We start from the raw sequence: 70493 nt of genomic DNA, 5'->3' as shown, positions 1-70493 counted from the left end.
CTTTCCACACTCTTGAGCATTCAAAAGGTTTCTCCTCTGTGTGGGTTCTTCCATGTGTTTGAAGACTGCCACACCGACTGAATCTCTTTCCACACCCTGAGCATTCAAAAGGTTTCTTCTGTGTATTTTTTGATGTAGTTGAAGACTGCAACTCTGACTGAATTGCTTTCCACACTCTAAGCACTGAAAAGGTTTCTCCCCTGTGTGGGTTCTTCGATGTTGTTGAAGATTACCATTTTGACTGAATCTCTTTCCACACTCTGAGCACTCAAAAGGTTTCTCCCCGGTGTGGGTATTTTGATGCTGTCGAAGACTGCCATGCTGACTGAATTTCTTTCCACACTCTGAGCATTGAAAAGGTTTCTCCCCTGTGTGGGTTCTTTTATGTTGTTGAAGATTACGATTGTGACTGAATCTCTTTCCACACATTGAGCATTCAAAAGGTTTCTCCCCTGTGTGGGTTCTTTGGTGCTCTTGAAGACTGCAGCTCTGACTGAATCTCTTTCCACACATTGAGCATTCAAAAGGTTTCTCCCCTGTGTGGGTTCTTTCATGCATTTGAATATAGCGCCTGTAACTGAATCTCTTTCCACACATTGAGCATTCAAAAGGTTTCTCCCCTGTGTGTATTTTTTGATGCCGTTGAAGACTACAACTCCGACTGAATCTTTTTCCACACATTGAGCATTCAAAAGGTTTCTCCCCTGTGTGGGTTCTTTCATGCTTTTGAAGATGGCCCTTCTGACTGAATCTCTTTCCACACTCTGAGCACTGAAAAGGTTTCTTCCCTGAGTGGGTTCTTTGATGCTTTTGAAGATGGCCCCTATCACTGAATCTCTTTCCACACTCTGAGCATTCAAAAGGTCTCTCCCCTGAGTGGGTTCTTTGATGCGCTTGAAGATGGCCCCTATCACTGAATCTCTTTCCACACTCTGAGCATTGAAAAAGTCTCTCCCCTGTGTGTATTCTTTGGTCCTCTTGAAGACTGCCATGCTGACTGAATCTCTTTCCACACTCTGAGCACTGAAAAGGATTCTCCCCTGTGTGGGTTCTTTGATGTCTTCGAAGATTACTACTCCAACTGAATCTCTTCCCACACTCTGAGCATTGAAAAGGTTTCTCCCCTGTGTGTATTCTTTTGTCCTCTTGAAGACTGCCATGCTGACTGAATCTCTTTCCACACTCTGAGCACTGAAAAGATTTCTCCCCTGTGTGGGTTCTTTGATGCCTTCGAAGATTACTACTCCAACTGAATCTCTTTCCACACTCTGAGCATTGAAAAGGTCTCTCCCCTGTGTGTATTCTTTGGTGTTCTTGAAGACTGCCATGCCGACCAAATCTCTTTCCACACTCTGAGCATTGAAAAGGTTTTTCCCCTGTGTGGGTTTTTTGGTGCACAAGGAGCTGTGATCTGCATTTGAAATTCTTTCCACACCAAAAGCATTTATGTGCCTTCATTATACTGTGCTTTGGAATATGTACATGACCCTTTCTTCCATCAGAGAAGGACATTCTACTTTCTAAGCAGATTAATGGCTTTTCTCCTGAATGAATCCTTTGGTGTTGAACAAGGTCTGATTTCTGTGAGAAGCTTGTGACACAATCTAAGCAGCTATAAGGTTTCTCTCCTGCTTGTGTTCTCTGATGGCCGAGGAGCTCTGCTCTGCAAAGGAAGCTCTTTCCACACTCCAAGCATTGGTGGATCTTCTTCCCACTGTGTATTTGCAAATGGATATCATATTGGGTTTGATCTGAGAAGTTCATTCCACACTCCAAGCACTTATATGCTTCCTCTGCTATGTGGATTAGTTCAAGAAAATCCCACCCTTGGCCAGGAATGGGTTTATCTCTCTTTTCGACCATGTGCATTCCTTTCTGCCTCTTAGGTCTGCCTTGATTCCTGAAGTTTCCTTTCAAACCTTCAGTCTTCATTTTATCTGGCAATAGCTGATGCAGTTCCTCATCATCCTCACTCCACTGATCATCCCCTGCTGGAATAAAAAGAGAGATCCTGTTAACACCCACACAAGGAGGTCTGATCTTCCCTTGAAATTCCATCTACACGCAAAACATTTCAGTGGCTTTTTCCATCTGTACATTAAAGGGTACATTAATATGCCCTTTAAAGTAGGGGTATCGAACTCATTTGTTGCGAGGGTCGGATATGGAAGACACAGGCAAAGCCAATTAAAATACAAACATGCTTAAAACAATAACATTGTTCAATAAAAGAAAATACTGTAAGTGTTATTGTTTTTAAGCATGCTTGTATTTTAAGTAAAAAATAAAGTAAAAAATAATATCATTAATTGGGACTCCTGTGTCTTCTATAAAGTTTGTATCTCTGACCCCTGGTATTATTATTTTTTAAATTTTAAACTGAGGGGTGGCTAGTGAGCCCACAGTGGACTCGCAAGCCCAGATCCAGAATAGAGGAGGGGTCAATCCTCTTTGCAGGAACAGAGAAAGGAAAGAGGAAGAAAGCGGGAGGGGGAGAAAGCGAGAGAAGGAAGGAAGGAAGGAAGGAAGGAAGGAAGGAAGGAAGGAAGGAAGGAAGGAAGGAAGGAAGACAGGGAGAAAGAGAGAACCAGAGAGGGAGAGAGAGAGAAACAGGGAGAAAGAGAGGGAAAGAGAGAGAGAGGGAGACCAGTGGAAGGGGCATGGATCCTTTCCAGATGAGGGGAATAACCAAAATCCAATTTGGAGGACAAGTGTGTTCTAATGGTTGGCAACTGAGAGTCTTTCTGAGGTCCTCTCTGTCCCACATTGGCATGAGGCCAGGACAACCTCTCTGACTTGGATGATGGCCACAACACTGGCCTCAGTTGCCTCAGGCAAACCAGGTGGCTTGAGAAGCTCTGCCCAGCCCTGCTGAATATAGCTTTCGCTCTCACCCCACCACCCAAAAGGGACCAAGTAGCAGGGCAGGCCTCAAAACAATGTATTGCTGTTCATTATTTTGATACATGCATCATCCCAAAGGCAGAAATTTGCACTTTTGGCACCTATGAAAGTTCCTTACCCAGAGAGGCCACGTTCCTGTAGTTCTCCAGCATGACTTCCCTGTAGAGAGCTCTTTGGTCAGGATCCAGCAGGGCCCACTCTGCCTAGGTGAAATACACAGTCACCTCCTCAAAATAAACTGGAAACTGAAAGAAAAAGCAGATTCCTTAGTTAGAGATGTCGCCAGGCAGAGACGGCACTCTGGAAGGGGGAGTTCTGGGAGGGAGCAAGATCGAGAGCTTGGCATGTGTAAAAGGAATAGTGTTCAGAGCCTCTTGCCTGGGCCCCTTAGCCACAACTGCAGGAGAAAAGCTCCCTTGAGCAAGCAGGGCAGACCCCGGCTGTCCCCCACCCATCTCCCCTACCTGGTCGGGAGGTGCAGCAGCTGTTTCCAAACCTCCATAAAGAGAATGGATCAACACTGTCTCTTCACTGCCTGCAAGGGAGAGACGAGCAGAAGAAAGGGTACTGGTCTCCACTTCCTATTCTGCTTGTTTGTGTGTATCATGCTATCCACACCCACGTTCCCAGCACCTTGCTCTATGTACTCTCAAAAAGAATTGTAACACTTTGTAGTAAGTTGTGGGAGAGGCGGAAGAGAAGCACATACACATGAGCCTTGGTGGGCTATAAATGCCACTAACACATTTTAGACTTCTGTGATTCTTGAAGCTTGTCCTGTGAACTCTGAATCTCAAAAACATGGTAGGGCTTCTGCTGGATCAGACCAAAAGCCCAGGCAGGCTATTCTCCCACTGGCTGGTCCCTCGCACAGGCCCTGAGTCCAGGCTGGTGTGAGAAAAAGAGGGAGGTGAAAATAACATCACATGGCACCTTGATGTCACATCTAGCCAAAACCCCTGATGAGACCTTAGCACATCTGTAAACTCAGGTTGGCCACTGTGTGAACAGACTGCTGGACTTGATGGGCCTTGGTCTGATCCAGCAGGGCCTTACTTATGTTCTTATGTTTATGTTCTTATGTTCAGGGTAATATCAAGGAGTTTCCAGAGCATCTACTGACACACTAATGTCCAATCTGTTTTTCAGCCAGATGCAACATAACTTGACATCACATCCGCCCCACGCCCCTCCCCAAAGGTGGTGAGGATGCCTGAACGCAGCCTGGCATCCCTAGACCAACATCCTATTTCCCACAGTGGCCCGTCAGATGCCCCGATAAGTATGAGCACAAAACAAACTTTCCCACCATTACTGGCCCCTAGCAACTGGTTGTCAGACCTATGCTGCCAAGAACACACAGGCTCTGTTTATTCACAAGATTGAATAGCTCGGTTGTGATTTGTCTGCCTTTTCTCAAGCCACATCGAGTCCCTCTAATGGAAAAAAGGTGGGATATAAATATTGTAATCAATGTGAGGAAATGCCTCCATGAATTTGGCTAATCCCCTTTTACGGGCATTACAGTTAGTGAACACAACTGGGAACCCGGAAAGACATGTGGGAGGCATCTCATTCCCTCCTCCCCCACTATTTCCTCTTTCTGTTTCCCGATAGCCTCTCCCTTTTTCCTGCTTCCTTCTCTCCTTTTGGACTGCCCTAATTGCCAGGGAGATAATGGCTGCTTTTGAGGGTGGAGTCTAGGGCATTATACCCTTCTGAGGTCCCTCCCCTCCTCAAACCCCACCTTCCCCCGGCTCAAGTTCCCAAATATCCAGGAAGTTCCTAAGCTGGAGATGGCAAGCCTATCTCCTTCACAACCAAACTACCTTTATCTGCTCTTCTATGTTAAGCGTTCCCATTCCCCATTCCCCACCCCCCAGCAACCTCTACTTAGGAAAACTGTGGCCCAGTTGTGTGGCCACTGGGCAGGCCCACTTGCTTGGAACAGAACCCTCAAGGACTTGTGGGGTGACACCTCACTTTCTCCTATGTATCCCCTCCACACTATTTCTTCTTTCCCTCCCCCTGGCAGCCCTCATATCCTCTCCCCTTTCCCTGCCTCATTCTCTTCTTCTCAGCCATTCACCACCTTACCTTTTCTCTGCCTCCCATCTTCAGCTGGATTTATCATTTATTGTCTTCATTTTACCCCACTTTTCTCCACAGTGGGGACCAAAGCAGCTTTCATTATTCTCCTCTCCTCCTTTTTATCTGCACAACAACCCTGTGAGGTAGGTTAGGCTGAAATATATGACTGGTCCAAAATCACTCAGTGAGATTCCAAGGGAAGATGGAGATTTGAACCTGGGTCTCCCAGACCCTACTTTGAAGCTCTAACTGCTGCACCACACTGGGTTTCATAGGTTGGCTGATGTTGAACAGTACCAAGCAGCCAGACCTATTTGAGTCATGCAAGCTGGGTGGTATCAAGTAAACCAGAGGTTGCTGCCAGGCCTAGGGTTGCCAATGTCCAGGTGGGACCTGGAGATCCCCCAGAATTAAAACTAAACTCCAGACAACAGAGATCTGTCGCTCTGGAGAAAATGACTGCTTTGGAGGGACGACTCTATGGCATTATATTCAGCTGAGGCCTCTCCCCTCCCCAAACCCTGCTCTCCTCAGCCTCAACCACATAATCTCCAGGAATTTCCCATCCTGGAACTGGCAACCCTACCCAGGCCTGGCCCCAAAGAGTTATCCCTTAAAGGACAAAATAGGCCTCCGCCTTGCTTTTGATGGCAGAACCAAGCCTTGGAAGGCTGTGGTTGCCAAGCAACAGCCACTGAGGAAATCCACTAAAATATAGGTGATCCTTTTTATCATTTTTGTTTTTTTTAATCTCCCCAATGTATTTCTTTTAGGTGTCAGATTTTTCTGCAAACCTGGGGCCCTTTTCAGGTTTCTAGAATGATCTGTCTTGCTTGTTCACAGCTCCAGTTACTGGATTTCAGTATCCACAGATTTGGCCGACTTCGCTATCAGAATAGAAGACTGAGTGCCACAAGTTGTGTGAAGAAGCATTTCTGTTTTTTTCCCTGACCAGAACTGTCTACCCATCAAATTCACTGGGTGCCCCAATCCCATCCAGGTACGAATCCTTACGCTGTGAGATGGCACCTTGGACATACTTCTGGGCCTGAGTCCGCTGCCCTTCCTCCAACAGAGCTCTTTCAGTCTCAGAGCACTTAGCCTCCACTTTCACGTATGGACTCCACCTCTGGAACAACAGCGAGGGAGACAGGTCAGAGACGGAAAGGAAGACACCAAGGAATGGATCCTGCCCCACTCCCAGACTCTGCACCTTACTATCAGCAGACCTGGTAGGTTTTTCTTTCAACCCTGGCAAATTATCTGAGAAATTCCCTAGAAGAAGTGGCTGCTGAAGCAGCTTGTTTAAATCTTCTATTGGATAATTAACACTTGGACAAATATCGGGCAAGAAAGATTTAGAACAGGGGTGGGGAACCTTTTTTCCACCAAGGACCATTTGGATATTTGTCACATTATTCGAGGGCCATTCGCCTCTTCCGCCCCCAGCCCTCTTGTAGTACAGAGGGAATACGTTTCTCCATGGCCTGGGTGGGAAAGGGTTAACACAGTTTCTTGGGTGGTCCTAGCAGCTACATTGCTAATGACTCTTCTGCAAGGGGGGAATAGGTTCCTTTTCTTGGCAAAACAAACTCACATCTGCCTTGAATAGAGGCTATTCCTGTCCGCGGGAGGGGGCAGATCGCCAGTCTTAAATCCTTCTGAGCTTGAGATCTTCCAGGACCCACGAAGGGCCAGACCAAATGACTTCGCGGGCCTTATACGGCCCCCGGGCCTGACGTTCCCCACCCCTGATTTAGAATAAGGTCAGATATCAAATCTGGAATTGGACATACATGGAAAGAAAAGTCCTCACCTGTTCTGCCTGCCGCTTCCCCTCTGCCTGACTCAGGAGGAAACCTTCGGCCAGGGCCACTGCCTGGGAACTAGTCTCTGGCCAACATCCTCTGACCCAGAGCTGCATTTCCTGAGGCAGGATGGTCAGGAACTGCTCCAGGATTACCAGGTCCAGGATCTGCTTCTTGGTGTTTCTCTCTGGCTTCAGCCAGTGGTTGCAAAGTCCATGGAGCTGGCTGCAAACCTCTCGGGGCCCGTCAGCCTCATAGTAGCGGAACTGCCGGAAGTGTCGGCAAAGAACGTCTGAGTTTAGGGGCTCCTGATCCCTGATCTTTGGCACAGTTTTCTCCCAGAATTCAACACCACTCCCAGCTTGGACGGGATGGGGGCCTTTCCTTGCTCTTTGCCAGATCCAGGTCCTTCTGAGTCCTGCTCTTCCATCTCCTTCCTCTTCTATTGAGTCCCTTCCGAAGTCTTTACTCACTTGGCTATGAAGAGCGTCTTCTCCCTGCAGGGGTGGGGTGGCGGAGAGAGAGACAACAACGTGCTGCAAGTAAAATAAAAATCAATTGAGATACATGGTGGATCAGAACAAAAGTGCTTTTTGTGTTTTTTAATATAATTTTGTTACGTATATTATACACCCACCTTTTTTAGATATGCTAGTTTGGTTTTTCAGGAAAGTTAACTGTCTCTGCCTCTTTAAAGATTTTACAAGCTTGCCTTTGATTATTTTGGAGGGCTTTTGTGCGCGGGGGGGGGAAGGAATAGTGTCTCACCATGTCCAGCCCCCCAACTCTAAGGTCACCCCCAACCAAGTGTAACATCTATTTGATTCAAAGAGGGATATCAAAGAAAGATTTTTTTTTCAATGAAATAATTGACCAGAGTTCAAATCTTTGACAATGTGCTCCCACCTTATAACACTTACATTAATGAAAATGAGATCCAGGCCCAAGAGACCCAGGCCCAAAATAAGAGTAGAAAGTTTGAGCATACTGTAGCTGCAATTGTGTAGCTGTAACAAGGTGTGTCTAGCATTCACAGCTCTGGCAGGGAAGGTGTTTCTCAGAAAGTGCTGAAAATCACAACATGGTCCAGTCGAACTTCTGAAGAAGTGAACTGTAGTTACCTAATGACGTATAACCATGAAAAACACACCTCCTGAGAAATATATAATTAAACTTTACTGCCCCCATGGTCTATTATGGGATGGCTACATGCACAGTATACTCAAGCTAGATGGTGTTAGTTTTAGCCAATAGAAGAACGAAGAATTGTGCTTGCCTTACAAAGAAAATGCACCCGTCCAATGTGATAAGGTATAAATTATGCACGCCTTGAGCAGGAGGGGATGCTTGGGCACCTATTTGTGATCACAAATAAACCTTTTCCTTTCACCCCCTTGGTGTGGTTAATGGCTCTACGGCACCAGGGCCCAATCCTGTTTATGGTAACAAACATAATAATAGACTAACTTCATATTTGCTTTTCTTTTTTTAGACAAAGCATATGGAACAGCAATTAAGTATATAAAAATAATTAACATGTACCAGTTCGGGTCTGTTTTCTAACGTCTGTCTAGCCGGTTCCCTTAAGATTAATAGACTTGCAGCTCTACTCCGCCTTGGTGTGTTGTCTCTTCTTTCTTTTCAGGAGCTTCTTGCAGCCCTCGATTATTAATGTGTAGCTTAATAAAAAAAGCCGTAGTCCTTCTGAGGAAAGCGACTGGAAAGATTCACACCACATCCCCTGCAAACATTCACTGCAACTATCACAATACAGACTAATGACCAATTACTAATATTAATGTGTAGTTTTATAATAGAAATAAAACCAAATGAATAAATAAAAATAAATTTTAAAAGCCAAATTCCTGCTGAGATAAGCGACTGGCAGCTTCAGGCCCTCCAATCTCTCTGGGAAGATTGCGCCTTTTTCCCTTATGTGGAGTACCCCAACTCTTTAGCCTCCCGCAGTGGACTCAGGGTTACACAAGGACAATAAAGGTCTCTGCCCCCTTTGCCATAAAGAATACTTGGGGTGTGTGGGGAGGGGGGGAGCCAGTCTTAAGGATCAGATTCTAAAAAACCCACCCGGAGAGCTGATTTGGAGACCAAAGGAGACCTGAAAAACTCATAATTTCCTGGAATTGGGGGTTAGGGACAGGGGGTGCCCACTGGTTCCCCACCCCTCCTTTCTTTCTCTCCTCCTTAAATGATGTTCAACATATTTCCATCTTCTGTGGCTCCCAGAGGGTGAGAAGCATGCTCAGCCCCCACTGCTGGGATGGTTTGGGGTGGCAGCACCACAAAAATCATTGCATTCACTGCTTCATGGTGCTGCCATGGGGCAAAAACATAATTCCAAAGCATGGATCTTCATGATGTTTGTGTTAGGTAACCCTAAATTCACCATCAAATCACAGGTCATGTTCATAGCCACAGATTGCACCCCAAAAATCAGGCAGCCACTGCTTTGTGGCACCACTACGGTGCAAAAATAGAGTTCCAAATCACGGATCCTCACTATTTTTTTCAGTTGGATCACTCCAGATTTACTATCAAACTACATATCATGTCCATGACCACATATTAAGTGCTAAAACTAGATTTTCTGACTCAAGGGGACAGGTGGGAGATGCCAACCCCGAACTTGGTAACTCCAAATGTTTGTTTGCATCATGGAAAACTCCCTGCACATAGAAAGCTAGCATTGCAAGGAGAAAGGTTGTGCCCACTGTCTCTGCTTGTACGAATCAGGTCAGAGACTGATGTCTCCTAGGCGTGCCGGATGGGGGCCTTCACTCTTTTCATCCATCCTGCACCCGGCACTGCTGACCCCAAAGAGATCCTGCAACTCTGGTTCATCATCTTGGGAAGCCTGGAGGGAACTCCGATTCGCACACACCCAGTGGAGTAGGAAAACAGCTGACGACCAGGACTTCTATAGGGAGAAGGCGAAAGGGGATTGGAGGGGGTGAGCTCTCCCTCATCAATTTCCCAAAGAGCAAAGAACACAGCTGCATTGCTTGGGATCCTGATGTGGAAGGAAAGGCCTGCTGGGGCCAGGCTGGCGAGAAGAAGGGGGCAGGGCTCCCCACAAATCTGCCACTTCTCAGCTTTGACCCACCATCCCCCTCCCCAGTCTTGAGCGGCTAGAAGTTCCCTTTCCTGTTCACATCTCTCATGAGTCTTAATTTCCCATCTCTTCTTTCTTTGGGGACTTCTTTGTTTTGCACAGAGTGGCTCTTTTTGGCACAGGAAGGGGGTCTGTTAACTGTGGGGGAGGGGGCTCTTCTCCCAATTCACTGCTCCTCCCTTCCTTTCTCTATGTTTTGGGTCCTGCCTAGCAGACCCTGGTCCTACATTTCTCCTCCCCCCCTCCTCAAGCCCCTTTAAGCTCACCAGACCCCTCCCAGCCATTCCTGCAGCAGCTCAGACAACTCAAACCTTTCTCCTGTAACGGGGTAGCAGGAAATCCCGGGACTGAGGACGTCTCTCTTTAACTATTCTGGGCTATTATGTCCTCCCCACTCCCAGCCCCAACCCACTGATTTCTTTCAAATCGTACCACAAAATGTACAGACAAGAACTCTAACTACGGCAACCAGTTTGAAGGGCATAGTGTGCCAAGTAACATTGAGGTTTTTGAAGGGTATCTTTTAATTCACGAGTTGCTCTCTGAATACTATCCTGACAGGGTGCTTTTAGCCTAGATGAGTCTTTTATATGCTGGATTTTAATTAATAACTTTTACTCTTTTGTATTTTTATAGCTTTGCTGTTTAAGCCACCTCAGGCAGGTTCCCTGCAGCAATAGCATAAAAATTCCTTCAGAGTTTTGTGGCTGATTCGAGAAACCCAGGACTTTGGAGATCTTGCTGACTCCAGAAGAAGGTTTTGGCTTGACCTGAACTTCAAGAGGAGAGGCTGATCTCTACAAATCAGTTTCTTTAGATTAGCAAAGGCTACTGAAACATGCCAAGCTGCAGAAATCACCCAGGAAAAAAAGCAGATTTGCTGGCAGAAGGGTGTCGGGCTGAGTCTATAGACAGAATCATATATTCTGTAAGCCATAGCAGAACAGAGAGAGCCCTCCAAAAACCCAAGTTTGCTCCTCCAGAACAGCAAGCAAAAACCTGCAGGCATTTGGGGACCACGCCTGCCCTGCAATAACGCCAGGCTGATGGGAAGGATTGCAACAAAATGCCAAAAGAGAGTTGATTTTGCAGACAGCAGCCAAATGCCCAGAAACAAACAGCAGAAGGCGCAGATACAGGATTCCAGGGAGAGTTCAGCTCTGCCTCGTGCAAGGAGTTGCTACCAAAGGGCAAGAGAAAAAGCTCTTTAAAAACGAAGGCTGCCAGTTAGAAATGTTATTGAACTACTGCCAAACTATATACGCTGCAGGAATCCTTGCAACACCCCCAACGCTGCTATCCCGCTCTCACAACCAGGGAGATACTTTGCAAAGGATGTATTATTTTATTGCTTACCTGTTTCTTAAAAAGTCCCCTGGCGCTGCCTCCTCTTCCACTTACCCACCCAAACTCACAACTCCCCACTCATGTGGCACAGTGGAGCCGGAAGTGGCTGTGGCAAGTCAGGGGGTCTTCTTTGTTGACACTTCTCTAGGAATTAACTCGTTCCCTTTAACCTTTGGATGGATTCTCTGTTCTGACGTGGATGGCCCAGGCTAGCCTGATCTCGTCAGGTCTCAGAAGCTAAGCAGGGTCAGCCCTGGTTAGTATTTGGATGGGAGACCACCAAGGAAGACCAGGGTTGCTGTGCAGAGGAAGGCACTGGCAAACCACCTCTGTTAGTCTCTTGCCATGAAAACCCCAAAAAGGGGTCGCCATAAGTCGGCTGCGACTTGAAGGCACTTTACACACAGAGAGAGGGGAAAGGACCTTCTCTTTGCTTCTTCCAGCCAGACACTGCGTCTGTTGACCCAGTGTGACTCACTCCGATTTCTCTGCAAAGGGAAGGCCAGATTCGACCCCCTTTTCCAGGGCTGCATATAAAAAATATAATATTTACATGAATTGTTCACAGTGGGTAGCCGTGTTAGTCTGTCTGCAGTAGTAGAAAGGAGCAAGAGCCCAGTAGCACCTTAAAAACTAACAAAAATATTTTCTGGCAGGGTATTTTCGTGAGCCACAGCTCATACCCTGCCAGAAAATATTTTTGTTAGTCTTTAAGGTGCTACTGGGCTCTTGCTCCTTTCTACTATTACATAAATTATGTAGACTTTTATGAATTGTTAGTGAATTATTATACTTTTACATTATCTTATCCATCTATTATCTATTAATTCCTCCTAGAATTCCTTTTGTTGTCAGGAGCCAAGGGAGTTTATAGCCAGCCAGGTATGTTAGATGTTAGGAAGGCAGATTTTGATGAACTCAGAGGCATAATGAGTTAATTGGGATTTTTTACAAAAACTTTAATCAGAAAATATATGCATTAAATTGGGAATGCAAACACCATGAAGTTATCATGAGTGGTTAACCCCCTACTTGCTCAGCATCTCGGGTCTTTGCTGGCCCGCGGAGACGTCTTTGCCCATCCTCTTTGCATCTTGGTTGCTTTTGAACTAACTCAGTCAACGAAACTGATGGGCAGTTGATTCAGGGTGGAGAAAAGGAAATACTTCTTTACACAGTGGGTGACTAAAATGTGGAATTTGCTGCCAGAGGATGTGGTGACCACAGGTGTAGACACCTTTAAAAGGAGATTGGATAGATTCACTGAGGTGAAGGCATAGAATCATAAAATCATAGAATTGGAAGGGACCACCAGGGTCATCTAGTCCAACCCCAGCACAATGCAGGAAATTCACAACTACCTCCCCCCACACCCCTAGTGACCCATGTTCCATGCCAGAAGATGGCCAAGATGCCCTCCCACTCATGATCTGCCTAAGGTCACAGAATCAGCATTGCTGACAGATGGCCATCTAACCTCTTCTTAAAAACCTCCAGGGAAAGAGAGCTTTCCACCTCCTGGGGAAGCCTGTTCCACTGAGGAACCGCTCTAACTGTTAGAAAAAATCAGTGGCTACTAGCCATGGTGACTAAAGGGAACCTCCAGCTTGGAGGCCGTCAACCCCTGAATCCCAGTGCCAGGAGGCAACATCAGGGGAAGGCCTCAGCCTGTATGCCCTGTTGTTGGACCTCCAGAGGAAATCTTGGCCCACTGGGTGAGACAGGATGCTGGAGTAGACGGACCTCTGCTCTGATTGATGTGTCCCCTCATTACCATAAGGTTCAATTCAGCAATGAAGACAGGAGGTTGGGTTGAGCTTCACGGCTTTCTTTATTGGCCAAGGAAGAACGAACCGGGTGATCTCAGACACAGACTTGATGAGCTCTGCTATCTGGTCACATAGGGGAAGGGTCAATACAAGAGGTTATATAGACAATTGACATTCCAACGACATCCGATGTAGCTTGTCACTACCACATCATTAGTCTCTACAGGGCGGGTGGGAGCATTGCTACAATAGACAATGGGACACTATTGCTCCCTTGCGGGGGGAACCAAACTTACTGAAGGGGAGGAATAGGTGGGAGAGAGGCTGCTGGAGGGTTCCCTTATCACACATTGCAATGTGAGTGTGCCTGCCTGCTTGCTTGATGCTAAAGAGGGGGGTTAGGGCCTCTGACAAGCGGCTTCTTTGGCTATGCTTGTAGCCTGCGTGTCTGAACGTGGTTACTCAATCACAACATGATCCAGGAGGGCTCTTGTTGTGTTCTTTCTGATGTCAATAAAAATAGCATGTTGATTCAGCATTTTTCCTAATTGTGTTCCAGAATACTGGACTTGGATCTGGAAGGCCCAGGTTCAAATCCCTACTCTGCAATGGAAGCTTGCTGGGTGACCTTGAGCCAGTCACATATTCTCACCCTAACCCACCTCACAGAATAAAACGGAGAAGGGAAGAATGAAGGATCCTGGAGGAAGGGCAGCATTTTAAAAGTACTATATTGATAAAGAATTACAGGGTGTTTCACCTCTAGGCTGTTGATTAAAAGAAACTACTCCAATTTTAGCACAAAGATCACAGAAAAACAATCCCACTCCTACAGCTTAGATACTGGTAAGAAAGTATGATGAAGCAGGACTAGTGTGGAGAAAATATGTCCCATACTGCAAAAGTGTTAATGTCTTATCATTTTGCTAAAGGTATGAAGGCTGAAGGAAAAAAGTCTTCTACAGATCTGACCTGAACAACCAACTCCTTCCTTGTTCTCGCACAAAAATACCCAAATTTTCCAGTTTGTGGCTAAGGTGCCTGAGGCAGATATCAAGGTGCATGGATAAACCACACCTTATCTTACCCCTATCCCCCCTTCCTCGCTCAGACTCCATGGCAAGTCTGTGATAAAACTCTAGCTTCTCTTCCTCCCCTCTCCCCCACTGCCCCAGGTTTGCCTCCTGCTCAGCCACGATCTGATTACTCACCGTCTGAACGTGGAAATGGAAGAGTGAAATGCCTAGTAGTCTTATAGAGTCCAATGAAGACAACTAGGAGGAGGTTAAAGGAACAGTTCTTTATTTAGCTAAACAGAGACCCTGGGGTGAAATAACCCACAAATAAGATGTAGAGTTACTCACCCGAGAAACAAAGGACAGTCAGTATCATTTATGCATTCGCATGGGGCAAGCCCATGGCTGCTGACAAGCAGATTGATACACAAAAGCACCAATGCACATTAAATGTCCACCCCACTCCAACCAGCACAACCTATAGACATTGGCTGAAGGCGTCACTTAGTGAGCGCCTGATCTTGTGAGCTTGGTAAGCAGAAACCACATTCCTGAAGATGAACGTAACCCAGAGCTCTCTGCTGGTGCGAGGCGATGCCAGACACAGAGATTTGTTGGTTCATGGCTCCCGGATGCCAACTTCCCAAAGCTTCCATGTGTGTGCGTATGAATACAGAGTGTTCTAAACCAGCCCTTATATCTGGGCATTACAAGAGGAAGGAGGCTGCAGGGCTGGCAACATGCCTGCCCCTTCTTATGAACATAAGAAAAGCCATGCTGGATCAGACCAAGGCCCATCAAGCCCAGCAGTCTGTTCACACAGTGGCCAACCAGGTGCCTCTAGGAAGCCCCCAAACAAGACGACTGCAGCAGCACCATCCTGCCTGTGCTCCACTGCACCCAAAATAATAGGCATGCTCCTCTGATCCTGGAGAGACTAGGTATGCATCATGACTAGTATCCAGTTTAACTAGTAGCCATTAATACCCCTCTCCTCCATGAACACGTCCACTCCTCTCTTAAAGCCTTCCAAGTTGGCAGCCATCACCACATCCTGGGGCAGGGAGTTCCACAATTTAGCTATGCATTGTGTGAAAAAATACTTCCTTTCATCAGTTTTGAATCTCTCACCCTCCAGCTTCAGCAGATGACCCCCGCGTTCTAATATTATGAGAGAAAAGCTTCTCCCTGTCCACTCTCTCCAAACCATGCATAATTTTATAGACCTCTATCATGTCTCCCCTTAGCTGCCTTCTTGCCCGGGTGGGTCCGCCTGGTCGCAGCGCATGAAAGCAGCGCCGGTCCTCACCTCAGTGCCTGGGGCGGGGGGTACACTGCAAGACCGCTGAACGACTTCTCTCTGTGTGTGTGTATATGCGTGCACTTGGACTTGGGCTCAGTGGCACCATGTGCCTCCTTATCCAGCTGCTTGCTTCCAATCTCGGCAGTAGCCGTGCAGGCTGACGAGGAAGTGTGGTGTCATGTGCTCTGAGTGTGGCACACACAGCAGCCAGGGAGGAAGCTGCGCATTGGATACAAAGTCAGCTCTGTATATCTGTTGGGAAAATATCTTCTGTTTCCTAAAAATGGAGCATGTGGAGAAGCTTCTGGCTGGGCTCGCTGGCTTGAGCCATGTATATAGAGCATTTCCCAGCCATCGGTTGTGCTGCTCCCTCCCAAAAGGACAGTTTGTTCTGGGCTGTGGCTTGATTTGGGGTGGGGAGGAGAAAGTGTTCCTCTACACCCTGGGTGTGCATTGTCTGTGGATCCACTTCTTCCCTGCCCACAACTTTTGATTGCCATGTTGTTCCAGGGTATGTCTGAAAGGCTGCTGTAGCAATCTTGGGAAAGCTTAGCAGGTCTCCATCTGGTCAGAGTCTGGCGGGCAGGCCTCCTGAGATCGCTATGTGAGCTGCCTCTTCCTTCATTGACCTCGAGGCTTGATGACGTGGCCTTCACGGTCCCATCCAACGCTCTGTTTTCATCTCTACCCTTGACTGAAGAATCCCCTGCTTAGGAACTCAAGTCAATAATACATGAAGCTAAATTAAGAGATTCAGATCTGCTGCAAAGCAAATAATATCATTGGTGTGTGAGTGAGACGGGGGGGTATGTTTATAAGGTGACAATGTGTGCAGCTAAGGCAGACCACAGTTGGGCAGCTCCAACACCTGCTCCTTTGGCTCACCATAAATGTTAGTATTTATCACTGGATCATTGCTTTATTTTGTAAAGGACAGGCTAACATGGCTGCTCATTTGTAATCATCATCTGTTTGCCAGTTGCAAAGAGAGAGCTGATTGTCCAGCCATTATTTCACTGTCTCTGAACTAGTAGCGCCTGTTTATCAGTATGCTTTTCAAGTGCAGAACACAGAGAATGGCACCGTTTCCCACATGCGCATTCTTAGGGAGCTGGATGGCAGTCCCACATTGCCTCTCTTGCACAGACTGTGGCTCAGTGGCTTGGCATATAGAAGGTCCCAGGTTCAATCCCCGGCCTCTCTCTTTTTGGGTATCTGCTGCCACCACGTGACCATTGTAGGACTTGCCCGCTGAGACAGTGGTCAAGATGCACCCACCCACCCACCCACCCCATATTTCTTTTTAAACCCTGAGGCCTTGCCTTGGTCTCCCACATACCCCACTTCTGGGCACCACAGGGACAAAATACTGCCTGGGGTTGCACTGGAGAAATAGCTGCTTGCCAACTGACAGCCTCCCTCCCTCCTCCCCACGCCCCCCGTTTTACAACAGTGTGTTCAAAGCTGATAGAGGTCTATGTGGTACAGAGAATTACGGTCAGCATTCAAAATTAAAAATAATTTATTAGAAGTAAAACGTCTCCAAGCATACTTTTAGTGCAACAACAGGTTGAGCAAGGGTTTCAAAATAACGGAGAAAAACACAATCTCTCTGTCCATCTCTCTATACGCGCCCCATCAGATGGTGGAATATAGGACAGGATCTTAAGCTTAGGATATTCTAAGTCTCTACCGAGTTTCCATTAACTGGAAGTCTTCTTCAGCACCTGGGGCAAGGACATGGTCCAAATGGCTGCCTCCTCCAGACCTCATATGAGCTCTGTCCTCCCTGAGTGCCCCAGCCAAAAAGGAGGCCTCTCTCCTGGCTCTCAGCAGTTTTTAATCCTTCCCTTTCTCTACCCACTGACCAAGTCAACCTGGGTCAAAGAAGCGTTTTCTGGAGCCTCTAGGAACGTTCTTCCTGGAGCCCTTTCTATCATTTTTAAACTTCTATCTGCATTTCTAAGAAGGTGGCTGAGGTGGGGCCAGGAAGCCCTTACTATGTCTCCCGCCTTCCTCCTGCCCAAGGAAGAAAAAAAGATGGTTAAAAGGTTCCCTCTAAACATCAAGGGAAAAGAAGCCCATCTTCACATGAGCCAAAGAAGGCCAAAGTACTGGATTCAGAAGCTTCCTGAAATTCGAAGACACCACAAAATATAATTAAAGTGGTTTATTAAAACAGTGCAAGAATATTAATAAAAGAGCAGTTAACAGGGACGATAAGATAATGAAGCTAAAAGAGCTCACTAAGCACGTTTACAGCATTGGTTCCTTTCCAGTTATTACCAATAGAAAGCTGAGTCCAGGACAAGGTTTCTGGTCATTCAGATCTACCCAGGTATAAGATGAGATGCAAGGCAAGCCTGTCAGACTCTTAACACTAGAACCAAGCTTGGAGGAAGCTGAAAACTAGAAGGAACTCAGCTATATGGCCAAAGGCCTGTGCTAGCCTGATCCTAGTTAACCCATCAAATGTTGGCCCAATTATAACACTTGAGCAACCACACCTGCCGCTGACCTGGTGACCTAAGCAATCAGAGGGATTTGCTAATGAGATCAGGCCTTATGCAGCCATGCTAAGCCCACCTGAGAAGGTTTCTCTCCCACCCATGATCTCAGTTGCTCACAAGACGGAATATCCCCACTTCTATCTCCGTGGAGCTAATATAAACAAAGTGGTGCAAACGGCACCTGGGTTCCCACTCCCACCTCCCCTCTCTAAGTCTCTGGAGTTGCAAACAGCTTGCTGAATGTCAGTTAAAAAGAGACTTCAGTCTTCTTAAGCCTCAGCCTGAACTATTGTTGAACAAGCAACTGTATCTTGCTTTGACCAGGAATAAAGAAGTGGTCTATAACTCCTCTAAATTAAAAAAACAACGATTTCCTTAAAAAAATGGGGAAATCAGAGCATGACTAAGAGAAGCCTGGAAGTCAAAGTGGAACACTGAAGCTTTTAATGATAATAGTATCAAGGAAGTCCCCTACTTTAAATACCTAGGGGTTTAGTTTATCAAGAGATTAAGTTGGTCAGTGCAAGTTGCTCATATTAAAAGATTAGCTATAGTGGCAACAAATATTGTTGTCTCGTTTATTTTTCTGCGGCTCAGTTCATCCCAGCCGTCATTAAACTGTTCAATAACAAGGTGGCTGCACAGAGTTGATATGGGGCTGGCATCTGGATTGACAAAACAAGGGAGGTCCTTTGAGTCAGTTCTTCTAAAATTCTGACGTTTCATTTTCGGAATTCCAAATTGTGTAACATGGGTGATTCTCCAAGCTGAACTGGGCTTGGATGAAGCCTTCTCTCTTAAAATTAAAAATGCCGTCACCCTAGGTTACCTCAGCTTGATTAGACAGCATTCTTATGTTCATGTCTGACTGTTCCTCAGTATGTGTGTGTGTTAAGTGCCGTCAAGTCGCTTCCGACTCATGGCGACCCTATCCTCAGTATAGGCGTGCCTTTATCTTCGTGCACCTAAATCTAGAATTTTGAAAGGGAAGTAGTGTAGACACTTTGTATCATGTGACTTTTGAATGTAATTATTTTTCTGCAGCAAGAAATAACTTAATTTTTCCTTTGCTCCAAAATATAGATCATCTGGAGACATTACCTTTTTTATTAGAAGATAATAGTAGACCTATCACTTTTTCAGTCGCGAAATTTTATTCACAGCTGTTCAATTATGCTCTACTTTTGTATACAGTAATCTTAAAACTAATGTGGCAAGAAGCAGTATGAGGTAGAGAGCTCTTTTGGCAGAAGGCAGAACTGCTCATTCAGTAGTCAAACTATCATTAAATATGGTGAGTGGAGCAGGGCTGAGAACCTAGTCCCAAGCAAGATAATCTATTAACCCTAAAGGTCTTTGACACCCCTGTATTAGATGTCTTCACAGGGTAGGACAAATATCTCACATTTTATAATGAACTGTATTCCAAATATTTTAGCTGAGAATTGGGCATGTCCTAACCAATACCAGTTCAACAGATGCATAATACGGGCCTAATTTGACAGTGTGATGCCTGGAAAGGTTGGACTTGAGGCTGAAGATCTTGCAATGTGGAAATATTTGTACGAGTTCTCTCTTGTGTGAATTCTCTGATGTAAAACAAGGTTTAGTGTTTATATGATTCCTCCTTTGTATATTCTTTGATGTATCTTAAGATATGCCTTTTGAGTGAATCTCTTTCCACATGCCAAACATTTATGTGGCTTCCCCATGCCCCTTCATGTGGATTCGTTGGTGGACTTTTAGCTTGTCACCCCGAGCAAAGGTCTTTCCACAATCTAAGCATTTATATGGTTTCTCCCCTGTATGAATACGTTGATGGCTAGTAAGGGGTGAACTCGAAGCAAAGCTTTTTCCACAATGCAAGCATTTGTATGGTTTTTCCCCAGTATGGATACGTTGATGTTTAATAAGGGGTGAACTCGAAGAAAAGCACTTTCCACACTCTAAGCATTTATATGGTTTCTCCCCAGTGTGGATACGTCGATGGATCCTAATAGATGTACTCCAAGCAAAGTTCTTTCCACAATCCAAGCATTTATATGGTTTGTGGCTTCGTTTATGGGCCCTAAACTCTGTTCTCCAAGAAAAGGCCTTTCCACACTCCAAGCATTTATATGGTTTCTCTCCTGTGTGGACTCGTTGATGTGAAGTAAGCTGTGAACTTGAAGGAAAGCCCTTTTCACACTCCAAACATTTATATGCTTTCTCCCTAGAGTGGATACGCTTATGTCTCATAAGATGTGCACTCTGAGCAAAGCTCTTTCCACAATCTAAACATGTATATGGTTTCTCCCCAGTGTGGGTACGTTGATGGACTATAAGCTTTGAACTCCACGCAAAGCTTTTCCCACACACCAGGCATTTATGCGTCTTCCCTGTGTAGAGTTGTTGATGGTCAGAAAGGTCTCCCTTCGAAGCAAAGCTCCTTCTACGTTCAAAGCATTTATCAGATTTCCCCCCTGTGTGGATTATCCAGTATGCATCAAATACTTGGGATTCAGCAACATGAGAAGCACAGCATTCATTCCCCCTCTTCCATTCTATTCCAGTAATACTTTTCTGCTGTTTTCCGTCAAATAGGAGGTGTTGTGGTTCTCCATTAGGTTTATTCTGGGGACCATCAGCCGCTGGAATAAAGAGAAAAACCTGATAAGACCTCCAAGCAAAACCGGAATCAAGTCAAGAAGGTCATTAACTGCTCTTGATGACAGAACAGGAATCATTTGAAGGGGAACAAAGCCTGCCCTGTATTAATCAGCTGTTGATGCTTCCTTGGAGGGTAGTTCCTTTCCTTTATCCCTTAGAAGCTCCTTGATCCATTGATCTTGAGCAGCATAAGGAGGGTAGTTCCAGCAGAGACAAGGTAGCCCAGTGGAACCTCCATGTTTAGAGGCAGTCTCTCTCTGAAGAGCGATGCTTTAGATCTGCTCCTATTATTGTGAACCTTCCAGGAACTCTAGCTGACTGTGTGAAAGAGGTGGCTGGACTAGAGACCTTTGGAAAATCTCTTCCTGTATTTGAAGAGAGGACTGACTGCATTCACTGGACACTCAGTTTGGAGCACAGCTGTACACCTGAACTATGGAGACCTAATCTGAGCTCCTAACCTATGAAGTTGGTTGTACTCTTCCCCCCCACCCAGTAAGTTTGGCCTCCCAAGCCCTGTGTTCTGTGGCCCTGCCTCTCGAACTGAGGCAGGTGGAGACTAGAGACTGGGCATGTCCAGTGATGGCCCCTTGTCTAGGGAATGCCCCCCCTTGAAGCTCACCTGGAGCATACCCTCCTATCTTTTCAGATATTTATTTATTTCCAACCAGGCTTTAACTTAGTGGGGTTCTCAATTTAGCTGTTTTATAGTCTCCTTCTAACTGAAAGAGTGTTCTCGGAAGATTTTTGAGGCAACTCAGTTGCTGTTTTATGGTGATCTTGTGCCCCTGGCTTTTTAAATTTATAATTTAGGCAGTATTTAGGATTGTATACCATTTTGTTTAATTTTTGTAGCCAAGTTGAGCAGGTCTATGGAGAAACCAAGTACTCTAAACATTTCCCACCAATCTTAGGTACAAACCAGCCAGCATTTTGTTTCCCAATTTAAGTTCCTTTTCACACTTGAGAAAGCTTTCCTGGCCATTCTCGAGCTGTTGCCTTTAGAGAAATCCTCTGTTCTCCTGCTGCTGAAAATTAGCCCAGGAGAAGTCCTACCCACTTCCACCACAGAAGTAAGCAGGTACCTGCTGATCTTTCTTTGTCTTTTGGATCCTGGACAAGTGGATCTCCTGCTTCTTCCACCATGGATATGGAATCAGGTTTGGGAGCCAGAAGTTCTTCTTCGGGGGGCAATAAACAGACCAGTTAGAGCCAGACATTCCAGCTCTAAGAAATATTCAGATTTAAAAAAACAGGCTATCTGAACATCAGCTATTCATAACGGCAAAAAGAAGAAATGCCATTTTAAAAAAACTCTTGAATGAAATGTGCGACAGGAAGGGAGGAGGCTACTCTTTGGATCCAAAAGGATCCGTCTGCTGATCCTGACAGCAGCCCAAAGTGGAGAAGAAGGGAGCAGGGAACTTCAGCACAGGAAAGGGAAGCCCTAGTCTAGACAGAGCCGCCAGGACACAGTACCTTAGCTCCCTCCCAAGGCAAGCAGGATCCGACATAACAATCTACTACGGCTCTGATGAAGGGCTCCTATTTAAAGGTTCCTCTCCCCTTTGAAGAGACCCAAAAGTCCTTCCAGGATGGGAAAAGGTGGTGATGGAACCTCAAAACTCTTACTAACAATCAAAACATTTAAAGGCTTATAAATCTGTCTTCTGTAGTTAGAAATTTTCTTATACCACTCAACATGAAAAGAGTTCAAAACAGCATGCATTTTCTTCCCTTTTCCCTCCAGCCCAGAATGGGAAAACGGCACCTGCCCAACTGAATTCCAGAGAAGCCTCAGAGGCAGGAATTCAGCAAGTGAAGCTCATCAGGACAAAAAGCCAAACTTCACCTGCTGAAATCCTGTTTTTCTTGGTTTGTTCTTCAGGGCTCTGCCGCCTTGTTTTCCTGAATCTGGAGCCATGCCTAGACCTGCACTGGTGAAGGTAGAATGAACACAGCAGAAGGACCTGAATTCGTCCCTTCTGCCCCCTCCGCCCCACATGTCTACCTGAGGTCTCATGAGAGGCTTTAATGTCCTCGGGGCAAGCAAATGTCATGGGCAATATACAAATACAAGTATTATTATTGTTATTATTTCAAATGCTCGTTTCCATGGCTGCTATGAAAGGCACAAGTGGAGGCCTCATTCACATCCCATAAACTGTTATTGAGGCCAATCTCCCTCCTACCCTGCTTACAATGGATTTTCCCCTCCACTCAAGATTTAGTTCCCCCTGAAGAACAATGAGCTCGCTCAGTTCTCAATAGGCAGTCAGTTCTCAATGGGCCTTCCTCCTCTGGCATGTTCCTTTTAGTTTACAAACCAATACTTTAGCTTACACACTAATACTAACTGGGTCCAGTAAGTAAGAAGGATTCCCTCCCTTGCCTGCATTTGGACCTTCTACATTCCGCTACTGAGAGAATCCACTGGAAAAGCCCTACCAGGGCTAGATTGGGCTCGCCTGGGTCATCCTGGTCAGAGCTGGGGTCCTTCTCAGTGGGAATCATTTGGGCCTTCAGCATCTGTGAATGAAGGAATACCCTTACCCAGAGAGGCCACATTCTGATAATTGTCCTCCATGACTTCCTGGTGAAGCCTTCTTTGGTCTGGATCCAGCAGGGCCCACTCCTCCTCAGTGAAATGAACATACACCTCCTCAAAAGTCACCAAACCCTGAAAAGAGAAACAAAACAGATGATGATGTTCAAGATTCAAACTTCCATCAGACACTTTCATTACCATTTCCAGCAAGCAGCACAGTTAACAGCTTGACAGAAAGCAATAGAGAAGAGATTCTCCCATGGCGCAGAGTGGTAAGCTGCAGTACTGCAGTCCAAGCTCTGCTGATGACCTGAGTTCGATCCCGACAGAAGTTGGTTTCAGGTAGCCGGCTCAATGTTGACTCAGCCTTCCATCCTTCCGAGGTCGGTCAAATGAGTACCCAGCTTGCTGGGGGTAAAAGGAAGATGACTGGGGAAGGCACTGGCAAACCACCCCGTAAGCAAAGTCTGCCTAGTAAACATCAGGCTGTGACATCACCCCATGGGTCAGGAATGACCCGGTGCTTGCACAGGGGACCTTTACCTTTTAGGGAGGTGAAGAGAGGCACCCAGTTGCATGATCCAGAGTTCTACGCTTACCCGATCAGGCTGCATGGAATCTGCTTTCTCTCTGCCCCAAAGAGATGTCGAAGGTTGTATGGCATCACCTGGAAGGATAAGAAGGTGAATGGAAGGCATTTCCACGTATTTTGCATTTCAGTTCCTTGAGAGGGAGGGGAATAAGGTTCTCCTTGTCTTGCCTCATGATCAGAACTATCCCCCATGCCCTTGCATCCTTATTCCAGATACTGTTTTGCTTCCACACTTTTGCTGAATGCAATCTTGGTACAGTTATCAGATACAAAACGGCAGGCTAAGAATAAAGAACTTTGAAATACAAGGAACTGGCAGTTCTAAAGTGACTGACCGAACCATATCTCCCATATCCCAAAATCTCTTTGCGGGTGGGCAACACCAGCACATATGCAAAAAGGCAGCCTTGCTAGCAGTGAAGTACCAGTAGTTGCCCTCTTGACACGCCAGCAAGGCTACACAGTGGGAAATGCCATGGACACACCATCTGTTTTATGTTTGAATGCCTTCTTATGGATTTCCCCCGTTCTACAATCTTTTCCCTTTCCCAGTTTTGTCTTACTAGGAATCTCTGTTGTTAAATTCAAATGTGGCTACCATATCTTGTAATCCACTGATGGCCCAATGTTGTAATACCGCCTAATCTGCCTACTGATTGACTAAATTGTCCTTTCACGATGATTATATTCTGTCTTGAGTTCCAGTTAATGGCAGAGAATAAATGAAAATATTATTTCTATTATTAATTAACATACAATAATTATTTACAAATGTGGAGCCATGAGATGGGTGGAGGGGGATCCCAACCCTTCCACTTCCTTGTGGGACCTGCCACAGCTCCCAGGCTCCTTTGCAGCCCCCAACTGCCACGCAGAAGGTAGATGCGTTGTTTACGTTTGTGCAGCAAACAATCTTTTATTTGGACAGCAATTTATAACTCCCAATGTATTTTTTTTAATTATTTCAGATTTTTCTGGAAACCTGGGGGATGCCCAAGTTCACATGAAAATCTGTTCGGAGGCAGCTTTGTCCTTACTGTATTTGTCCAATTGTCCTGCAGTGATTTTAAATTAATTCCAGGTTTTTACTCCCCCAAAGATAATTTCTAAACTGGGAATCTGGAGCGGAGCATCGTTCTATACAGGACTGCCAGTTCCTTGTACACAGGATCGTTCTATACTGGAGCGGAGCATCGTTCAATACAGGGGAATCAGAGAAGCCCCCTCTACGCTCACGGAGAACATCCTGTGGGAACTACATCCCTTTCGATCTTACCTGGAAATGTTGCTCCGTGGTAACAATCCCCTGTGATCCTTTTCTGCACCTGAAACAGAAGTAGGAATCCCAGAAAGGGGAGGCTGATGAGAAAAGAAAAAGGAAACAGGCTAGAGAGGGTTGCAGAAAGTTGTGGCAATCCATATTGATTTTGAGGGTATTCTTGATCACATCCTGTGCCTCCCCACCACACACATACACTATTAAGATGAAAACTTCTCACCTGCTGGTCCTGATTCTCTTCCTCTTCCTGGCTCAGGAGGAAGCCTTCTGGCAGGGCCACCGCCTGATAACTGGTCTCTGGCCCGCATTCCATGACCCAGATCTGCGCCTCCAGGGGCCAGATGGCCAGGACTTCTTCCAGGACCACCAGGTCCGGCATCCCCTTCTTCCCGTGCCTTTCTGGCTTCAGCCACTGACTGCAAAAATGGTGGAGTCAGCTGCAAACCTCTCGGGGTTCCTCGGCCTCCTGGTAGCAGAACTGCCTAAATTGCTGGACATCAAGAGAAAGGACATTGTTATCTCCCTGGCTCTTCTGCATGGCTCCTTACCACAACTTTCTTCTCCTCCTAGCTTCGGTGGTATCAAGGCCTTTTCTTGTTTCAGGGACAGCTGAGTCCAGCTCTCTCCTCATCCGCTCCAAAGAGCCTCCACCTGGACTAGCAGATCACCTTCTCTGCCAGATTCTAGAAAGGCAACAGACCTCCCGCAAAGCCAAGAATGACTTTTGGGTTGAGGTGTTGTGTGTGTGTTTGTGTGTATACACATACACACATATATGTGACATCTGCATTTGAAGAAGTGAGCTCTGATTCATGGAAGCTCATACTAGAATCAAGGCTTTTAGTCTCCTGGACTTTTGTTTTATTTTGCTACAATAGACAAACACAAAATGAGTGGATAAGTAGCAGGAGGGAGCAAGTAGTGCAGTGGTGAGAATGTCAGATTAGGTCTGAGAGACGTAGGTTTGAATCCCCACCCTGCCACGGAAGTTGCTGGGTGACCTTGGGCCAGTCACCCACTTTTAGGCTGACATATCTTACAAGGTTGCTGTGAGGATAAACTTAAGGGGAGGATGTGGTAAGCCACTTTGGGTCCCCACAGGGGATCAAGCAGAGATCAAGCAGAAAGGCTCTCTGAAAAGGTCATCCATGTAAAGTATACAGGAGAGATTCCTGTAGCATTCTCCAACCAGAGAACCCTGCATAGGAGTAGGTTGCCATTGTACACAGCGGTTAGGAAGCTGGAAACAGGGAATAAGAAGCAGAAGGGTGCTGCCTAGAATCCAAGGGGTACTGGATGGCCCCAATCCTGCTGCAGAGAACTGCAGAAGTTCCAAACAGCAGCTGGGCTGGACAATGGATACCAGTGGAAAAGCCAGAGAAGAGGAAGGAAGACCTGATTTTGAACTCTGAAGGGCTCCAACCCTCTAAGGCACTGGTTCCCAACCAGGGGTCCGTGGACCCCCAGGGGTCCGTGAGGACTAAATTAAGGTCCGCAAAACAAAGTTATAAACCCATAATAAATTAATATTTTCAATTAAAAGTTCTCTATTATAAAATATATATATTCAAATATTATTCTAACTTTAATGTTTAACTAACAGTTATGATTAAAGTTTATTTTCAAATTCTCAGAATTTTTATTTTGAACCTTGGGGTCCCTGCACCGAACAAAAAAGTCCTAGTGGTCCCTGGTCAAAAAAAGGTTGGGAACCACTGCTCTAAGGGGATTCATATCTTTTCACAAGCTGTGCAGATGAGAAATCTAAAAGTGCTAACAAGTTTGCAGAGCACTGTTTGCCGAGTAAAAACGAGGCTTTTGAAGGGCACCTTTTAATTAAGGAGTTGATCTTTAGAGTGCTTCTGGTCTGGAAATTTTTATTAATTTAAACTGCACTAGGATTTGTGTTAGTATGCTCTGGCAGTGGAGGTATGCTGGATTTTAATTAATAACTATTATTTAGGTGTTTACTATATTTTGCTTTTAAAGCCACCTCAGGCAGGCTCTCTGGAGGGACAACATAAAAATTATCTCAATCAATAAATCAATATTTTTGTCCTACAAGGAAGCAAAGCAAGGCAGAGATTTTTCAGAGGTTGTGGCTTATTTGAGGAACCCAAGGCTGACTTTGGAAAAACTGGTGACTCATCAGGAAGGGACTGGATTGTCCCAGACTGCAAACGGAGAGGCAGATTTCTAGTAACGGAAAGATCTTGCATTAGCAAAGGCCACCCAACTGTACGAAATCACCCAGAAAAGAAGATTTGCTGGCAGGTATAAAAAGGCAGAATTGCGTCTTCAGTCAGCCACAGCAGAGTGGAGAGGGGACCCCCCCACACACAAAAAAAAAAATCAAAGTTTGCTCTTCCAGAACAGCTGTAAAAAAACACGCCTGCACCACAACAAAGCCAGGCTGATGGAAAGGATCAGAGCCACATACCAAAAGACAATCGATGTGCCAGAGTCTGCAGGACAGCAGCCGAACGCACAGAAACAGGCAGCCGAAGGGGCAGAAGCCAGATTCCGGGAAGAGCTGGGGCTCTGCCCTCCAGGAGCTTCCAGAGGGCTCAAACGGAAAAAAAACGCTTTGCAAAGTGGACGCCGCTAATGATGCCAAGGAAATATTTCTGCAGAACTGTGGGGTTGGGATGGTGAATTCTGCAGAAGTCTTTGCAATACCCCAAAAGCAGCCCCCCACCCCACCCCCGCGACTATTCCACTCCCCCCAAAAAAAGTATTTTGCAAAAAAAAGAAAAGAAAGTATTTTGCAAAAGAAAAAAAAGTATTTTGCAAAAAAAAGTATTTTGCAAAAAAAAGTATTTTGCAAAAAGAAAGTATTTTGCAAAAAAAAAGTATTTTGCAAAAAAAGAAAAGAAAGTGTTTTGCAAAAGAAAAGAAAGTATTTTGCAAAAAAAGTATTTTGCAAAAGAAAAAGTATTTTGCAAAAAAAAGAAAAGAAAGTATTTTGCAAAAGAAAAGAAAGTATTTTGCAAAAAAAAAGTATTTTGCAAAAAAAAAAGTATTTTGCAAAAAAGAAAAAAGTATTTTGCAAAGGAAATTTTCTTATTTATCACTTAATCTGTTTGTTTTTTAATACGCGCCGAAGCTGCACCGCCTCCCCTTCGCCCGACGGCATCCGCCGACCTCCCAGGACGCGGGACCAGGAAGTGACAGCTGCGAGCCACGCGGGCCTCCTTGCCCGATGCCTCTCTAGGAATGGTGACTTTAACCCTCACACTGACTCTCTGCCCTGGGCAAAAAAAAGAACCCCCACCGCCCCCCCTCTCCTCGCCCCGCCCCGCCCCAGGCAGCATCAGTGGACCCGGTGAGACTCACTCCCTGCAAAGTGCAAAGTGCAAAGGGAAGGCAGGATCCGACCACCTTCTCCACCCCAGCTGAACCTCCTTATTGCCTCCCAGACTCTAAGGAGGGATGCTGAGGTTCAGTAGGGGAGAGAGGAAGTCAGCTAACAGGGAGTCACTGGGTGCAAAGTCATCCCTGCAGATCTGCCGAGGAAATGCCATCTTCTGATCCCTAAGAATCGTGGGGAGGGTGCGGAGAAGCTTCTGGCCGGGCTCACTGGCTTGAGCAGTGGTTCCCAACCTTTTTTTGACCAGGGACCACTAGGACTTTTTTGTTCGGTGCAGGGACCCCAAGGTTCAAAATAAAAATTCCGAGAATTCGAAAATAAACTTTAATCATAACTGTTAGTTAAGCATTAAACTTAGAATATTATTTGAATATATTTTTATAATAGAGAACTTTAAATTGAAAATATTGATTTATTATGGGTTTACAACTTTGTTTCGCGGACCTTAATTTAGTTCTCGCGGACCCCTGGGGGTCCGTGGACCCCCGGTTGGGAACCAGTGGGCTTGAGCCATGTAGAGCATTTCCATGGCATCGGCTGCGCTGCTTCTTCCCAAGAGTAGAAAAGAGAGGGGGTTACCGCACTCGTATTCCCAGCGATCTATTAAGAGTTTGAAAACGTTAGAAAAAATACTGTGCGCACTTTCTATGTATTCCCACCGATGTATTAAAGAGTTTGAAAACGTTAGAAAAAATACTGTTCGCACGTCTTCCAACCATTTATAAGCCGTGGTATCCAAAAACCCTTTTAAAGCGGTGTTTTTTATAACATTTTCAAACTCTTAATACATCGCTGGGAATACAAAGTGCGGTAACCCCCAGAGAGACCAGTAGCACCTTAAAGACTAACAAAATTTCACGCAGGGTATGAGCTTTCGTGGGCCACGGCTCACAAGTTTCAGAAAACTCATACCCTGCGTGAAATTTTGTTAGTCTTCTACCGGACTCTTGCTCTTTTTTCTACTGTTAGTGACAGACTAACACGTCTACCCATTGTGATCTTCCCAAGAGGACAGTTTTATCTCGATTGTGGTTTGATTTTGGGGAGAAAAGTGGTTTCTCTCCCCTCCCCCCCTTGTGTATTGGAGGGAGTCCAGCTTCCATGGTCTGGGGGATCCACTTCTTCCTGGCCCACAGGTTTTCTTTGCTTATTTTCTAAGGGTATGACTGAAATGCTGATGCAGCCACCATGGGAAAGCTCAACCTGGCAAAAACTATATTTTTAGGGGGGGAGTACAAAATGATGCCCCCCATACATATTTTCATTATATATATATGAATATAATCAACATATACATATATAATCATCAGCTCTCTTAAACTATAGAATAATTTTTGACCTCTATGAAATGTTAATGAATAATTACACTTTTACATTATATTATCTGTTATTGATACATAATTAGACTTTTGATGCTTGTCAGCTGATAGGCCTCATAGAGGACTGTAGTTCCTTTAGAGCAGTGGTTCCCAACCTTTTTTTGACCAGGGACCACTAGGACTTTTTTGTTCGGTGCAGGGACCCCAAGGTTCAAAATAAAAATTCCGAGAATTTGAAAATAAACTTTAATCATAACTGTTAGTTAAACATTAAACTTAGAATAATATTTGAATATATATATTTTATAATAGAGAACTTTTAATTGAAAATATTAATTTATTATGGCTTTATAACTTTGTTTCGTGGACCTTAATTTAGTTCTCGCGGACCCCTGGGGGTCCATGGACCCCTGGTTGGGAACCAGTGCTTTAGAGGCAGAGAAAGTTTCAAGCCTATGAAGGCAACCACAGATCGAACTTTAGAGGGATTTAGTTTTGTTCCTGCCTTTCCACAGGTCTGGGCAAATTATGACCTTCCCCCAAATTTCTCATCCAGCCCTCGGCCTGTTTAACAATCTATCCACAGCCTCAGCCTAGTGAACCCCAGAATCGGTTCCCAGCCCAATTCTCGAGAAAAATGTTTGGACAGTTTGAGAGCTCCTAACCCAAGCAGCCGAATAAGACAGGTGGCTGGGTCTCTCCCTGTGCTTAAAACACCAGCAGAAACTCAGGCCAAAACTCTCGCACACCCTAGCTTATAAACAGCAGAAGATTATTGAGAATCTTGTGCAGATGTGTTTCATTCATTCAGGCTTTTCACTCACACACACACACACACACAAAAGACAGAGCACAGAAACCTGCCATTTTAGCATCAGGAAAAAACAAATACAGATATTCTGCAAACAGTATTTAAAAAATTCTATCCTGGTAAGAATTCTCGGCTGATCAACGCCTGGTAAATACCTTTGCTTTTTAAAAAGAAAAAAAGAATGAACATAGTTGTCTGTTCCACCATTCTCAGTAAATCTCAAAAATAGTCTTAAGGTTTGCTCCACTTGCAAAGGTCTCCATCTTCCTTTCTCATTACTAAACCTACCAAGTGCCAAATGAACCCAATACATCATCTTTGTTACCTTCACCCTGTGGTCAGGACGACCTTGGTATATGCTGTGCAGTCTCTCTAACTAGATGAAGTGTTCACAAGAAAGAACCAGTTTGGTTCCTAACCTCTTAAGAGCATTCGTAGTCATTCATGGTCCTGCAAGGATTAACTGTCTAAACCTTCAAAACAGATGTTATTGTAGTAAGCATGATTTCTCGGGAAGTGAGCAATTCTTTTTACCACAAGCATGGTGTTGTGGTTAAGAGTGGCGGACTTTACTAGTCATTATCAGCTTCCCACCTTACACAAATTCCACAGGCACCCCCTGTGGCACCCTCTTGGAGTCTGCCACACTGACTGAATCTTTTCCACACTCTAGGCATTCAAAAGATTTCTCCCGTGTGGGTTCTTAGATGCCACTGAAGGCTGCTACCCGAACCAAATTCCTTTCCACACTTTCAGTATTAAAAAAGTTATTTCTATGTGTGAGTTCTTAGATGCCACTCATGACTGCCTCTGTGACTGAATCTCAAGGTTTACTCCAAACTGGAAGCAGAGTAGGGGAAATCAGCTTTAAAAGGGTTCCAAAAGGGATCTTGTAGTATGGGTATACCAGGGTAGATACATGGACACATGAAGCTGCCTTACACTGAATCTGACCCTTGGTCCATCAAAGTCAGTATTGTCTACTCAGACTGGCAGTGGCTCTCCAGGGTCTCAGGTAGGTCTTTCACATCACCTATCTGCCTAGTCTCTTTAACTGGAGATGCTTGGGATTGAAACTGGGACTTTCTGCATGCCAAGCAGATGCTCTACCACTGAGCCATGGCCTGTCCCCTAACTAGTACTCCAAATTAGTACTCTAACTAGATCTGGCTATTACTCCAAAATAAAAATATATAGAAAGAGAAAGTAATTATAATTGTAATTTTATTGGATACAAAAGAGGAAAAAGGGAGCAAAGTTGTACACCAAGGACCTGAGAGCTGATTCCTTAAGTCCTAGCACATGCACAAACAACTAAGAATGGGGGAAAGGAATGGGGGGAAGAGGCAAGGATAAGGAGGAGATAGGCCAATATTACCTGATCCAAGAAGAGAGTTCGTGTAGCAGAAGTCCAATGAGAGAGAGTGGGGGTGGGGTCCCGCAAAGCAGCTGCAGGACCATCCAGGGATAAGCCTTTTTTCCCTACTGAAGAGATACCTGCCCTTACCCAAGAGTCAGACTAAATGGTACAAGGTCTGCTTATCCCCAGAGACAGGCCTAAGAAATGGGGTACTCTCTTTTGTCCCAGAGATAGAGCTAAACTACTCTGCCACACTACCAAGCAGCAGTTCCCTTCCCTCTGTCTGCTCTTTTTCCTGAGCTCTCTCTGCTCTCTCCCTGAAGCAGAACTCAAGTCCCTCTTCTCCTGTGTCCCCTCCAACATCTCATCCCCCTTCTTGAAGGAGACTGAATGCTGGAGCAGCACTCCTATGGGCTCAACTGAGTGGCTGATTTTCCCTTCAGGGGTAGGACAGCCTCCTGTCCATCTCACCAGGTAATGGGGGAAATCTGGCACACCCTTTACACGGACCTGGCCTTCCCCCTTTTATGAGGAAAAATCCCATAGTTTGGCATGGGACTGGTCTTCACCATGATCATGAGTCATTCAAGAAATAAAGTTTGAAATTGACTGGGCAGTTTGAAGTAATTGCCTTCAAAATTCAGAAGGAAGAGTAGGAAATGACACTTGATATTCCAAGGTGGTGTAGTTTTCAAAGCACAGGGTGTACCTGAGTCGATTGGATGCTGGGCTGCTTTAATGGTTCAGAGGTGATAGCCCATTAACTGGAAATGGTTTTATTTTCCTTTGATGAAATACTCTTTGAAGTAGAGATAAGGTTGTACACATGACTTGGAGCTGGGGTGTGTGTACGTAAAAGCCCTAGAGACCTCCTGCCTCCTGCCTCCATAATGCAATGTGTTCTCTCAAATTTATTCCAAAGATCTCCCCATTGCACAAATCAACAAGAGGAGAATAGGGATCAAATTGGAGTGTCTCAACTGAAAAGTGGACAAGGCCCTTATACTGAGCATTCATCTTTGTGTGGGTCCTTTGATGCCTTTGAACATTGCCCATCTGACTGAATCTCTGTCCACACTCTTGAGCATTGAAAAGGTTTATCTCCTGTGTGGTTTCTCTGATGCCTTTGAAGAGTGCTACCATGACTAACTCTTTCCACACCATGAGCATACAAAAGCTTTCTCCTCCGTGTGGGTTCTTTGATGCCTCTGAAAACTGCTACTGCAACTGAATCTCTTTCCACACTCTTGCGATTTAAATTGTTTCTCCAGCATATGGGATCTTCAGTGCTGCTGAAGAGTTCTGCTCTCACCCCACACTCTGAACATTCAAAAGGTCTCCCGCATGTGGGTTCTTTGATGCCTTTTAAGACTGCTACTGTGACTAAATCTCTTTCCACAGTGTAAGCATTCAAAAGGTTTCTCCCCTGTGTGTTGTACTTTATGCCTTTTAAGATTTTCACTCACACTGAATCTCTTTCCACACTCTGAGCATTCAAATGGTCTCTCTCCCGTGTGGGTCCTTAGATGCTTTTGAAGACTGCTACTCTGAATGAACCTCTTTTCACACTCTGAGCATTGAAAAGGTTTCTCCCCTGTGTGGGTTCTTTGATGCTTTTGAAGACTGCTACTGTGACTGAATCTCTTTCCACACTCTGAGCATTCAAAAGGTTTTTCCCCTGTGTGGATTCTTTGATGTCTTTGAAGATGACCATTCCGAATGAATCGCTTTCCACACTCTGAACATTCAAAAGGTCTCTCCCCTGTGTGTTTTATTTGATGTGTTTGAAGATAGCACCTGTGACTGAATCTCTTTCCACACACTGAGCATTCAAAAGGGTTTTCCCCTGTGTGGTTTCTTTGATGCTGTTGAAGATGGCTATTGCAAATGAATCTCTTTCCACACTCTGAGCATTCAAAAGGTTTCTCCCCTGTGTGTTGTACTTTATGCCTTTTAAGATTTTTACTCTGACTGAATCTCTTTCCACAGTCTGAACATTCAAATGGTCTCTCCCCCGTGTGGGTTCTTTGATGCTGTTGAAGAGTGCTACTCTGACTGAATGTCTTTCCACACTCTGAGCACTGAAAAGGTTTCTCCCCTGTGTGGGTTCTTTGGTGCACATGGAGCTGTGATCTGTATCTGAAGTACTTTCCACACCAAAAGCACTTACATGCCTTTATTATAGTGTGCTTCAAAATATGTACATTACCCTTTCTTCCACTCTCTAAGCAGATTAATGGCTTCTCTCCTGAATGAATCCATTTGTGTTGAACAAAATCTGATTTCTGTGAGAGCCTTTTTTTACAGTTTGAGGAGCTGTAAAGTTTCTCTCCTGCATGTGTTCTTTGATGCCTAAGGAGGTCTGCTCTGCAAAGGAAGCTCTTTCCACACTCCAAGCATTGAAGGGTCTTTTTACCACTGTGCATTTGCAAATGGATCTCATATCGGGTTTGATCTGAAAAGTTCATTCCACACTCCAAGCATTTATATGCTTCCTCTGCTATGTGGATTAGTTCAAGAAAATCCCACCCTTGGCCAGGAATGGGTTTATCTCTCTTTTCGACCATGTGATTTCCTTTCTGCCTCTTAGGCCAGCCTTGACTCCTGATGTTTCCTTTCAAATCTTCATTCTTGACTTTATCTGGCAATACCTGATGCAGTTCCTCATCAATCTCATTCCACTGATCACCACCTGCTGGAATAAAAAGAGAGATCCCATTAGCAGCCATGCAAGGAAGTCTGGTCTTCCCATGAGGTTCATCCACATACAAAAAATTTCAGCAGTTTTTTCTTGCTCTACATTGAAGGGTACATTAATATATACCTCCCCTCCCCAAATGTACTTTAAAGGGGGAAGTGGCAAAGAATTATTCCCCCACCATTCACATTTCACTTGCTCTTGATTCTCTGCTATTGATGATTACATAAAAGAGAAGATTTTCATACCCTGTATTTTTCTACCCTTAAGAGACTCAAAGTGGCTTACACATCACATTCCTTTCCCCTTCCCAAAACAGGCACATTGAGATTTAGATGGGGCTGTGAGAGCTCAGAGAGAACTGTGACTGGCCCCAGGTCACACAGCAGGCTACATGTGGAGGACTGGGGAATCAAACCTCTTTCTCCAGATTAGAGTTTGCTGCTCTTAACCACTACACCATGGTGGTTCTCTGCAAGATGTGACCAAGATATCCAATCCTGCAACTGCAGTTTCCTTCTAGTTTTGATGAAGGCTATGAAAAGCTGGCTTTCAGCCTTTGCTGCAAGGAAGAAGCCAAGAGTTCATCGAATGAACCCCACAGTTCAAAGGGGACCCCCATAGTTTTTGGAAGAGGGCAGTTGTGGGGAGGGCAGGGAAGGCCCAAACGGATCTAAGTGACGGCTGTAGGAAAGGGCCTTTGGCTTCTTCCAGCTTGGCTGTTAAGTAACCCCCCTTTCTCTGGAATATCCAGTATTTAAGGATACAGAAGCTTCTTGAGAGCCACAGCTGAGCTCAGCCCTGGAAGGAGCTTTGGAGAGGGAGAGGGAGAGGGAGAGGGAGAGGGAGAGGGAGAGGGAGAGGGAGAGGGAGAGGGAGAGGGAGAGGGAGAGGGAGAGGGAGAGGGAGAGGGAGAGGGAGAGGGAGAGAAAGTGATCGTTCTTATACTGGGAAGGAAATAAATCTTGGGAGGAGGAAAAAAATTATGGAAGAATGGAGGACAAATATGTTGTAATGGTTGGAAACTGAGAGTCTGTCTGAGGGCTTCTCAGTCCTGCATTGGCCTCAGGCCAGGACACCCTCTCTGGTTTGGCTGATGGCCACAACACTGGCCTCAGTTTCCCCAGGCAAACCAGGTTGCTTGGGTTGCTCTGCCCAGCCCTGCTGAATATAACTTTTGCTCTCACCCCACCACCTTGAGGCCTCCAAAAGGGAGCAAGTAGCAGGGCAGGCCTCAAAACAATGTGGTGTAGTGGTTAAGAGCAGTGATTTGGGGTGGGGGACTCTGATCTGGAGAACCGGGTTTGATTTCCCCACTCCTCCACATGAGCGGCAGATGCTAATCTGGTGAACTGGACTTGTTTCCCCACTCCTACCCATGAAGCCAGCTGGGTGACCTTGGGCTAGTCACAGCTCTGTTAGAGCTCTCTCAGCCCCACCTACCTCATAGGGTGTCTGTTGTGGGGAGGGGAAAGGAATTGTAAGCTGGTTTGATTCTTCCTTAAGTAGTAGAGAAAGTTGGCATATACAAACCAACTCTTCTTCTTCTATTGCTGTTCAAGATTTTGATTCATGCATTATTCCAATGGAACAATTCCAATGGCAGCAATTTGCACCAATGGCTCCTGAGAAAGTTTCTTACCCAGAGAGGCCATGCTCCTGTAGTTCTCCAGCATGACTTCCATGTAGAGAGCTCTTTGGTCCGGCTCCAGCAGGGCCCACTCTGCCTGGGTGAAATACACAGCCACCTCCTCAAAGGAAACCGGAGACTGAAAGAAAAAGAAGATTCCCTTGTCAGAGATCATGCTTGGCAAAGATGGAACTATGGAAGCGGGGAGTGGTCTGGGAGGGTGTAGGATGGAGAACTTGGCATGTGTAAAAGGAGTGGTGTTCAGAGCCTCCCCCCTTAGCAGCAACTGCAGAAGAAAAGCCCCCCGGAGAAACGAGGGGGGGACCAAGGCTGTCCCCCACTCATCCCCCCTACCTGGATAGGAGGTGCAGCAGCTATTTCCATACCACCGCAAAGAGAATGGATCAACACTGACTTTTCACTGCCTGCAAGGGAGAGAAACGTGGAAGAAAGGATTATTCACAAGATTGAACCGCTTGGCCAAGATTCGTCTACCTTTTCTTTTGAGTCACCTTGAGTTCACTTAATGGGGAAAAGGTGGGATATGAATATTGTAATCAATGTGTGGAATTTCCTCCGTGAATTTGTCTACTCCCCTTTTACAGGCATCACAATTAGTGAACATAACTGGGAACCTGCAAAGACTTGTGGGAGGCACCTCATTTCTCCCTCCCCCACCATTTCCTCTTTCCATTTCCTGAAAGCCCCCATAGCCTTTTCCTGCTTCCTTCCCTCCTTTTGGATTGGCAGCTTCCAGGTGGGGCCTGGAGATCTCCTGCAATCACAATGGATCTCCCAATTACAGAGATCAGTTCTCCCTTAGGGTTGGCTGCTCCAAGTTGGGAAATTCTTGAAGATTTGGGGGTGAAGCATTGGTAGGGCAAGGTTTGGGGAAGGAAGCAATATCAGCAGGGTATAATGCCATGAAGTCCATCCTCCAGGGCAGCTATTTTCTCCAGGGGAATTGATCTCTGTTATCAGGAGATCAGTTGTAATCCTGGGTAATCTTCGGCTCCCTCTCAGAGGTTTAACAAAATACAAGCTAGCTGCTTCAGGAGGATGAGCAAGATAGTGATATGACACTACCCAGAAAATGCACAAAGAATGAGATTGCAATTTTTGAGGGTTGAAAAAGCCTAGCTCTGGGGGAGCGATGTGAAATGACTTGATGAGGCTGCCAGGTTGTCTCCTTTTGACTTGAAGTTTTCTTGTTAAGAAAAACGAGGAAAGTATTATTCGACCACCAAGGCTGTACATATACTCACCAACACCTCCAGTTGGAATGTATGTTATCTTCTTAAAGTCTCCTACACAAAAAGAAGGAAGAAAGGATTCATATCCTCATTAGGAACTTTTCAGATTTATTTCTCCGTTTCCCGTTTTTGTCTTTCTGCTCCATTATCTCCTGTTAAGTTTATGCATTATAGAGCTACTATAGTTTATTTAGTTGGTATGTAGATAGGAATATATATGTGAATGTATAATTGGAGTGTAACTATTATAACTGTGACATTATATTATACACCATATTTGTTATACTTAGACTTAGTGTGGCATAAGGGTATCTTGATTTTTTGTTTGCCTACTCAGAGGTTAGCAATCCTAATTTTCCTGGAGGAAATTGCTGCTTTGGAGGGTGGAACATATGGCATTATACACTTCTGAGGTCTCTCCCCTCCTCAAACCCCACCCTTCCCTGACTCCAGCTCCCAAATCTCCACAAAGTTCCTGACTTGGAATTGGTAACCCTATTGCCTTCACAGCCAACCTACCTTTATCTGCTCCTCTATGTTAAGCTTTCCAGTTCCCCCGCCCCCAGCAACCTCTACCTTGGAAAACTGTGCCCCAGTTGTGTGGCCACTGGGTAGGCCCATTTACAAGGTAGGGAACCCTCAAGGACGTGTGGGATGGCACCTCCCTTCTCATGTATCCTCCCCACACTACCCCCTCTTTCCCTCCCGCTGGCAACCCCCATATCCTCTCCCCTTTCCCTACCTCATTTCCCCTTTTCAGCCATTCACCACCCTACCTTTACCTCTCATCTTTGGCTGTATTTATTATTTATTTACTTCATTTTACCCTCCCTTTCTCCACAGCAGGGAACAAAGCAGCTTACATTATTCTCCTTTTTATCCTCAGAACAACCCTGTGATGTAGGTTAGACTGAAAGTATATTACTGGTCCAAAAACACCCAGTGAGCTTCCACAGGAAGATGGGGATTCGAACCTGTGTCCCTCAGACCCCACTCTGAATTTCTAACCATCATATCACTGGGTGGCTGACGTTGAGCAGTAGCAAGCAGCCAGGTCTAGTTGAGTCATGCAAGTTGGGTTATTCAAGTCACCCAGAAGTTGCTTCCAGGACTAGGGTTGCCAATCTCCAGGTGCAATCTGGTGATCCCCTGTAATTACAACTGAACTCCAGACGACAGAGATCTGTCACCCTCGAGAAAATGTATGCTTTGGAGGGTGGACTCTGTCATTATGTTCAGCTGAGGCGTCTCCCCTCCCCAAACCTTGCCCTCCACAGCCTCAACGTCAAAATCTCAAGGAATTTCCCACATTGGAGCAGGCAACCCTACCTAGGCCTGGCCCCAAAGAGTCCTCCCTCAAACATCAAAATAGGCATGGAAAGGGCCCCACTCCTCCCCCTTGCTTTTGCTGACAGAACAAAGCCTTGGAAGGTGGTGGTTGCCTAGCAACAGCCACCAAGTGAAATCCGCTGTTTACAACTGCAGGTGATCCTTTTAATCCTCTTGGGGTTTTTGAACTCCCGAATAAACAAAACAAACAAACAAATAAAGTTGAAGTTTTTCTGCAAACCTGGGGCCATTTCAGATTATGCCCCTTCACAGCTCCAGTCACAGGATTTAAGTATCCAAAGATTTGGCCTACTTTGCTATCAGAATAGAAGACTGAGTGCCACAAGTTGCATGAAGAAGTATTTCGTTTCCCCCCCTGTCCAGATCTCTCCATCCGTGAAACTCACAGGGTGCCCCAATCCTATCCACGCACGAGTCCTTACCGTGTGAGAGGTCATCTTGGGCATGCTCCTGGGCCCAGGCCCACTGCCCTTCCTCCGACGGAGCTCTTTTGGTTTCAGAGAACTTCGCTTCCGTCTTCATGGATGGACCCCACCTCTGAAGCAGAAGCAAGGGAGATGGGTCAGAGAAGGAATGGAAGAAACCAAGGAATGGATCCTGCCCCACTCCCAGACTCTGCACCTTGCAATCGGCAGAGCTGGTAGGGTTTTCCTTCAACCCTAATAGGTTGAAGAAATTCCCTGGAATGGATGAGAAATTCCCTAGAAGAAGTGGCTGCTGAAGCAGCTTGTTAAATCTCCCATCTGGATGATTAACACTCAAACAAATATCAGGCAGGGAAGCTTTAGGTAAGGTCAGATATCATTGCTTGAATTGGACATAGCTGTAAAAAAAAGCTCTCACCTGTTCTGCCTGCCTCTTCTCCTCTGCCTGACTCAGGAGGAAACCTTCGGCCAGGGCCACCGCTTGGGAACTGGTCTCTGGCCCGCATCCTCTGATCCAATGCTGCATTTCCTGGGGCAGGATGGACAGGAACTGCTCCAGGATCACCAGGTCCAGGATCTGCTTCTTGGTGTGTCTTTCCGGCTTCAGCCAGAGGTTGCAAAGCCCATGGAGCTGGCTACAAACCTCCCGGGGCCCATCAGCCTCATAGTAGCTGAACTGTCGGAAGCGTTGATGAAGTACTTCTGAATTCAGGGGCTCCTGATCTCTGATCTCTGGCACTGTTCTCTCCCAGAAATCAACATCACTCCCAGTTTGGATGGGATGGGGGCCTTTTCTTGCTCTCTTGCCAGGTCCAGGTACTTCCGGGTCCTGCTCTTCCATCTCTCCTATTGGGTCCCCTCTGACTGTGAAAAGATCACTTTACTCACTTGGCTATGAAGAGGCTTATCCCTGCGGTGGTGGGGGGGAGAGAGAGAGGCAAGAGAGACAGACAATAACATGCTACAAGGAAAGCCAAAGAGAATGGAGATACACGGTGGATCAGAACAAAAGTGCTGCTTGTGGTTTGTTATATCATTTTGCTATATTACATCCCAAGCTTTTTAAGATATGCCAGTTTGGTTCTTCGCAAAAGTTAACTGTCTCTGCCTCTTTAAAGATGCTACAAGCTTGCCTCTGATTACTTTGGAGGGCTTTTCTGGGGTGGTGGTATTGTGTCTCACCATGTCCCACCCCCCCAGCTCTAACGTCACCCCAGCCAAATCTAACTTCTATTTAATTCAAAGAAGGATATAAAGAATATTTTTTTAAAAATGAAGAACTGAGGGAGTTCACATGGCAAAAGGTGAAGGATGAAGGTAAAACTATACAATAGCTATTATACTTTCAACTAGTCTCAATATTAAAAAAAAGACATTCATATGACAGGAGGAGGAATAAGAGAACTGACTGAAGATTACAACAAAATGCCAAAAGAGAGTCGATTTTGATAGTTTGCAGGCAGCAGCCGAAGGGCACAGAAACAAACAGCAAAAGGTGCAGATACCGGATTCCAGGGAGAGCTCAGCTCTGTGTCGTGCAAAGAGCAGCTACCGGAGAGCAAAAGCGGAAAAGCTCTTTAAAAACGGAGGCCGCAGCAAAATCATTTCCCTCAATGTCACCTAACTGTTGGAAATGCAACAAAGAAGTTGGATCTTTTCATCATATTTGGTGGACTTGTGAAAAAGCTAAGAAATTTTGGGAGATGATACACAATGAAATGAGGATTTTACAAAATATTTCTAAAACACCTGAAATGATGCTATTAAGTATGATACCAGATACTATTTTTACTCACCGAACGTTTTTGATATATGCCACCACTGCTGCACGAGTGACATATGCAGCTAAATGGAAGACTGGCGAGATACCGACCAAAACCGACTGGTTAAATAAGATGCTGGAATTGACAGAGATGGCGAAACTTACAGCTTTAATAAATCAGAATGATAATGAACAATTTATGGGGGAATGGGAGGCGTGGAGAATTTACTGTGAAAATCAATTTTTAATGGGACCATTTAAAGGATATTCTTTGATTTAATCCCTTATATATATATTTGTACTAAGGTTATATTAAGGTACTAAATTAACAAATTAGAACCAAGATAAGATACGTATACATTAATTAAACAGTATGGGGATTAATTCTGTTAGCAAAAAGTATATACAATTTATTTTCAGATAGAAGAGAGTGAGGGGGAAGTCATTTTTAAGTTTAAATTACTATTATTAATAGTTTTTTTTATTATCTTTATCCATTTGTAGTAACAGAGGGTGGTTCCCAACCTTTTTTTGACCGGGGACCACTAGGACTTTTTTGTTCGGTGCAGGGACCCCAAGGTTCAAAACAAAAATTCCGAGAATTTGAAAACAAACTTTAATCATAACTGTTAGTTAAACTTTAAGCTTAGAATAATAGCTGAATATATATATATTTAATAATAGAGAACTTTTAATTGAAAATATTAATTTATTATGGGTTTATAACTTTGTTTCGCGGACCTTAATTTCGTTCTCGCGGACCCCTGGGGGTCCACGGACCCCTGGTTGGGAACCAGTATGTTGATATATTAAATGAAGAAAATAATAATAATAAAAAAAACTAAAAAAAAAAAAAACTGAGGCCGCCAGTCTAAAATGTCACTGAAGTTCTGCTAAACTACATGCAATGCAGGAATCTTTGCAACGCCCCAAACGCGGCTATTTCGCCCCCACGATCAGCCAGATGCTTTGCAAAGGAGATATTATTTTATTGCTTGCAAAGGCGAAGCACCGGCTCGTTTTATTGCTCACCTGTTTCTTAGACAGTCCCCCGCCGCTGCCCCCTCTAACCTTTACCCACCCGAACTCGCAGCTCACAGCGGAACCGGAAGTGGCTCTGGCAAGTCAGCTGGTCTTCTTTGTTGACGCCGCTCTAGGAACCAACTCGTTCCCCTGATCCCTTCAGTGGTCCCCAACCTTTTTTTGACCAGGGACCACTAGGACTTTTTTGTTCGGTGCAGGGACCCCAAGGGTCAAAATAAAAATTCTGAGAATTTGAAAATAAACTTTAACCATAACTGTTAGTTAAACATTAAACTTAGAATAATATTTGAATTTTTTCTTTTATAATAGAGAACTTTTTAATTGAAAATATTAATTTATTATGGGTTTATAACTTTGTTTCGCGGACCTTAATTTAGTTCCCGGGGACCCCTGGGGGTCCATGGACCCCTGGCTGGGAACCAGTGCCTTAGATGGACCCTCCACGCTGGGCAAGAAGCGCCTTCTTCGCGCTTGCCCACTCCGGTTTCCCTGCAAAGTGCGGCAAAGGAAAGGCAGGACTCGACCCCCTTGGCTGCCCTAGCTGATGCTCTTTCTTGCCTCTAAGGAGGGATCCTGAAGTGCAGAAGGGGAGGGGTGAACTTTGAAGGCAGCTAATATGGAGTCCCTGGATGCAAAGTCATCCCTGTATATCTGCTGGGAAAAACACCCTCATGATTAGCACATTACCTTGGATACTTTTTGCAGGGCAATGGTTCAGCTCAACCCCAACCCCCTTCTGACTATGTATTACTCTTCCTACATGCTTGACACTGAGAGACACTGTCCTTCAGTGTTACTCCTCTGAAGATGCCGGCCACAGCTGCTGGCGCAACGTCAGGACAGAAAATACCAAGACCACGGTCGCACAGCCCGGATAACCTACAACAGTGGTTCCCAACCTTTCTTTGACCAGGGACCACTAGGACTTTTTTGTTCGGTGCAGGGACCCCAAGGTTCAAAATAAAAATTCAGAGAATTTGAAAATAAACTTTAATCATAACTGTTAGTTAAACATTAAACTTAGAATAATATTTGAATATATATATATTTATAATAGAGAACTTTTAATTGAAAATATTAATTTATTATGGGTTTATAACTTTGTTTCGCGGACCTTAATTTAGTTCTCGCGGATCCCTGGGGGTCCACGGACCCCTGGTTGGGAACCAGTGACCTACAAGAACCAACACCATCTGTTTCCAAGGAATGGGAGGATGGGGAGTCGCTTCTGGCCGGGCTCACTGGCTTGAGCCACGTATATAGAGCATTTCCCAGGCATCAGCTGCACAGTTCCCTCCCAAGAGGAGACTTTGTTCTGGGCTGATAATTCACAGTGGGTAGCTGTGTTAGTCTGTCTGCAGTAGTAGAAAAGGGCAAGAGTCCAGTAGCACCTTAAAGACTAACAAAAATATTTTCTGGTAGGGTATGAGGTATCTGAAGAAGTGAGCTGTGGCTCACGAAAGCTCATACCCTACCATAAAATATTTTTGTTAGTCTTTAAGGTGCTACTGGACTCTTGCCCTTTTGTTCTGGGCTGTAACTTGATCAGGGATGGTGTAGGGGGAAGAGGAGAGGAGGGATGACTGCCCCCAGGCGGGCATGGGAGAAAGTCAGGCTTTGTGCCCTGTGGGTCCACTTCTACCCTGCCCACAATGTTTGCTTCCCAAGTTGTTCCAAAGGTACATCTGAGAGGCTGGTGTGGTGATCACAGGGGAGCTCAGTCAGCATGGTCCATGTCCAGGCAGATTCTGGCTGGCAACCATCCTATGTGAGCTACCCCCTCCTTCGTGGACCTCAGGGCTCGACTACATGGCCTCTGTGGTTCCTTCCAATCCTCTGTTTCCAACTCTGTTCTTGCCTGAAGAATCCCATGCTTAGGAGCTTGGCCAGTAATATGTGAAGTAGAATCAGAGATTCAAATCTGCTGCAAAGCGACCAGTGAGGTTGGTGTGGATGAGTGTGAGGGGAATGTTTATAAGGTGACATGGTGCACAGCAAAGTTATCCCACAGTCAGGTAGCTTCAACACTTCTCCTTTAGGCTCTCTGTAAATGCTAGTAAGAACATAGTATTTAACTCTGGGTTTTATTTTGTAAAGGACAGATTAATATGACTGCCAGCTACAAAGAGGGAGCTAATTGTCCGTCCATCATTCCACTTTCCATGAGCAAATGGTGCGTCTTTACCAGTTGACTTTTCAAGTACGGGACACAGTGAATGGCACCAGTTCACACATCCACATTCTCAGGGAGCTGGATGACAGTCCCACATCCCCCCTCTTGCACATAGCATGTTCAGCTATTGAAAGAGATTGCGGTGAAGTTCCTGGCACCTCTACTTCGGGTTGCCAACCCTCCTGGATCAGCTGGGAGTCTACTGGGATTGGTTTGGAAGTTAAGGCCATGTTGCACTGTGCGAAGCAGGTGATCTATCATTGAGCTCTGGCCCCTGGAGGAAAGGGCTTCTTGGGAGGATGGAATTCATGGCATTACTACCTTGCTTAGTTTGCTCTCCGAACCCACCCAACCCAAATCTCCAGGGATTTCCCACTGTGGAATCAGCACCTCTATTCCCACTCATAGGCCTAGGACCTTGCTCTAGATTTTCCCTCTGGGCTGATCTTTCTCAGATAGACTTCCAAGCCCTGGGATCACACCTGGAGGAACTACAGAGGGTGGGCATCTGATTGTCCTGCAGAATGTCCATAGATGGACCAATGTAGAAGTGAAGAGCTAATCTTCTAGGGGTCCAAGATCCAAAAAGCTCTAGGTGGCACTCTTGAGCCTTAGCAAGTTTTAGGATTTCTATTGCAGTAACACACTCTATCTTGACTGAGACTTCATGCCTCCAGCTTAGTTGAAAGCCTGGCAATGCCCACCAATAGAGGGCCAGCGGTTGGGGAGAGGGGTACTCTAAGACCACCCGTTTGAACACTCTAGGACCAGAGGTGGGGCAGCCAAAGACGCCCTTGATGGGGTGGTTAACCTGGGGTGGTTAAGAGCTGGAGGTGGAGAATGGAGTCTGGGGGGCTGTCTAGTATACTGGATTAATCTCATCAGGCCCAATTCAGATCTAGGCAGGCACAGAAGAAATCCTAGGTGTATACTTAGTTTTCTTGTATCAGATCCTTTTATTCCTGGCCAGAGGTACACCTCAACATTTTCTAGTACACGAGTGATACTATTAGAGAATCTTTGCTTCCATTCTATCATTTATTGCAACGTAACTATTTGTGTCTTTAAAAATGATTAACTCACAAGAAAACTATACTGTCCATTACTGCTACATAGATAATCAAAGGACAACAATTGCATGAGTCCATAAAATCATCTTCCCCAAGGATAAGCAGGTCACAAGCAAGGAACCCTTTCTAAGAAGTTCCCAATCAATCCAGTTTCTCATATTTAGGTTTTTAACATCATATCCCAAACAAAGACTTCTTTGTTTTGTTTGGCTGCCCCACTTTATAAGGACACATATTCTTCACTAACTCATTATTTTATAACTTCAAACACCAAAGAATGGTATCTATACTTGAGTATTTTCTAAAAAACACATAAAACTGTTTTTGTTTTCTTTCTTGCTACTTTTTACCATAACCAAGTCAATTAAAAAAACACATAATTTGAGGTTTCGCATTCCTATGAATATCTGTTGGCCATCAACCATGATGCAGGGTACATGTAAGGTGCTGTGAAGTTCCCCCGGGGCACCCCAAACTCTGGGAACAAGGCTCTTTCCAAGGGAAGACAGTAATAAGATGCCCACATTGCCAGCATAGTGGAGATTCATTTCATTCATGAAGTTGACCATGTGCCCCACTGCCAGAGAAGGGCAAGATGGGTTGCTATTTGGATAGCCTGAGCTAGGCAATAAGAGACGTGTACTCTAACATGATTAGGGAAATGGGTGTCAGAGTACCATGAGGGCCTCACTCTCCAAACTCAGGATTGGGTAAAGGACTCTCACCTAGCTAGGATAGCACGGGTTCAAAGATGCAGTTCCCGCTGAGGCTGGGGGTGCTGGCAGAGGACTATGGCTGCATGCAGAGGCTCACGATAGGACCAATAGCAAGATGCCCATCTCATACATGGCATGCAAATTAAACATTTATAATGAAGAAGTTTAGACTAGACTCATGTGGTTTGTTTTATCTCCTTAGATCCGCTATAGTCCTTTAGGTTGTGATATGATTTCCCCGTGTGTTGATAATCTAGATCAGGGGTCCCCAACCTTTTTGGGCCTGTGGGCATATTTGGAATTCTGACACAACATGGTGGACACAGCAACAAATGGCTGCCACAGGACGATTGCCACAGTTTAACGCTAGTAATACAGTGGAGATCCTTGTGCTGTAGTGGCAGCAGCTGCCAAAGCAACATTTTAAAAAATCTGTCCAGCCAATCAATTGTCCCATAGTCAATCAGAAGTCTTGCTGGGCAAAAGCTTTTCCTGCCCCCCCCACTTCTAAAAACACTTGGCAGGCACCATGTCTGTGGGTGCCACTGTGCCCATAGGCACCCCTACTCTAGATTCCATAGCTGTGTACCAGTAAATAAATATCTTGTTACTTTGAAAAACCTGGGACTGTTGAAATAGTCGCTGGTTGTGTGGCCGCTGATCCATGCATGCACAGAGAAAGGGGAGTGGGAACTGACGACATCCACCCTCTCACGCACACAAAGACCCGACCTGCACCCCAAACTGAAGGGCAGACCAAGGGACATGTGGGGTTGGGAGAAAGAAGGAGGTAACCTCACTGCATGCACATGCACAGAAGCCCTGTCAGAAGACCCTATAGGTCAGGTCTTTCAGGATGGTGCAGAACAAACAAAAACAAAAAAACACTGAAGTGTGAATCCTCATGCCTCAGTTGGTAGCCTATGAACAAACAACAGCAACAATGACCAATCAGTGATGCCATTTGATGGAGACACTCTGCCTCCACATCGTTATTTTCCTTCTTGGCATATGACTCCAGCGTTTCTTCTACGTGCGACTATCCTCTGTCTCATTTTGTGATTTTGGACTATTATATGGACTTCACATGTTCTTATAGTATGTTTGTCATATGTCGGTTCTATTAAGATGTGGACTCTTTGATATTATATTGACTCTCAGTGAACGTTTGGCATAATTGATTTATTGTGTTCTATTGTGTGTGTGTGTTAAGTGCCATCAAGTCGTTTCTGACTCATGGCGACCCTATGAATCAATGTCCTCCAAAGTGCCCTATCCTTAACAGCCTTGCTCAGATCTTGTAGACTGAGGGCCGTGGCTTCCTTTATAGAGTCAATCCATCTCTTGTTGGGTCTTCCTCTTTTCCTGCTGCCTTCAACTTTTCCTAGCATGATTGTTTTTTTATTTTTATAATATAGTTACATATATTTTTATAATTATAGTTACATATAAGTTGATTCAGGATATACACATTATAATTTTTGTAATTCATTTGGTCATTGTTGCTGTTGTTTGTTCGTATCAGTTGGTAGCCTGTCACCAGTTCCTTTTCCTACCCAGCCAGCCAGCGACCAAGGGACAAGCCTCTGACCCTCCTGGAACTAAGATTAAGAAAGTCACCCTTGCAAGGCGGGATGCTTACAAGGCAAGTTTCAGAAACTCTTATCTGGTAGCTGTAGCCAATGAAGGCCAAAGTACTGGATTTAAACCGAAGCCTCCTGGAATTCAAAGACACCACAAAATGTAATTAGTGATTTATTTAAAAAGTGAAAGAATATTCATAAAAGAACAGTGAGGATAAAATAATGAAGGTATAAAAGGTAACTAAGCACTTTTATAGCACTGATTCCTTTCCCGATATTACCAATAGAAAGCTGAGTCTTTCCAGGTTTGAAAATCAGAGTCCAGGGCAAGGTTTCCGGTCATTTAGACCCACCCAGGTACAAGATGAAATACTAGGCAAGCCTGTCAGACACTTAACACTAGAACCAAGCTTGTTAGAAGCTCAAAACTAGAAGGAAGGATCTCTCCGCTATACGGCCAAAGGCCTGTACTAGCCTGATCCTAGTTAACCATCAAATGTGGGCCCAATCATGTCACTTGACCAGCCACACCTGCCGCTGATCAGGTGACCTTAGCGATCAGAGGGATTTGCTAATTAGGTCAGGCCTTATGCAGACATGCCAAGCCAACCCAGGAAGGCTTCTCTCCCACCCATGATATCAGGCGCTCACAAGATCGAATGTCCTTCCCCACATCTATCTCCGTGGAACTAATATAAACAAAGTGGTGCGAGTGGCACCTGGGTTCCTATTCCCATGTCTCCTCTCTTAAGTCTCTGAAGTGGCAAACAGATTACTGAATTTAATTTAAAAGAGACTTCCATCTTCTTAGGCCTCAGCCTGAACCATTGTTGAACGAGAAACTGTATCCTGCTTTGACCAGGAACAAAGAAGTGGTTTATAACTCCTCTGAATTAAAAAACAACAACACAATTTCCTAAGAAATGGGGAAAATCAGAGCATGACTAAAGAAGCCTGGAGACAATCACCCATGGAAGTCAAAAGGGGAACACTGAAGGTTCCAGAATGAAGGGTGTCAAAGACGTAAGAATGTAAGAAGAGCCCTGCTGGATCAGACCAGTGGAGCATCCTGTCTCACACAGTGGCCAACCAGTTCTTCTGGAGGTACAAAAACAGGGCATAGAGGCTGAGGCATTCTCCTCATGATGTCTCCTGCTACTAGGATTCAAAGGTTGATTAATTCTGAACATGGAGTTTTCCTTCCATCACCGTCCACTGACAGACCTAGCCTCCATTAATCTAATTCCCTTTTAAAGCTATTTGTATGGTTTCTTCCCAATGAGGATACGTTGACAGCCTGTATTCCAAGCAAAGCGCTTTCCACAATCCAAGCATTTATATGGTTCCTCCACTGTGTGGATTTGTTGATGAGCCTTAAAAATACCATATAAATACTTGGAGTTTGGAAAGAGTTTTGTTCACAAGGCATATCTTCAGATGGTTGTTGTTAGGATAAAATGGAGGGGAGGAAAACAATGTGAGCTGTTTTGTGCCCTCACTGGGGGAAAAGGTGGGACATGATGTTTGTTATAAACAAAATTTTGGATACAGTTTGGCAAACAGGTTGATTGCTCTTGCCATTAGTTCATCTAGTGTACGTGTGACTCCCATGCACCCGATTCTGGCAGAAGTTAAAACCAGCATCTATTGGCAGAAGACTGTTGGCTCTGATTGAGATTCTGTATTTTAATCCCACTGCACGGATCCACTGTGGGTTAGACAGACAACTTTCCAACATAATTTCCCTACACAGGGGAATGCACCAGAGAGGTGTGCTGGCTCCTTTATTGTTTAATTATATTGTTTATTGTTTAATGATATGGTTTCTGCTGAAGATCTTGCAATGCTGGAAAAGTTTGTATGATTTCTCCCTTGTGTGAATTCTCAGATGCAAAACATGGTTTAGCATTTGTAGGATTCCTCCAGTGTAAATTCTTTGATGTACCTTAAGATATGCCTTTTAAGTGAAGTTCTTTCCACATGCCAAACATTTATGTGGTTTCCCCACGCCCCTTTGTGTGGATTCAGTGTTGGGCTTTTAGCTTTTCACTCCGAGCAAAGCGCTTTCCACACTTCAAGCATTGAAATGGTTTCTCCCCTATAAGGTGTGCACTGTGAGCAAAGCTTTTTCCACACTGCAAGCATTTGTATGGTCTCTCCCCAGTGTGGATCCGTTGATGTTTGGTAAGCTGTGAACTCAAAGCAAAGCTCTTTTCACACTCCAAGCATGTATATGGTTTTTTCCCAGTATGGATATGTTGATGGGCCCGAAGATCTTGAGTCCAAGCAAAGTTCTTTCCACAATCCAAGCATTTATATGGTTTCTCCCACCGTATGGATTGGCAGATGTATAGAAAGCCATGAAGTTGAAACAAAACTCTTTCCACCCTCCAAGCATTTATATGGTTTCTCTCCAGTGTGGATATGTTGATGGGTCCTAAGATCTCGACTCCAAGCAAAGTTCTTTCCACATTTCAAGCACTTATATGGTTTCTCCCCACTGTGGATACGTTGATGTGCAGTAAGCGGTGAATTCTGAGAAAAACTCTTTCCACACTGCATGCATTTATATGGTTTCTCCCCAGTGTGGATACGCTGATGTACAGTAAGCTGTGAACTCCAAACAAAGCTTTTTCCACACTCCAAGCATTTATATGGCTTTTCTCCAGAGTGAATATATTGATGGGACTTAAGATCTTTAATCCAAGCAAAGTTTTTTCCACAATCCAAGCATTTATATGGTTTCTCCCCTGTGTGGACTCGTTGATGTGAAGTAAGCTGTGAACTTGAAGGAAAGCTCTTTCCACACTCCAAGCATTTATATGGTTTCTCCCCAGTGTGGATTCGCTGGTGGATCCTGAGATATTTACTGCAAGCTAAGTTCTTTCCACAATCCAAACATTTATAGGGTTTGTAGGTTTGTTTATTTGGTTTCTCCCCAGTGTGGATACGTTGATGGGCAGTGCGCTGTGAACTCCGAGCAAAGCTCTTTACACAATACAAGCATTTATACGGTTTCTCTCCAGTGTGGATACGTTGATGGACCTTAAGATCCGTACGCCGAGCAAAGCTCTTTGCACACACTAAACATTTATGTAGTTTCTCCCCAAAGAATTTATGTGGTTTCTCCCCAGAATGGGTACGTTGATGGGCTTTACACTGTGAAATCTGAGTAAAACTCTTTCCACACTGCAAGCATTTGTATGGCTTCTCCCCAGAGTGAATTTGTCGATGAGCAGCTAGATGGTCAGTCCGAGCAAAGCTCCTTCCACATTCCAAGCATTTATATGGTTTCTCCCCTGTGTGAATGCGCTGATGTTTAATAAGGTAAGTGCTCTGAGCAAAGCTTTTTTCACACTGCAAGCATTTGTATGGTTTCTGCCCAGTGTGGATATGTTGATGCTTAGTAAGCTGAGAACTCCGAGCAAAGCTCTTTCCACAATCCAAACATGTATATGGCTTCTCCCCTGTGTGTATTCGTTGGTGTACAATTAGGTTGCCTCGCCGAAGAAAACTCTTTCCACACTCCAAGCATTTGTAAGGTTTCTGCCCAGTGTGGATACGTTGATGCTTAGTAAGCTGAGAACTCAAAGCAAAGCTCTTTCCACAATCCAAACATGTATATGGCTTCTCCCCTGTGTGTATTCGTTGGTGTACAATTAGGTTGCCTCGCCGAAGAAAACTCTTTCCACACTCCAAGCATTTATATGGTTTCTCCCCAGTGTGGCTTTGATTATGTTTTGTAAACTGTGAACTTTCAGTAAAGCTCTTTTCATTTTCCAGGCATTTGTGTGTGTCTCTTGTGTGGAGCTGTTGATGGCCAGGAATATCTCCTTTCCAACCAAAGCTTTTTCCACACTCCAAGAATTTAGCAGATTTCTCCTCTATGTTAATTCTCCTATGTTTATCAAACACCTGGGATTCAGCAGCCTGAGATGCAGAGCATTCATTACCCTTCTTCTGTTCTGGTCCAATGTTTCTTTTCTGCTGTTTTTCATCAAATAGAAACTGTTGTGGTTCTTTCTTGGACTTCATCTGGGGACCATCATCCTCTGGAATAAAGAGAAAAGACTTATAAGACCAAGCAAAATCAAAATCAAGTAAAGAGAGCAAGCTTGGAGCAGAGCTTTACACCTGAACTATGGAGACCGATTTGAGCTCTAAACTTGTAAAGCTCACTGTACTCTCCACCTCCAGGTAAGTTTGGACTTGAATCACGCACCATACACATTTTGGCCCACAGGCCTTCCTCAGTGGTCAAAAACCCATATAAAACCCATATAAGTATTTATAAATATATCAACATATACAAACAACTATATACTAGCCCAGGCATGCATGCTGGGTGTATCATAAATTTCAAATTATAAAACCCTCTAGTTGGAGTGCCTGCAATTTGTTCCACACTGGGCTGTATTGGACTCCCATTCAGAATGTGTGTGCAAGTATCAACAGGTCAAACACCCAACACACATGTCTGGGCTAGTAGTAAGTTGTTTGTATATGCTGATATATTTATAAATACTTGTGTGTGCATTATATGGGTTTTATTTGACCACTGAGGAAGGCATGAGGGCCGAAACACATGTGGCATGTGGTTCAAGTCTATCAACCTTATAAGATTCCATTGTGCCACGTTTTATCATTTTTAATGTTATCAATTCTGATTTAGCGCCTTAAAATAAAAAAATATAGAGCACACACTGCTACCCAGAAGTGTATCCCCCATCCAGTATGCATGTTCCTCCTTTTTGTTACCCAGATGCAGAATTCACATCCTTGTTGCATCTTGTTCAATTGCATCTGGAGCTTACCTTCCTATCTTTTCAGATCCAGGCCAAAACATCTCTTTCCAACCAGGCTTTAAATTTGGGGTTTATATTTGTAGCTGTTTTATAGTCTTCTAACCTGAGGACAGTTCTTGGGAGATTTTTGAGGTAACTCAGTCGTTCTTTTATGCTCTTCCTGTGCCCCTAGCTTTTAAAATTGATTATTTATGCAGTATTTAGGATTTTATACTACTGTTTTGATTTTTGAGCCAACTTAAGGAGGTGTGTGGACAGCGATCATATAAATAAATCAACGCGTATTAAAGCCGAAAACTGTATAAACATTCACCCCCCACAAACTCAGCTGAGGTACAAACAAGTCTGCATTTTGTCGAAGGCTTTCACAGTCAGAGTTCATTGGTTCTTGTAGGTTATCCGGGCTGTGTAACCATGGTCTTGGTATTTTCTTTCCTGACGTTTCGCCAGCAGCTGTGGCAGGCATCTTCAGAGTAACACTCCTCTGAAGATGCCTGCCACAGCTGCTGGCGAAACGTCAGGAAAGAAAATACCAAGACCACGGTTACACAGCCCGGATAACCTACAAGAACCAAAGTCTGCATTTTGTTCCTCATTTTAGCATCCTTTTTCACACCTGAGAAAGCTTTCCAGGCCTTTATCGGGCTGTTGCCTCTTGAGAAATCCCTCTGTACTCAGCTGGTGAAATTTAGCCCAAGAGGAGTCCTACCCGCTTCTACCACAAAAGTAAGCAGATACCTGCTGATCTCTCTGTTTCTTCTGCGCCTTGGACAAGCAGATTTCCTTCTTCCTTCACTGCAGATATGGAATCAGGTTTGGAAGCCAGAAGTCCTTTTTTGGGGGGAAAGAAACAGACCAGTTACTTCCAAATATTCCAACTCTAACAAATATTCAGATTTTAAAACCAGGCTATTTGAAACCCAGCCATACATAATGGCAAAAAGAGGAAATCAAAGCTTTTAAACTCCAGGAAGATTGATGCAGTGTGAAGAGAGTGGGCTACTGCTTGGATCCACAAGGATATGTCTGCTGATCCTGATAATAGCCCAAAGTGGAGAAGAAGGGAGCAGAGAACTTCAGCACAGGGAAGGGAAGCCCTAGTTTTTAAGTTTTAATTGAGATTTTAGAGTTTTAAATTTAGATTGGTGAATTTTTATTATTGATTATATTAAGGTATTTTATACGATGTTACCTGTTCTGAGCCTTGCTTCGGGCAGGGAGGGCGCATTTTAAATCACAAAAATAATAAATAAATAACCCAGACAGAGCCACCAGGCCACAGTATCTTAGCTCCCTCCCAGAGCAAGCAGCATCCAACATTGCAGGCTACTGCAGCTTTCATGGAGGGTCAAGGGCTCCTTACCCTCTGAAGAGACCCCAAAGTCTTTCCAGGTTGGGAAAAGGTGATGATGGATCCCAAGAACTCCTACTAACAATTCAGAAATTCTTTTAAAGACTTATACATTTCTTTTCTATATTTAGTACATTTTTTTTATACCACTCGACCTGAAGAGAGCTCGAAACAGCATACATTGCCTTCCCTTTCTCTCCAGTCTAGAATGGGAAACAGAACCTGCCCAACTGAATTAAAAAGAAGCCTCAGAGGCAGGAATGCAGCAAGTGACGCTCATCAGGACATAGAGCCTGCCAAAATCCTGTTTTTCTTGGTTGGTTCATCAGGCCTCTGCTGCGTCGTTTTCCTGAATCTGAAGCCATGCTTAGGCCTACACTAGTGTAAGTAGAATGAACACAGCAGAAGGACCCCAATTCATCCCTTCTGCTCCCTCCACCCCACACATTCTCCTCAAGTCCAAGGGGAGGGTGTAGTGTCCTCTGGCCAAGCAAATATTTTTTGAACGTCATATAATGAATAATGAGGGCCCTATGCCAATCATAGAATTATAGAGTTGGAAGGGACCACCAGGGTCATCTAGCTCAACCCCCTGCACAATGCAGGAAATTCCCCGCACACACACCCAGTGACCCCTACTCCATGTCCAGAAGATGCCCAAGATGCCCTCCCTCTCATAATCTGCCTAAGGTCATAGAATCAGCATTGCTGACAGATGGCCATCGAGCCTCTGCTTAAAAATCTCCAGGGAAGGAGAGCTCACCACCTCCCGAGAAAGCCTGTTCCACTGAGGAACTTTTCTGACTGTTAGAAGATTCTTCCTAATGTCTAGACAGAAACTCTTTTAACTCAATTTCAACCCATTGACTCTGGTCTGACCTTCTGGGGCAACAGTAAACAACTCAGCACCATCCTCTATATGACAGTCTTTCAACTACTTGAAGATGGTTATCATATCACCTCTCAGTCCTCTCCTCTTCAGACTCCTTCAACTTTTCCTTGTAGGACTTGGTCTCCAGACACCCTCCCCATCTTTGTTGCCTTCCTATGGACACATTCTAGCTTGTCTACATCCTTCTTAAATTGCAGTGCCCAAAACGGAATACAATACTATAGGTGAGTACCTTTTCATTTACAAACCAATATTTTCGACTCCACACTAATACTAATGGAATCCACTAATTCGACAATATTTGGAATCCACTAAGTTTGCAGAATCCCCTCCCTTGCCTGCCTTTAGATCTTTTACTTATCCCTCCTGAGAATATCCATTAAAAGAACCTGCTGTCAAGTCTTGGCCTACTTATGGTGACCCTGTAGGGTTTTCAAGGCAAGAGATGGACAGAGGTGGTTTGCCATTGCCTTCCTCTGCACAGGACTTCTTCAGTGGTCTCCCATCCAAGGACCAACCTGGAATGACCCTGTTTGTCTTCCAAGAGCTATTGAGATCGGGCTACCCTGGACCATCCCAGTCAGAGCTGGAGTTTTTCTTAGAAGGAATTACTTCTGCCTTCAGCATCTGTAAATCAAAGGAAAGTAGAGCCTTACCCAGAGAGGCCACATTCTGATAGTTGTCCTCCATGACTTCCTTGTGAAGCCGTCTTTGGTCTGGATCCAGCAGGGCCCACTCCTCCTCAGAGAAATGAACAGACACCTCTTCAAAGGTCACCAGACGCTGAAGAGAAAGAGAGACTGAGAAAAAAACCCTCTACTTTCACAGATAAAGTGAAACTTTATATTTCTGAAAGCAATCGAAAAGGACTATAATAAGATGTTGATGTTCAGGACGCAAACCTCCATCAGATGCTTTCATTTCCTATCCCATGAGCAGTACAGATAACAGCCAAGGGAAAGAGACTCTCCCTGGCCTAGGGAGGGTGGGGGAAGCATTCAGAGTTCCACACTTACCCGATCTGGCTGCACGGAAGCTGCTTTCTCTCTGCCAGACAGAGATGGCAAAGAAGGTACCACTGTTTTTATGGCATCACCTGGAAGGATAAAAAAGTAATTGTATGGCATTCTATACTTTCCTATTGCTTTGCATTTCTGTTCCATGGGGAAAATAAGATTCTCCCCATCTTGGCTCATCGTCATCACTATCCTTGCATCCTTATTTTGGATAATTTTTTGCTTCCACACTTTTGACAAATCCAATATTGAATAGATACAAAACTACAGCCTGGTTTTTGGACTGTACAGAATTCACAGAATTAAGAACAAGGAACTCTGAAATGCAAGGAATAGGCAGTTCTAAACCAGCCAACAGAACTGCACTTCCCATATCCCCAAATTCCTTTTCAGGTGGGCGAGGCCAGCCCATATACAAAAAGGCAGCCTTCCTAGTGGTGAAGTACCAACAGTTGCCCTCTTGACATCCTAGCTAGGTGAGGCGTTGAGAGACTACACTGACCTAGTAATTGTATTAGATTTGCCTGCTTCCTTCTGGATTTCCCCACTTGTCTAGAATCCCAATACAACCACAATATTTCATCTCACTGTATATATTTGTTGTTAAATTGAAATACTGTTACCCTATCCAATAATTTGCTGATTGCCTTATGTTTTCGTACCTTCTAATATGCTTACTGATTGGCTGAAGTGTCTTTTTAATTGTTCATATTTTCTGCCTCAAACCCAAGTTAGAAAGGCAGAGTAAATGACAAATATCATATGTATTATTAATAATAAATATACAATAATTGCTATGGTTAGGGTTAGAAGCTCATATTCCTAGAGAATGATGAGGCCAGTGATGTTATACTGCCAAACATGGGTATTCACAGGATAAACCAAAGCTATTTTTTGACAAAACAATTCGTACCCTGGGATTTAATACTCAGTTGGATGGAAAATAGTTTTGAAAGCACACGACTGCTACCTTCCATCACCATCCTTCGGAGGTATGTCAGTTCTGGACACACTTCGCCCTGTTGAAAACCATGTAGCAAAAAGCTCCTGACTTCAAAAGTATCCAAAGACTGTGAATTGGTCACTGAAAGCTCATCATTTTGTGACTTTTTATTGGCCCAATGCACAGTCCTCCCAACTTTTTACATTAATCATCATCACTTGAGTTTGGAGGCAGCTCTGTCAACTCCCGTACAGTATTTGTCCAATTATCCTGCCATGATTTGAAACTGATTCCAGGATTTTTACTTCCCCAACGGAATGTCTAAACTGAGAATCTGAAGCAGAACATCTTTCCCAGGACCAGGGGGGGGGGAGGGCATAAAAGCAGCCCCCCTACACTCAAGGAAGACATTTATTAGAAATGACACCTCTTTTGGTCTTACCCAGAAGAGTTTCTCTATGGTAACGCTCCTGCACGATTTGATTCTGCACCTGAAATAGAAGTGGGGAATCAAGAATGGGGAGGCTGATGAGAAAAGGAATAGGAAACAGGCTAGTGCTGCTTCCAAAAAGTTGGGGTAATCCATGTTGATTTTGGGGGCATTCTTGATCAAATCCTGTGCCCCACACACACACACTACAAAGATGAAAACTTCTCACCTGCTGGTTGTGATTCCTGGCCTCTGCCTGGCTCAGGAGGAAGCCTTCTGCCAGGGCCACCGCCTGGGAACTGGTTTCCGGTTCACACTCCCTGACCCAGCTCTCCATCTCCGGGGGCAGGACACCCAGGAACTGCTCCAGGATCACCAGGTCCAGCATCTCTTTCTTGCTGTGCCTTTCTGGCTTCAGCCACTGGAGGCAAAGAAGATGGAGTCGGCTGCAGACCAATCGGGGCATATGGACATCCTCATAGCAGAAGTGCCAGAACTGCTGGCGATGCACATCTGGAGAGAGGACTTTGTCTCCTAGGCTCTTCTGCATGGTTCCTTCCCTTCTGCTCCCAGCCTCCATGGCATCAGAGCTTTTCCTTACTTGTGGCTCAACTGGGTTCAGGTTTCCCCTCATCCTCCCTTCCTCTCCAAACAGCCTTCACTTGGACCAGTGGATTGCCTTCCTCCTCTTCCAGATTCTTTTATAAAGGCAAGTGCCGGATCTGTGACCTCCTGTGAAGCCAAGAATGGCATTTGCATTGAGATTTTCCATGCGTGTTTGTGTGTATACATTCACCCATACATGTGACATCTACATCTGAAGAAGTGAGCTCTGATTCACAGAAGCTCATACTAGAATCAGTCTCCAGGACTTCTGTTTTATTTTGGTATGCAAGACAAACACTAAAATGAGTGGATAAGTAGCAGGAGGAAGCAAGTACTGTTGCGGTGAGAATGTCAGACTAGATCTGGGAGATGCAGGTTTGAATCCCCACTCTACCACAAAAGCTAGCTGGGTGACCTTGGGCCAGTCACATATGCTCAGGCTGACATACCTTACAGGGTTGTTGTGAGTATACATTGGAGAAGAGGAGAACGTGGCAGGCCACTTTGAGCCCCCACTGGGGAGAAAAGTGGGGTAAAAATTATATTTAAAAAATTAAAGACAGATGGAGAGCCGGTTCAAGGGAGCAGAAGCCCACAAAACATAAAATGGTAGAGACTCTTCAGGATCCCATTTTTTCCGACCTTCCCTTTCCAGAGATCAAGCAGAAAGTGAAAAGGTCATTCACTGCTTAATGAAAGTATTGCTAAACAATAAACTAAAGATTCCTGCAGTATTCTTCAACCACAAAACACCGCAGGAGCAGGGGCCAGTTTACACAGCGGTTGGGAAGTTGGAAACAGGGAATAAGAAGCAGGGTGGAGTCGCTTAGAGTCCCAGAGGTGCTGGACGGCCCCAATCCTGCCACAGACAACTGCAGAAGATACAATGAGCAGCTGGGCTTGTTTGTGGAAACTAGCGGAGCTGCAGAGGAGCCGGAGAAGAGGAAGGAAGACCTAATTTTGAACTTTGAAGGGCCTTGACCCCCTGACTTGTCATCTGCCCAGCAAGTGAAAAGTTATGAAACAATTCCAAATATGGAAACAAGTTTGAAGAGCATTTGCGTACCAAGTAAAAATGAGAATTTTGAACGGCACATTTAATTCAAGAGTTGATCTCTATGTGCTTTTAGTCTGGAAACTATTCATTTTAAGATGGTGAAGAATCTATTAATCTTTTAGGTGCTTGTTATATTTTGCTTTTGAAGCCATATGAGAGGTTCCCTGGAGAGACAGCATAAACGTTCTCCAAATGAACAAATCCATATTTTTTCATATATAAGAAAGCAAAGCAAGGCAGAAATGTTTCCGAGTTTTGTGGCTGATATGAGAACTGGGAGAAACTTTGGTGACTCGTTAAGAAGGGATTGGACTATGTCAAGGGTCCCAGATGGGAAGAGGAGAGGCAGATTGCTAGAAACAAACAATCGTGCTTTAGCCAAGGCCCCTGAAGTGTGCCAAGCCACAGAGGTCGCCCAGAAAAGAAGATTTGCTGGCAGGAGCAAAAAGGCAGAATTATATCTTCAGTAAGCCATAGCAGAGTGGAGAAGGGAACTCCTCCCCCCCTCAAAAAAAAAATCCAAGTTTGCTCTTCCAGAAGAACAAGAAAAAAAAACCCATGGCCATTTATTCATGGAAGGTTTTGCATTGGATTTGCCACTCTTTAGATCAGTGGTTCCCAACCTTTTTTTGACCAGGGACCACTAGGACTTTTTTGTTCGTTGCAGGGACCCCAAGGTTCAAAATAAAAATTCCGAGAATTTGAAAATAAACTTTAATCATAACTGTTAGTTAAACATTAAACTTAGAATAATATTTGATTATATATTTTTATAATAGAGAACTTTTAATTGAAAATATTAATTTATTATGGGTTTATAACTTTGTTTCGCGGACCTTATGTCAGCTCTTGACCCATCGAACCAGAAATCACCACAGAGACAATCAGATTCCAAGAAGATGGCTTTACTGGTCATTTAGGCAATACAGTGCATGAAAGGCAGGGTGACAGCTATGAGTTAGCTGTCCGTTATTTGGCTTTAAGAAGCATAGAAATGGCGGGAGATTATAGAACATAAACAGAGCAACAGTTCCCAGGATTTGTGTTCCCAGGACTTCAAACAGCTTTGGTATGTGTAATCGTCCTTGAGTCTGAGAAGTGCAGCAGAGAAATGAAAGTAAACATAGAAACCGAGATACAGGCCTGACACCTTAATTGAGTTCTCGCGGACCCCTGGGGGTCCACGGACCCCTGGTTGGGAACCAGTGCTTTAGATGCACTTTTTCCCCATCCCTATTCTCAAAACTCAACAATAAGCCACCATGCAGTTTTGAGAATTCAGATGGGGGAAATGGGCATCGATAGAGTGGCAAATCCAATGCAAAACCTTCCATGAATAAATGGCCCATGGAGACCCCGACTCTGCTTCCAGGGAAGAGGAGCTTCCAGAGAGCAAGAGGGGAAACGCTTTGGGGAATGGGATGCATCTGGTCAACGAAGCCAAGGGAACATCACTGCTTCACTGTGGAGTCCCCCCACCCCCGGACTATTCCACTCTCAAAACCAAGTTGGTATTTTGCAAAGAAAAGCTTTTATCGCTTACCTGTTCTTTAAAAAAACAGCACCCACCGGTGCTTCCCTCCTCCGTCCCTCGCCCGCTCGCTGCAGCAGCAAAACCCAGCCCACTCGCGCAATGGAGCAGGAAGTGAGTGTTGCAAGTCGGGCGGGTCTTCTTTGTGAATGAATGGAGACTCCTTCTCTATGAATGGAGGCGCCTTCCATTCAACCGCTAGGTTGACTCTCTGCACAGAGGGCCCGGAGGATCTCCTCCTCCCTTCGCCCCGCCGGAGGCTGCATCTGTTTTTCCGATTTCCCTGCAAACGGTGGCAGTCCAAGGAGGGATCCTGAGGCTCAGAAGGGGAGGCAGGCAGGCAGCCGGGATGGAGTCCCTCAACGCGGAGTCATCCCCTGTATAGCTGTGGGGGAAAGTACCATCATGTGATCCCTAAGAATCCCCTTTTAATTCTTAGGATGAAAACTCAAGTTTCAAGAAAGTATGTATTAAAAAATGAAATGTATTCAATATGTTATGTGAATACCCTTTTATATCTATATCTATATATATATTTTTCTTTCTTTTTTTCTTTTTTCTTTTTTTTCTCTTTTCTTTTTTGTATTGTAAAATTTAATAAAAAATTATAAAAAAAAAAAAGTTTCAAGAAAGCACGAAAAAACCAACCGAAATCCTAGACAGAAAAAGGCGTTCAAGAAGAAGGGTTAAAGGGGTTGGAGGGTATTGAAATGATGGGAGAAAGGGGAGATGTGGGGGGATAACAATGGCCATTTATTCATGGAAGGTTTTGCATTGGATTTGCCTCTCTATCGATGCACATTTTCCCCATCTGAATTCTCAAAACTCTGCATGGCAACTTATTGTTGAGTTTTGAGAATATGAATGGGGGGGGGGAGTGCATCTAAAGAGTGGCAAATCCAATGCAAAACCTTCCATGAATAAATGGCCAATGAGTTTGTAACTTGCTTACCAATGTAAAGACTTTGTAGATCTATTCTTTTCTTGGGCGCTATTATGTAACCTATTAGCATTTTTAATTTTTTTAAAATTTTAATTGATAATATTGGTGATTAGTCAAAGGCTTTGGTGATTAGGTTATATATGACAAATTGGTGATTAGGTTATATACTGGTGATTAGGTTATATATGACAAAGGGTATATAATGGATATTAGGAATGAATAGAAAATTATAAATAATTATATACTAGTCCAGTAAGAATAGATATTTTTCAATATAAAGGAGTGACTAGATTATGAATAGGTTAGAGGAAGCTGGGGGGGGGGGAGTCCAAACTATTAGATGTATTTAACAATGAAGGTATACATCAAGCTATATATTGCTATTTACTAACTTATGGAAAGATAAGCTTTATGAAATACCGAATAAGATGGATTGTGTTGTTATGGAAAAAACAATAAAAAGTAATTATATATATATAAAAAATTCTTAGCGGATCCCCTTAATTAACAGGAGCCCTGACCTGGATGGCCCAGGCTAGCCTGATCTCGTCAGATCTCAGAAGCTAAGCAGGGTCAGCCCTGGTTAGTATTTGGATGGGAGACCACCAAGGAAGTCCAGGGTTGCTGTGCAGAGGAAGGCACTGGCAAAACCACCTGTTAGTCTCTTGCCTTGAAAACCCCATAAGGGGTCGCCGTAAGTTGGCTGCAACTTGACGGCACTGATGTCAGGCCTGCTCTCTGCTGAGACAGCCAGACTGTGTATGTTTTGGTTCCACCAGGTGCATCCCAAGGCCAGGCTTGTTAACTGTCAAATTCCTTTTGGGAACTGCTCTCGTAGGGAGGGTGGTTGCCATGGCTGCCACCACTATCTGATATGACCAATGCTCTTCCATATAGGCCTTAGGACGTGCCTGTAGTTCTCATTCGTGTCAATTTACCTGTTAGCTCTGTTTACCTGTAGGTTTTCTAATAAATCAACTCTCTTTTGGACTACTCGTCTGTGGATGTTGTTTATGGGATTACCACGGGGACAAGTGCTTACAACTTTACACACACACACAAGAATTGACAAGCTTCTGGTCGGGCTCACTGTCTAGAGCCACATAGAGGCATTTCCTAGACCTCGGCTGTGCTGCTGCCTCCCAAGAGGAGACTTTGTTCCTGGTTGTGGGTTGACTAGCGTATCCCCCACTCCCACTGTGCACGGGATGGAGTCGGGCTTTACAGTCTGGTGATCCACGACTTCCGTGCCCACAACTGTCCTTGCCATGTTGTTCCAAGGGTACGTCTGAAAGGTTGATGTGGCAATCGCGGGGAAGCTCAGCAGATCTCTGTCCGGTCAGAGTCTGGCTGGGAGCCCTCCTGAGAATCCTATGTGAGCTCCCCCTCCTTCCCTGACCTCGAGGCTCAGCTACATGTCCTCTGAGGTCCCTTCCAATACTCTGTTTCCAACCCTGCCCTTCACTGAAGAATCCCCTCAACAGGAGGTTGTCCTGAATATTGAATGGTCAGTAACAGATGAAGTGGGACCAGAGATTCAATCTTCTGCAAAGCAAGCAATGCCATTGGTGTGTGTGAGTGGTATGTTTATAGGGTGACATCTTCCACAGCTAAGTCAGTCCACAGTTGAGTAGCTCCAACACCTGCTCCTTTGGGCTCTCCATAAATGTTAGTCTTTAACACAGAATTTTTGTTTTATTTTGTAATGGGCAAACTAGCGCGGCTGTCCGTTTGCAGTCATCATTGATTTGTTGGCTGCAAAGAGGGAGCTGATTGTTCATCCATTCTTTCACTGTCTGGGGACAGGCAGAGCCTGTTTGTCAGTTGACTTTTCAAGGATGGGGCACAGTGAACGGCACCAGTTCGCGTGTGCACATTCTCAGGGAGCTGGATGGCAGTCCCACATTCCCCCTTCTTCTGCAGACTTAGGTCCGTGGCTCAGAGGCAGAGTTTCTGCTTAGCAAGCAGAAGGTCACAGGTTCAATTCCCAGCATCTCCAATTGTGGGCTAATTTTGAGGTAGGTGATGTGAAAGACTCTGTCTGAGCAGACACTGGAAGGCACGGCCCTCAATTTGCAAGACCTGAGCAAGGCTGTTAAAGATAGCACATTTTGGAGGACATTGATTCATAGGTTTGCCATGAGTCGGAAGTGACTTGAATGGGAACATCGGAGCATGACTACAGGTGCCTAAAAGAGACCAGGAGATTCTCACCATTGGAAGGAAAAGGGAAAGGGGTAAAGGTCCAGGAAGGATCAGAGACATTCGGGGGCGGGGGGCGGGGTGGGAGTCTGGGATTAGGGGAACGGGTGTCCAAAACTTGAATGATAGGGAAGCTTATGATAGGGGTCTTACTACTAGGAAAGAACAACAAAACAGCACTTACAGAACTTGGAGTGCAAACTGATAGGGCCATCCCCCTCTCTCCCCCTGAAGAAACACACTTTTTTCTAAAGGACTCCAATTGTTTTAGCTGTTTGTTTTTAATTGCTTTAGTTTTCTTCTGTTAGTTTGAGCTGCCTTGAGGAGAAGAGGCACACCAATTGTTTAAAGCACACCAATTGTTTAAAGCAAGTTTCCTAATGAGCAGGGATATCAGAATATGCCCACAGGTGGCTAGCAAATACCAGGGGATTCTCATTCTTGGAAGAAAAAGGTGGATGAAGCTCCCGGGAGAAACGCAGGGATGAACTGAGAGGGGAGCTGGCTATAATTAAAGAAAGAGCACACACAGAACTGAAATAATGGCAAGTTGGCCTCAGAAGATCATATTGGTGGTGAGAATTGAAAGGCAAGTTACAGGTGATTGCTTTTTTTTTAAACTAGACGTGTACCTGCTCACAATATTAATGGTTGTGTTACCCTAAACAGGATTGGTCCTTGGTGCCGTAGAGCCAATAACCACACCAAGGGGGGGAAAGGAAAAAGTTTATTTATGTGATAACACAAATAAGGTGCCCCTTCCAGCTCAAGGGGCAAGAGAGAAGCACACTGTTACAATCACAAACAATATAAAGCATCTAATTTCCTCCTTCCATTATACATATTTGGAAATCAAGCTACTAATTGGCACATCTACTCATTATTATTCACGTATGCATCCAGCTTACTATGGTATCTAATTAAACGCCCACTGAGCTTGCATGTCCATCCTTGGAGGACCACTTTCTAAAAAGAGGTTTGTTCTGGCAACCTCTATGTCACTACGTGACTCCAGGTCACTTTCTACAAGGTCCACCTGAGCTTATTATGATTTTATTAGTGTTTATGAAACTCCAGATGTTCCTCTTGGACCTCGTAATCTAGTATTTCCCACCAAAGCAGTGAACACTAGAGACATCTAAATTTTACTTTAGCCAGGCTTTTTAGCTAAGCACTTTTGAGCCTAATGAAAACTTAATCCAGCATGAGGGTCTGGACCTTTGTTTAAGGCCTGGGTTTCTCAGGCCTGAGTATCAGTTGAATATTGAATTAGCTGTACCTACAGTTGCCATCCTCCTGGAGGGGTTTGGAGATCTCCTGGAATTACTCATCTCCATCCTTCAGAGATCATTTCACCTGAACAAAACAGCCAATGTGGAGGGTGGACTCTATGGCATTAAACCCTGCTGAGGTCTCTCCCCTCCCCTCCACTGGCTCCACCTCAAATCTCCAGGAATTTCCCAATTCTCAGTTGACCACCTTCGCTCTACCCCTTGAGAAAAGAGTTGAAGCACTACCTGAAGAGCCAACAGCCTCAGAGATCATCCTTTCTATACAATATGTAAGCAAAACTAGACTGATAATTAATGTCAAACGCTGCCTTTCTCCCAAAAGGGGCTTACATAATTCTCTGCTCCATCCTTCCTCGCAACACCCCAGTGAGGGAGGTTAGGCTGAAAATGTATGCCTGGTTCAAGATAAGACAGCAACATTCAGTGGCAAACTGGGGATTGGAAACTGGACCTTTTAGACCCTAGTCAGACACTCTACCCACTAAACCACACTGCCTCTGATAGCTGAGGAAGTTCCTGAACCCCCTTTGTTTTCTAATAAAGGGGATATTTTCCACACTCCCGGTCTGTGTTGCTTTCCTCCCCAACAGGAACACAAACAGCCCTGCGAGGTACGTCTGGATGAGATGGTGTGCCTCAGCCAAAATCAGAGAGTAGCAGAGTGGGGATTTGAACTTGGATCTACTTGACCCTAGTCTGACATTCTAACCCCTACACCACACTGGCTCTCATAGATCAGGGACGGGGTTACGTCCCTTGGGCGTCTTCTTCTGAGGAGATATTTTCCACCCTCCCTGTCTGTGCTGTTTGCAATTTCCTGGTTTCTCATGAGCAGCCCTTGGCTTCCATTGCACACAGCAGAGGGGTTTTGTGAAGCTGATCTAAGCCAGGATGTTTTGATTCCCTTTCTTTTGGGCTCAGCCACTCCCATCATCATCCTGAAGCCGGGGCCAATTTTCAGGTTCCGTGTTTTACTTTCAGATGAAATATGCTGCTGCAGACAACCAGTGATTACAAAGGAGAAGGGGGGTTTCCCAGGGTAATGTAAGGTCCAGGATATCCTGATTCAATTCAACAGCTATATAATCCTGGCCTGGTTCAGCACAAAAGCTTCAGCCTCTAAATGAACATTTCTACAGCTTCCCCTTTATCTGGTTCCTTTGATGGGAATCAAAGCTTTTCTCCCCTGCATGGACCTCATGATGCCTGGTAAGGCTGGGCTTGTGGCTAAAGTACTTGCCACATTGAATTGATAATAAGTCCTCTGCTGCAATTTTCCAGTCTTTCCCCAGTTGGAGCATTTATACGGTTCCTCCCCAATGTGGACTGTCTGATGGCACACAGTTTCCTTTGGATTAAAGCTGCTGCCTCATTCAGAGCATTTCTATGGTCTCTCTTCTGTGTGGATTTATCAGTTAGTAGAAAGGGGCAACTCTGAGCAAAGCCATTTCCACACTCAACTCATGTACACAGTTTCTCCCCGGTGTGTGTACGTCGATGGGAAGCAAGATTCCCAGAACGAGTAAAGCTCTTTCCACACTGCAAGCATTTATAAGGTTTCTCCCCTGTGTGGATTCGTTGATGGACAGTAAGGTACTCACACTGAGCAAAGCTTTTTCCACACTCTAAGCATTTATATGGTTTCTCACCAGTGTGGAGTCGTTGATGAGCAGCAAGATTTCCACTCTCAGCAAAGCTCTTCCCACACTCCAAACATTTATACGGTTTCTCTCCAGTGTGGACACGTTGATGTCTAATAAGTGATGAACTCTCAGTAAAGCTCATTTCACACTCCAAGCATTTATATGGTTTCTCTCCAGTGTGGATACGATGATGTTTAGTAAGGTGTGAACTCCGAACAAAGCTCTTTCCACAATCCAAGCATTTATACGGTTTCTCCCCAGTGTGGATACGTTGATGTTTAGTAAGGTGTGAACCCTCAGCAAAGCTCTTCCCACACTCCAAGCATTCATACGGTTTCTCCCCAGTGTGGATTCGTTGATGTTTAGTAAGGTGTGTACTCCGAGTAAAGCTATTTCCACACTCCAAGCATTTATATGGTTTCTCCCCTGTATGGGTTCGTTCATGGGCAGTAAAGTCTCCCTTCCAAAAAAAGCCCTTTCCACACTCCAAGCATTTATATGGTATATCCCCAGTGTGGATACGTTGATGTTTATTAAGTGATGAACTTTCAGCAAAGCTCTTTCCACACTCCAAGCATTTGTATGGTCTCTCCCCGGTGTGGATACGTCGATGGCCAGTAAGATGGGTACTCTGAGTAAAGCTCTTCCCACACTCCAAGCATTTATATGGTTTCTCCCCAGTGTGGATACGCTGATGGGCAGTAAGGTTCTCACTCCGAGCAAAACCCTTCCCACAGTCCAAGCACTTATATGGTTTCTCCCCTGAGTGCATTTGTCGATGGCCACTAAGGTGGGTACTCTGAGCAAAGCTTTTTCCACACTCCAAACATTTATATGGTTTCTCCCCTGTGTGGATACGTCGATGGCCACTAAGGTGGGTACTCTGAGCAAAGCTCTTTCCACACTCCAAGCATTTATATGGTTTCTCCCCTGTGTGGATTCGTCGATGGGCAGTAAGGTGGTTACTCTGAACAAAGCCCTTTCCACACTCCAAGCATTTATATGGTTTCTCCTCTGTATGGATTCTCCATTGTGCATCAAGCACGTGATATTCAGCACCCCAAGAAGAAGAGGATTCATTCCCCCTCTTCCATTTTATTCCAGTGTTTCTTCTCTGCTGTTTTTCTTCCAAAGGGAACCGTTGTGTTTCTCCTTTGGACTTATTCTGCAGACCATCAACCTCTGGAATAAAGAGAAAAGATTATGAAGGAAAGAAGTGCATTAACTGCTCTTAATTAAGTCAGAACAGGAATTACTGAAAAGGGAGACAAATCCTGTGACTTTTAATCAGAATTATTCTTCCTTGGAGGGTAATTCCATCAGAGGCAAAGTCACTCAATGAAACCTCCATGTTTACAAGCACTCTCTTTGTGTAGGCTGGTTGCCAGCAGGGCAAATTCCAAGGGGAGGGGTTTGCCTTGCTCCTCTGCTTCCAAACCTTCCAGGGACTCTAGTGGGCCACTTTGGGAAATGGGAGGCTGAATTACAGGGACCTCAGGCAAATCTCTTCCTGCATCTGAACACAGGAACTTTCGCTGGATAGCCAGGCTGGAGCAGGGCTTTACACCAGAACTATGGAGGCTCAAGCTGAGCTTCCCACTTGTACAGAGCACTGTAGCAGTCGTGGGCCAATCACTCTTTCCCACCATTTTCTGTACCACAGGGCTGTTGTGCAGGTAAACCCCCAAAATGCTGAACTCTTACCAACATTCCCAAACATATTCTAAAAACTTTTCAGTCTGATTGCTGTATGATTTTTTTAATCTCACCCTTCCTTGAAGGAACTCAGAACAGCCCATGAAGTTCACTAGTTAAAAAGCCTCAGTTCTGGCTCTCTGCCCTTGGCCATTCAGGACTGAGGAGGTGAATGACGTTTAGGTGAATGTCCTTTTAGTTTACAAATGGTAATTTAACCTTACAAACTAATACTTTGAGAGTCCTTGCCAGCATGTGGACCTGACCCACTTCCCTATTGACAGTCACTATCAGCAGAGCACTATCAGTGTCCTTAGAAGGAACCATTTCTGCTTTCAGCACTAGTGAATTGAGGGACAGAAGAGCCTTACCCAGAGAGGTCACATTCTGATAATTGTCCTCCATGACTTCCTCATGAAGTCTTCTTTGGTCCATATCCAGCAGAGCCCACTCCTCCTCAGTGAAATGAACAGACACCTCCTCAAAGGTCAATGGACGCTGAAAAGAGAAAACAAAGAAAACCCTCTCTATTCACAGTAGTGGAGCAATTCTTTCCCTTCTAATGGCAGTCCAAAAGGACTGTGGTTAGGTGTTAGAGCATTCAAACCTTTACCAGAGACCTTCATTTTCTGTCCATTCTGAACCACAGAAGCCAAAAGAAAAAAGAAGATTCCCTCCAGCATCAGGAGGGGTGGGGAGAGGCACTCAGGGGCGAGATCCGCACTTCCTCATTTACCTGCTCTGCCTTGATAGAAGCTGTTTTGTCACAGAGAGACGGCAAAGAATATATCACCGGTTTTGTGGCACCACCTGTGAAGGATAAAGAGATACTTGGAAGACATTCTATCCTTTCCATCTCTGTTCCTTGAACATTGGGGAAAATATTATCTCTGTATATTGGTTCATGGGCGTAACTCAAGGTGCTGGTTCAGACACAGAAATACTTCTACAAGGAAGGAAGGCCATAAATTGAGAAGATGGAGCACAGCATCTTTCCCACACAGGACCATGGTTCATAAAAGCAGCCATAGTACATTCAAGGAGCACATCCACTGGAAAAACACCTTTTTGATCTTACCCAAAAAAGTTGTTCCCGGGTAAGGCTCCTGCATGATCCATTCCTGCACCTGAAAGAGAAGGGGGGACCCCAGAAAGGGGAGACTGATGAGAAAAGGAACAGGAAACAGGCTGGGGAGGTTCTAAAGGAGTGCGGGCAATCTGTGTGGATTTCGAGGGTATCATTGATCACATCCTAAGCCCCCAAAACTCCCTAGATGAATTCCTCTCACCTGCTGGTCCTTCATCTTGTCCTCTGCCTGGCTCAAGAGGAAGCCTTCTGCCAGGGCCACCGCCTGGGAACTGCTCTCCGGCCCGCATTCCCTGACCCAGCTCTCCATCTCTGGGGGCAGGATGGCCAGGAACTGCTCCAAGATCACCAGGTCCAGCATCTCCTTCTTGCTGTGTCTTTCTGGTTTCAGCCACCGGTGGCAAAGACGGTGGAGTCGGCTGCAGACCTCTCGGGGGCCCTCGGCCTCCTGGTAGCAGATGTGCCTAAATTGCTGGCACTGAACATCTGGAGAGAGGTCGTTGTCTCCCCGGCTCTTCTGCACGGTTCCTTCCCACAGCTTCCTTCTACTCCCAGCCTCAGCGGCATCAAGGCCTTTTCTTGATTCAGGGACAGTTGAGTCTGGCTCTTCCTTCATTCTCCCTTCCTCTACAAACAGGCCTCACCTGGACCAGCAGATCACCTTCCTCCTCTGCCAGATTCTTCTATACTGGCAAGTGACAGAGTTGTGACCACCTGCAAAGCCAACACAGAGATTTTATGTGTGTGTTTGTGTGTATACATATACACATCCAGCTCTGATTCACGGAAGCTTAAATTAGAATCAAGGATGCCAGTCTCCGGGATTTCTGTTTTATTTGGCTATGATAGACAAGAATCGAAATGAAGAAGAGTTGGTTTTTATATGCCGACTTTCCCTACCACTTAAGGAAGAATCAAACTGGCTTACAATCACCTTACCTTCCCCTCCCCACAACAGACACCCTGTGAGGTGTGTGGGGCTGAGAAGGCTCTAAAAGAGCTGTGACTAGCCCCAGGTCACCCAGCTGGCTTCATGTGTAGGAGTGGGGAAACAAATCCAGTTCACCAGACTAGCCTCCACCGCTCATGTGGAGGAGTGGGGAATCAAGCCTGGTTCTCCAGATCAAAGTCCACCTCTCCAAACCACCGCTCTTAATCACTATACAACACTGCTCTCTGAGTGGATAAGTAGCGGGAGGAAGCAAGGAGTGTAGCAGTGAGAATGTCAGAATAGATCTGGGAGACGCAGGTTCAAATGTCCCCTATGCCACAAAAGCTACCTGGGGGGCCTTGGTCCAGTCACACAGTCTCAAGCTGACATACCTTACAGGGTTGTTGTGAGGATAAATTGGAGAAGGGGAGAACATGGCAAGCCACTTTGGGTCCCCACTGGGGAGAAAAGTTGGGTATAAATTCGATTTAAAAACATTAAATACAGACAAAGAGGAAGCTCAAGAAAGCAGCAGCAGCTCACAGAGCAGCTCACAGAG

At 44.9% G+C, this 70493-nt stretch overlaps 4 protein-coding genes across 4 annotated transcripts in view; all 4 read right to left on the bottom strand.

Moving 5' to 3' along the window:
* The window catches only part of LOC130478426 (zinc finger protein OZF-like), a 12188-nt gene extending 4197 nt beyond the window's left edge, over nucleotides 1–7991 (bottom strand). Inside the window, exons 1-5 of the mRNA XM_056850610.1 lie at nucleotides 7983–7991; nucleotides 7037–7069; nucleotides 6010–6124; nucleotides 3369–3439; nucleotides 103–1380 (exon numbers count right to left, since the gene is read on the bottom strand). Coding sequence (XP_056706588.1) covers nucleotides 103–1380; nucleotides 3369–3439; nucleotides 6010–6124; nucleotides 7037–7069; nucleotides 7983–7991 — 1506 coding nt within the window. The remainder of the gene's footprint in view (nucleotides 1–102; nucleotides 1381–3368; nucleotides 3440–6009; nucleotides 6125–7036; nucleotides 7070–7982) is intronic.
* An 11582-nt stretch (nucleotides 7992–19573) lies between these two features.
* On the bottom strand, nucleotides 19574–40003 carry LOC130478323 (zinc finger protein 397-like). The gene is made up of 9 exons (XM_056850504.1): nucleotides 39581–40003; nucleotides 39160–39274; nucleotides 37400–37441; nucleotides 36489–36559; nucleotides 35272–35315; nucleotides 25167–25362; nucleotides 22976–23056; nucleotides 19953–20035; nucleotides 19574–19871 (listed from the first exon to the last, which is right to left on the bottom strand). Exons 1-9 carry the CDS (start codon nucleotides 40001–40003, stop codon nucleotides 19574–19576), a joined length of 1353 nt encoding a protein of 450 aa, XP_056706482.1.
* A 681-nt stretch (nucleotides 40004–40684) lies between these two features.
* LOC130478214 (zinc finger protein 501-like) lies at nucleotides 40685–51545 on the bottom strand. The gene is made up of 3 exons (XM_056850401.1): nucleotides 50671–51545; nucleotides 49961–50367; nucleotides 40685–40710 (listed from the first exon to the last, which is right to left on the bottom strand). Exons 1-3 carry the CDS (start codon nucleotides 51543–51545, stop codon nucleotides 40685–40687), a joined length of 1308 nt encoding a protein of 435 aa, XP_056706379.1.
* An 8787-nt stretch (nucleotides 51546–60332) lies between these two features.
* LOC130478121 (zinc finger protein 239-like) lies at nucleotides 60333–69220 on the bottom strand. Its single transcript, XM_056850286.1, has 5 exons — nucleotides 69206–69220; nucleotides 68995–69043; nucleotides 66750–67403; nucleotides 66180–66497; nucleotides 60333–60424 (listed from the first exon to the last, which is right to left on the bottom strand). The coding sequence occupies exons 1-5, from the start codon at nucleotides 69218–69220 to the stop codon at nucleotides 60333–60335; spliced, it is 1128 nt and encodes a 375-aa protein (XP_056706264.1).
* Nucleotides 69221–70493: the final 1273 nt, after the last annotated feature.

The sequence above is a fragment of the Euleptes europaea genome, chromosome 1 (assembly GCF_029931775.1).
Source record: "Euleptes europaea isolate rEulEur1 chromosome 1, rEulEur1.hap1, whole genome shotgun sequence".
Lineage (NCBI taxonomy): Eukaryota > Metazoa > Chordata > Lepidosauria > Squamata > Sphaerodactylidae > Euleptes > Euleptes europaea.
This window is presented reverse-complemented; position numbering and strand designations above follow the sequence as displayed.

What these genes read in the sequence shown, in the direction of transcription:
- LOC130478323 (XM_056850504.1), bottom strand. Translation starts at nt 40,003, where the DNA reads ATGGAAGAGCAGGACCCGGAAGTACCTGGACCTGGCAAGAGAGCAAGA. An exon ending in AGAAGAGGCAGGCAGAACAG is followed by an intron (nt 39,275 to 39,580) that starts GTGAGAGCTTTT and finishes CTTCTGCTTCAG; the next exon opens with AGGTGGGGTCCATCCATGAA. An exon ending in CTGCTGCACCTCCTATCCAG is followed by an intron (nt 35,316 to 36,488) that starts GTAGGGGGGATG and finishes CCCTCTCCAAAG; the next exon opens with CTCCTTCCAGGGCTGAGCTC.
- LOC130478214 (XM_056850401.1), bottom strand. Translation starts at nt 51,545, where the DNA reads ATGAAGTCCAAGAAAGAACCACAACAGTTTCTATTTGATGAAAAACAG. An exon ending in AGTTTTACTCAGATTTCACA is followed by an intron (nt 50,368 to 50,670) that starts GTGTAAAGCCCA and finishes TAAATATCTCAG; the next exon opens with GATCCACCAGCGAATCCACA. An exon ending in TGGAAAGAACTTTGCTTGGA is followed by an intron (nt 40,711 to 49,960) that starts GTCGAGATCTTA and finishes GCTCTCCGGTAG; the next exon opens with CTGCTCTTTGCACGACACAG.
- LOC130478121 (XM_056850286.1), bottom strand. An exon ending in AAGTTCATCACTTAATAAAC is followed by an intron (nt 66,498 to 66,749) that starts ATCAACGTATCC and finishes ACCTTACTAAAC; the next exon opens with ATCAACGTATCCACACTGGG. An exon ending in TGGAAAAAGCTTTGCTCAGT is followed by an intron (nt 60,425 to 66,179) that starts GTGAGTACCTTA and finishes CACCGTTTGCAG; the next exon opens with GGAAATCGGAAAAACAGATG.